Source organism: Tasmannia lanceolata, unplaced genomic scaffold, assembly GCF_043159265.1.
Source record: "Tasmannia lanceolata isolate RefF3 unplaced genomic scaffold, GAP_Taslan_0.1 ptg000018l, whole genome shotgun sequence".
NCBI lineage: Eukaryota > Viridiplantae > Streptophyta > Magnoliopsida > Canellales > Winteraceae > Tasmannia > Tasmannia lanceolata.
The window spans coordinates 9,419,895-9,475,115 of NW_027518695.1; the positions used below are offsets into that span (position 1 = coordinate 9,419,895).

The 55,221-nt window shown below is 38.2% G+C and overlaps 3 protein-coding genes, 1 long non-coding RNA gene and 1 pseudogene across 5 annotated transcripts; 2 read left to right on the top strand and 3 right to left on the bottom strand.

Moving 5' to 3' along the window:
- The first annotated feature begins 5,965 nt into the window (after nucleotides 1-5,965).
- Nucleotides 5,966-6,875, top strand: LOC143851348 (uncharacterized). The gene is made up of 2 exons (XR_013236298.1): nucleotides 5,966-6,316; nucleotides 6,617-6,875. It is a non-coding gene; the product is annotated as an uncharacterized LOC143851348 (long non-coding RNA).
- A 5,401-nt stretch (nucleotides 6,876-12,276) lies between these two features.
- Nucleotides 12,277-19,435, bottom strand: LOC143851753 (cucumisin-like; annotated as a pseudogene).
- A 2,036-nt stretch (nucleotides 19,436-21,471) lies between these two features.
- LOC143849655 (BTB/POZ domain-containing protein) lies at nucleotides 21,472-30,175 on the bottom strand. Its single transcript, XM_077358768.1, has 3 exons — nucleotides 29,873-30,175; nucleotides 29,666-29,771; nucleotides 21,472-21,869 (listed from the first exon to the last, which is right to left on the bottom strand). The coding sequence occupies exons 1-3, from the start codon at nucleotides 29,982-29,984 to the stop codon at nucleotides 21,791-21,793; spliced, it is 297 nt and encodes a 98-aa protein (XP_077214883.1). The 5' UTR covers nucleotides 29,985-30,175; the 3' UTR covers nucleotides 21,472-21,790.
- Nucleotides 30,176-31,845: 1,670 nt separating this feature from the next.
- On the top strand, nucleotides 31,846-36,715 carry LOC143849654 (ras-related protein Rab2BV-like). Its single transcript, XM_077358766.1, has 3 exons — nucleotides 31,846-32,080; nucleotides 32,226-32,414; nucleotides 35,915-36,715. The coding sequence occupies exons 2-3, from the start codon at nucleotides 32,250-32,252 to the stop codon at nucleotides 36,398-36,400; spliced, it is 651 nt and encodes a 216-aa protein (XP_077214881.1). The 5' UTR covers nucleotides 31,846-32,080; nucleotides 32,226-32,249; the 3' UTR covers nucleotides 36,401-36,715.
- Nucleotides 36,716-37,317: 602 nt separating this feature from the next.
- On the bottom strand, nucleotides 37,318-43,153 carry LOC143849653 (metal tolerance protein 1-like). 2 transcript variants are annotated; one of them, XM_077358765.1, is made up of 3 exons: nucleotides 42,918-43,153; nucleotides 37,878-39,127; nucleotides 37,318-37,515 (listed from the first exon to the last, which is right to left on the bottom strand). In XM_077358765.1, exons 2-3 carry the CDS (start codon nucleotides 39,125-39,127, stop codon nucleotides 37,407-37,409), a joined length of 1,359 nt encoding a protein of 452 aa, XP_077214880.1. In that variant the 5' UTR covers nucleotides 42,918-43,153; the 3' UTR covers nucleotides 37,318-37,406. The 2 variants fall into 2 exon arrangements, with proteins under 2 accessions (XP_077214880.1, XP_077214879.1); XM_077358764.1 differs by having other exon boundaries at nucleotides 37,392-37,569.
- Nucleotides 43,154-55,221: the final 12,068 nt, after the last annotated feature.

A 55,221-nucleotide genomic window follows, 5' to 3' on the forward strand; every position in this document is an offset into this window, starting at 1 on the left:
GAAGGGGGTCAAAATAGTAGATGTTCACTTCTTCTTCTTCTTTTAATGGGTAAGCTGGGGTTTGGCAGACCCCTACCAGTGCATTAAGTAATGAAAATTTTACAAAGTAGGTTAGGGAAAGATGGAAAAGTGGGTGTGGAAATATCATATTTCTTGTCATATACCTAAACAAATAACCAAAATTCATCACGTATGGGGCCCAGCCACATAGGAGGTGGTGGACCCTAAGTCCAAGAACTACGAAAATCAGTATCCAATGGTTGTTACCAACAAGTACTTTACTAACTAAAAATACATAATGGAAATAAAGGAATTAAATAAAATTGGAAGCAAAGGAGAGAAGAAAAAACCGGATGCCATGGTTAGGAGGAGGACTAAGAAAGCCAACTTAAGGGAAGTCTTCTCCATTATATGCCTTTCTAGGAGAAATGGTAGAAAGAAAAGCGTAGGTTTACGTCTAGCTGTTCGGAGTTGGAAGGGTTTTTACACAAGCCAACGGTCACTCTAGGATTGATCTGATCTGTAGAGTAGCGATTAGACACGATCTAATGGTCAGAATTCAAACCCGCTGAAAGGATGTCCAGAAATGGTGTTTTCCAACGGGAAAAGCTCTATAAAAACAGCAAAAAATACTCATTCTAACTGGAATTCGGATTTCTACTTTGGCATACCAAAAATTGTTATTTCCAGCACAATTCTCTCTCTAAACCCCTACAAAGTTTCTGTTTTTACTATTTTAGAAGTTCTCAAGTATTCTGTTTTCTGCAGAAACAGAACACTTGGGCCTCAATTACTTGAAAAATTTAAAGGTGATTCAGGCTTGATTCCGTTCAGTGCAGAACATCGTCAAGCAATCGGTTTGGAACCGGGCTTCATTGTATCTTGGAGGCAAGTTCGTGGTCCCCTTTGCACACTACTGGTGGGGGCGAATATCGTCTTAAGGAGAGCGTTTATGCGCCTTGAAGCATCTTCTTATCTTCTTCTCAACCACTACATGTTTTTTTTCACAACATATTGTGCGGTATATTGCTTGCCGTGACCCTAATCATTAAATTAATTTTTAAATTTTAGAATATAAGAAAAATGGTATCAGAGCTCAGGGCGTGGTAACCCCGGTTTGCCTCAAAGGGCGGGAATGTCCCTCAGGGAAGATCTCGGAAACCCAGCGATAGTTCTCATGTTGCCTCCGCATGGAGGGGCGAGATTGTCCAAGTTGCTTCCGTGTGAAGGGGGGCGGGGGGTGATGCAGAACTTGCAACGTGGATCAAATCTTTTATTTTTATTTTGTCATTTTATTTGTACTATTTTTTTAGGGCATCAGATCTTGTTCTTTTGGCATGATTTTGGTGTTTTTAGAAAGGTTTTTCGATTACCTACCTAAAGAGCCTAAAATTACGCGATTTGGACTTGATTTGGGTAAGTTATAGGCGTTACGAATATGGTATAGTTATATTACGGGATTACTATTTTAAGAAAGTTTGAGTCATGTTTCTACTTTTTATTTATGTTGCCTTTAGTTAGAAGATTGAGAATAATAGTTAGCCAAGAATTTAGGGTTGCATTTCTTAGGTTTTGGCTTTTTTATATAATGTAATGGCATGAGGAAAGAAAAGGAGATTGAATAAAGTTTATTTTTGGCTCTTTCATGTGCTATATTAGAGTTTTCTCCAAACCGTGGCATGGGTTTTCAAACCCCCACGAGATTATTTTAGTTGTTGCTTGTGTTGATTTTCATCTTGGTGTTGCCGCCCTCACGCTCCCTGCGTCGAGGGGGATTATTTAGGAGTGCAACTTGGGTCGGGCTCAACTCGAACCCGACGGGTTCAACCCGATTTTTAGCCGGGTTGGGTTGGGTTTTTCCTGGTTGGGTTGTGGGTCAGGTTGAGATTTCGTAACCCGATTTGCAAATTGGGTTGGGGTGTCGGGCAACCCGACCCTGATTTTGTTAAGTTTTTTTATTTTTTCAACTTTCTACGCTTTTTAGACTTTATTTGATAGAGTTTTAGATATTTTTGGGAAACAGGGAAAGTGGCCCACACACAACACGCAACTTGCAAGTCACATTTAGGTTTTAGAGGACTTTTCTCTCTTTTTTTGTGGGAAATGATAAATGTGCCGCTTTTTCTTCACTTGGGACACCCAGCTGTATTGTAAGTGGCAATCAGGTCACTTCATTCCTTCAGATGTGAAGTACATCAGCACCTTTTCAGCCATAGATACAGTGTAGCTGGGTGTCCCTAGTAATGAAAAGGGGCGTAAATATCAGTTCCCATTTTTGTAAAAGACAAAGTCTAAAAGTCTAAATGTTGAAAAACTACTTATTCTTTTCTTCTTCTACAAAACCCTAACCCTAACGGCGCCTTCATCTCCACGGCGTGACGACAGCTTCGTCTCCACTCTCTACGAAACCCCATGGTGGTTTCTTCGTCACTCTCCACAAAACCCAACGGCGCCTTCGTCTCCACTCTCCACGTCCATGTGAAACACAGCAGAGGCATTTTTTTTTAATCCGTTTTGTTTAGATATATGGGTTTGTTGGATTGATATCCATGTGGGTTTCTATTTTAATTTGCATGTTTTGTTGGATCATGGAGAGGTAATTTTTTTGTTTTTTTTCATCCTTTTTAGGCCATTTCGATACATGGATTTCATAATCCAGGATGGTAAAATCCTGGATTATACAAGCTAAAATCTGGATTTTGTAAGGGAAAGCCTGAATTTTACATTTTAAGGATTGTAAAATCCAGGTTTTTGCTTGTAAAGTCTAGGATTTTACCATCCTAGATTACAAAATCCATGTAAACGAACGGCTCTTTATAGTTTTTGGTTTATTGGATTGCTATCCATGTGGGTTTCTTTTTAATTTGCATATTTTGTTTGATCATGGGTTCTTTTTTATATCATTTTGTTTTTCAGGCTCTTGTTTTGCTGAACTTGTGGGGATTTGCCATTTTTTCGAAATATTTTGTTTTTTTCCGAATTGGAAATCTGGTTGGGTTGGGTCGGGTCGGGTTGAAGAAATTATAAATCGGGTAGGGTCGGGTTGAACCCCGCCGGTTTGGAAATCAGGTTGGGTCGGGTTGGGTTGGAAAAATGGGTTCCTCAACCCGACCCAACCCAACCCGAGTTGCACCCCTAGGATTGTTGGGGTTTCATGTAAAAGCAAATAGTCCCACATCGGATAAGTGAAACAGATGTGGATGGTTTATAAGGGAATGCTAACGGCTAGCTTTAAGGGGTGAGTTCTACCCGGTTAAAAAAAATTACAAAAGCAAAAGTTAATGCTAAGAGTTAAGGAGAACTACTTTGGAATCCAAAGATTTTAGACTAAGCATGACTGAGACAGAGTATATGGAGTGCAACTTTAGTAATGTAAGGAGGCAGGGTGTAGTAAATATGACTAGACAGGAGGTACCCAAGAGGGATATTTTCTCTATCGATTAGATCGAATTAAAAATGAAGACATCAGTAAAAAGATGGGGGTGGCACTAATTGAGGAGAAGATGAGAGAGCACCACTTAAGATGGTTTGGGCATATCCAACGTAGGCCTTTGGATGCTTCAGTGAGAAGAAGTGACTCGTGCCAAGTTAATAGGAACATAACAGAGAATATTGACCTTGGATAGGATAGAATGGAAGAAAATGATCCATGTAGACGAACCCAACTAGTGTCAAGAGTAGACTTTCAATTTGAGCCAGGTAGATCCTTTCACCTTTTCATGAAAATTTTCTAAAGGATTCATTAGCGGACCCCAACTAGTTTGGGACAAAGGCTTAGTTGAGTTGAGTTGAGAATATAAAAAATTAAAAAAAATAAAGAAAAATAACTTATGCCTCCAGGTGGAAATGGGTTGGACCGGCTAGTTCGATCTGGGTTTTATAACATGGGTTAGTTCTTGGAGATTTTATCTGTTGAGTGCGCGGGGTCCAGAATATTTCAAAAATCACTATGGGGTTCACTTCATAAGATGATCCAAACCATTCATTTGTTGGGCCCCAACGTAAACATGTTGTACCCGAAAATCATTTCCATTGGATTATCCTAGCACTCAGATCTGTAGAGGGACTACACATTATAGAAACATCTATAGATCTAAACTGTTCTCTTAAATCACCTCAACGGGATGATCCTAAACATCTGATCTATAAGGTTTCTATAATTTGCAGTCCCTCTACAGATTGGAGGGTTAGGATCATCCATGGAATGGATTTTCGGGTACAACTAATTTACGTTGGGGCTCAACAAATGAATGGTTTGGATCATCCTTTGAAGTGCCACAGTACATTTTGGAGAAAGGACCGAAGTTAACAATGGCACACCATATTAAAATTAAATCTCGTATTCAACTATGTATTTTTGGATTTTAAACATATAACAAGTTAACATTAGGGTACAACTTGGGTCGGGTTCAACCCGAAAAAAAGCTAGGTTGGGTTGAGTTCAGGTTCGGGTTCGGGTTGAGTTTTCCCAACCAGGGTTGGGTTCAGGTTGAGGGCTTGGGCAACCCGACCCGAGTGAAACCCGACATTTTTATCATTTTTCATTTTTAGTAAGCTAAAAACTTCTGGTTGAGTCGGGTTGGGTCGAGTTGAACTCAGGTTAGGTCAGGTTCGGGTTGGAAAAATGGGTTCCTTGGGTCGGGTTCGGGTTGGCCTCAACCCGACCCGACTTGCACCCTAGTTAACAACCACTAAAATAAATAAAAAATGAATAAATGTTTTAGAATATATGATTTTAAAATGTCAGCACTCCCTTATTTTACACTTCTAGAGTAATTCCCAACAACCGATCAACATAATCCAATCAGCCATGTTTGAAATAAATAGAAGAGTGCCAATATCAAAAAAATGGAGTGCATCATCGCCCTTTAGAAACTAAGGTGAAACGAAAGTTCTCTTCCCCACCAAACTAGAAAATACTCATAGCATGACCATGTGTAACTTGTAAGTAACATGATTTTGTCCGGTGGCTGAGTCCTCTCACAAGTTTCTCATTCAGAAACATCTCACATCATCCTTCCATTTGTCTTTTCTGCAATTCTTACCAGTCACTCTGATGATCTTGTGATCTGAACCATTCAAACACTAGCCTTGAAAATTGATGGCAAGTAGGAAGAAGCTTCATCTCACCTTCTCAAAGACTTCAAGAAAAAACAAAAAGGAAAAGCAAAGTAGTGAAGTAGACTTGGCGGGGTCCTCAACCTCAGCTTTGTCGTGAGTGAAGAAGAAATCAAATCAAAAGAGAATAGAAAGATAAAAAGACAAAGTCATTGGGTCCCATTAGGAGAAAAAGGAAGCTTCTCTACACTTAGTAGGCACAACTGGCAAACGGGTGGGTCGGGCCGGGTCAACCCGCGGGTGATGCGGGTGCGGGTCACACAGGTCGGGTGAGGAAATAACCCGAAGTTTTGCGGGTCAGAATTTAGGTGACCCGCGCGGCCCCCCGGGTGGGCCGGGTCAACCCGCGGGTCACCCTCAAATTCAAACAGTTGCTTATTTTGGGAAAAGTTATCACTGGATTTTGATGAGGGCGGTATGGCTGGCACCGTGGGATGATCCAAACCGTCCATTAGATGGCCCACAGGCTAAATAGGTGTTGCCCCAAAAATCATTTCAATAGGTTGATCCTAACCCTCCGATCTATAGAGGGTTAGGATCAAGTGATCAACCCTCTAACATTCAAATCGGAGGGTTGGGATCAACCTATGGTGGTAGCCATAACCTATTCAGGCATCAAACCCTTAAAAAATAGATTAGCATGACAAAATCACCATCCTTGGCATTAGAAAAAAAAGCCATCTAACTAGATTAGCATAACAAAATCACCACCCTTAAAAAAGCGGGTGCCCGCGTTGACCCGACCCGACCGGTGTTTTTGCGGATTGGGTCACTCGCGGGTTAGTTTTGACGGGTCACTAAAACTCAGACTCGTGCCCGCAAATTTGCCCCGACCCACAGACACGGGTCGCGTTTGCCAGGTCTAGGCACAAGGAAAAATTAAAAAACCTTGTGGCACGCCAAGTTGGCTTATCTAGAAGGCCGCACTAGTTCAACTCAAGGAGAAAAAAAGCATCCAAATCATAAATAAAAAGACAACCAGAACTATTCAATTAGTACAGGATTTTTCAAAGCTTTACAGTGCTTTGGCTGCATATATATCAACAGCTATTTGCTGTCCTTCTGAAAGCTCAAAAGGAAAACAAAAACATGGGTTCTTCTAGGGTTTTCATTATCTTACTATTTGCTATGGTTTTCCTTTTTTCTCATGCTCCTAGAGGTGTTCAAGCCCGGTCTCTGCCTTTCAAAGAGCAAAACAGTAAGAACTCTCTCTCCCTCTCACTCTCTGATATGTTCTACATGGGCATAACAAGCCGGAGTTTATTTTATCCTTGCATAGGCTTGCTATACTCCATTCAGGTCTAGAACAGCCTCAATTTATAGGGTATACCATACAAGCAGGGTAGTCTTGTAGCCTATTTTAGATAAAATTATCCAAGAAATGTAGCAGGAATAACTTATCCAAGGATTCCAATCCCATGGAGAACAGCCCCAATACTTATTAACTGAGAAGGCTTAATTTTACTCAATGACTTAATATCTTTTACTTTGTTTTCAGGATATATAAAGGTGTTGGCATCGCTTGGAGTCATGTGTAGATGCTGCGATGGGGGTCACGCCGGAGAGGAATGCCAGAGTACATGGGACGCGTCTTGCCAGAAACTAGACTGTCTTCCATGGAAATTACATTGATTTTATACAAGTGGTATTATCAGATGTAAATTTGCACATATTGATTATTAAGTCTGTTTTACCAACTCATATTCCATGGGAAGTATTGGCTGAAATTGAAAAAGTTCCTACAATTTTTAGGATGATTTCAACACTACTAACAGACCCTAGAATCTTTTTCAAAGGAAAAAAAATTATTCCATAGACAACCCCCTTAATCAAGATAAAAAAAAACAGAGAAAGTGAGAAAAGGAAATGTTGATTGTACTAGACCTCAATACAAATGCATCATATTATGGAAAGGACAGCACATTGAGGCTGTTTTCCATGAGAAAAGCAATCCATGATCTATTTTATCCTAGTATAGGATGATATCCTCTGTCCACATTGAGAACAACTGCAATGGATAGGATATATATACTAAACAAGCTGGGTAGCCAATCTCAAGGGTTTATTTAAGCTAAAATATTCAACACAAGATAATTGTATGTGTTAAAGATACATTCACCAAGTTTCCAGTCTCAGTGCAGAATAGATTGCTCGTCCCTGGTGATAAAGATATGTAACAGGTTTCTAGTCTCAGAGCAATAGATTGCTACCTTTAATAGGTTTCCAGACTCAGATCAATAGATTGCTCACCCACAGTGATAAAAAAAAAACCCTTAACTAGACACTCCTTTGCACTGAGTGACAGAAAGTCTTTCCCCCAGCATTGAATAACAGAAAGTTATTCCTCTAGCATTGAGTGACAGAAAGCCGCTCCCTATCACTAAATAGCAGAAAGCTATTCCTTCAGCAGTGAGTGACAGAAAGTCACACCCCCAACACTGAATAGCAGAAAGCTATTCCCGCTAGCACCAAGTGACAGAAAGTCACTTACCCATTGCACTGGAGTAACAGAAAGCTACTCCCCTAGCACCGAGTGATAGAACATTACTCTCCTACAATGAACAGTAGAACTATTCCGCACAGCACATAGCAATAGAAGGTTGCTCTACATTTGCAATGGATAATAGAAAATTATCTCTTAGCATCAATTCTCTCAGCTAAGAAAGGGAAGGTTCGATATAACTTATCCACTCTTCGGTACAAGAAATGGCCATTGGCCATCTATGTCCATCCTTCTCCTTGAACAAGGAGAGCAAGGAAGGCCTTTGAGACCCATTAAATTCTTGATCTTTACAATTTTCGAAGTTCACCGCTGAGGATGGATTTTCACCCGGGTGAGTGAGCTAGGGTGAGTGTGTAGGTGTGATCGTGTATGCGTGTGTATGTGCGGGCGTGCCCGCCTCTCCTGGGGCAAGAATCGGAAACTCAATTCGAAGGGGAGTTGAAGACCGGAAACTTTTCATCCCAGGGGATTGGATTTCAGACAATTGAGAAGAAGAGGGGAATGACACTTCTTCCTTAGGTTCCACTGCCTTTGCACAGATGGAAAGGACTTTTTATGTGTGAAGCGCGGCATTTTTTACTTATCTAAATTAATAAAGAACAATGAGGTAAAGAAAGGGATGCCCGCACTCACAGGGCGTGGAAGACCCTCAGGGTCAACATACCGTCCAACTCAAACCAAGCGACAAAACAAGCACAAACCAAGCGCCAGTGCGAGTGATAAAATGAACTAAATAGACTAACTCACATGGGAAGATAAATCAATTGCTTCCTTAATCCGAGTACAGCTACAGCTACGGAAAATTAAAAGGTACAGATACTGGAAATGTAAAGATAAAATGCTAAAATATGTTCGGATTTTAGTTCATGGACCTCTTCCTCCGAGGCAGACGCCTCCTTATATAGCTTTATTAGGGTAACCACTCCTCATTACCCCACGTTCTTCTTGGAGGGAAACTTTTTGGTAACTGTCCATGATGGGTCTCCTTATTTTCACGTCTTCCATAGTCCAGATGGTTATCTTCCACCTTCCCACGACTGGCAACAAACATGTCATGTCCTTGAGTCAGCCCAAATGGATAATATCGTGCTGATTCGGTCCCATATGACCTATTGTCTTTTTAAGATGACGCTTTGATGGGGTTTTCAATAACTATCCACTTCTATCATTCCGATCTATGCATGTTCTCTTACATGTCAATTACGTGCATCATGGCACGTAATTCCGTCGACTTCGTCCACGTGGATGGCCACTTTGTTGATCTAGTCATTCATGACCGATAAAACCTAAAATGGGTGTAAACACAATTACATATACTTCATATCCTATGTCGGAGAGATGGGCATTTGTAGACACCTCATCTTGTATGGACTGCGACTGAACGTAGTCTAGCACTCCAATGATGAACCTGTGCTTCTCAAATCGAAGAAATGACCTTGACTACAAAAGAGCCCCCAAAAGAAGCCATGTCAGAACCCAGAAAGCCACTCCCCCATACCACCAAAAAATCCCAAAGGAAATTTTTGCTTCAACAATTTAGATTGAAATGATAAATTTTAGGGATGTCATTACAAATTAAAGGGCCCATGTAAACAAAACTTTAGTTGTATGCTCTGTTTGGTTGCTTGTTTTGGGGGGATTGTAGGAGTTTCAAATGCATGAGATCTCTCAGAGATCTCCCCAAAGCATGTTTGGTTGTCATTTACACCTTTGACTACTAGACAACTTCTAGACATCATTATTGGTTTTTATCCTATGACGCCTACGTGGCGGAGATGTTCCCCCCATAATCTTCTCCCCTTTTTTCACCAAAATGGAGAAATTTGTTGGGGGAATTAGGAGAAATTCTTGTCTTATTATTTCTCTCTCTTACTTTTCTCTCTCTTCAACCTATATTTTGATAATGACACCCTACATCTTTCGCTAATTTCCTCGCGCAACCAAACACTACTCACAAATCTCCCTCCTAATATTCTCCCCATCTTCCATTCTCTTCCATTCTTGTCTAATTCTCTTTGACTTGTTTTTCTCATATTCTCCCAGCCATCTACAAGCAACCAAACAGAGCAGTAGTGGTTTAAGTTACTTTTCCATGTGTAATCAAACACGTACCGGAAATGTTGGAATGTGACTAACTAGATGGAGGGAGAAGATATGATTCAAGAAAAGAAAACTATAAATTGAATCTAAAGCCTCTTGTTTACGGTGTTTGGAAAGAAGACCACAAGCTAATTTTTAAAGTTTCGAATGAGGTTGGAAGAAGGGAATTTTCAATGAATTTTTCGGAAATGCGAAAAATATCAAGAAAGAAGATGAAGAAAGCGCACCACATATCGATGTTCATCTCTTGCTGGAATGCTACCTTATCGTCTTCGTTGATGCTAATCGTCACAATCTAATGGAAGAACAAGAACAAGTAAAAGATTTGAAGAATTACATTAAGTTCCTTGAAAGTGAAATTGCAAAGTTGAATATGAAGATTTCATCAAGTGTAGAGATGATGATCAGAAGTTTCTATTTTTTGGGATTTTGATTTAAGGAATGGTGTTGAAAATTGTAAATCAAAATCAAAGTTTATGGTCCTGCTAGGATAGTTATTATATGTGGAAAATGTAAATGTCATTGTATGTTTTCTAAAGCTCTTAATGTCTAGGCTACATTATCAAAGAGTCAATCTGGATGTCTTATGATGGTGCTTAGGATACCCAAAGGACTCACGGCGGCTGCAAGAAAGTGTTTAACGTATTTAGCTATTTTAGGAGTGTCTTGTGTCAATAAGCATGAAGTCATTGTTTTAGAAATTATAAGCTTAAATGTTCAAGGGTAAGCTTCAAGGGTAAAGGTTCTTTCACGGGAGAAGTGCAAAGATTCTAAGAATAAGGGAAGTCCAATTTTCTTGTAAGTTGTTTTGGTATACTCCAATTTCCAGAAAAATTCTTTAATCCAAACAGGGGCGGCTAATGATGTTTGGTTTTGGAAAATGATGTGCCGACTGAATATATTCTAGAAGAATCAAAGTCTTTGCGTGAAGTTTTTTGGCTTCTAATAGATATTTAATTCATGCATCTGTCACTTGAAGATTGATTCCATCAATGCCATGTACAGGATGGTTTGATAAACATAAGCCCCACCCTTCTAGAAGAGAGAGGAAGACCATTCCAAAGAGAAAAAGCTCTTGTTACTTTGTTAGTCAATCTAAAAGTGACGTAAAGAAATATTCTATTAATATCTCTCATAAAATAGTAGTTTATATTTTAATAAAAACAATACAATATTTTGTAATATAAATAGCTCTTCTTAGTCAATCTAAAAGTGACATAAAATAATATTCTATTTATATTTCTCATAAAATAGAAGTTTGTATTTTAATAAAAACCTGCAATATTTTGTAATCTTATGGTAGATTTACTTATCTTTATTTTCTCTAAATCTAAATGAGATCTTGGGTATGGAAAAACATGGTGCTCACAAGAGATGGTAGTTATGTGGAGTAGATGGAGGTTTAAGACCTTGATATTAAATTAAGGAATTTGATAGCGTCCATCATAGAAGGCATTTCGCGTATGGCCTGTTGCATGTGAGAGCAGCCACATATGCTCACTTTTCAGCAGATTTTGTCTTCATTCATGAGAGCCTGCTCTCACATGCGACAGGCCATCCGCGAAATGCCTTCGAGCAAGAGATGGTAGTTATGTGGAGTAGATGGAGGTTTAAGACCTTGATATTAAATTAAGGAATTTGATAGCGTCCATCATAGAAGGCATTTCGCGTATGGCCTGTTGCATGTGAGAGCAGCCACATATGCTCACTTTTCAGCAGATTTTGTCTTCATTCATGAGGGGCTGCTCTCACATGCCACAGGCCATCCGCGAAATGCCTTCCGCGATGGACGATAGCAAATCCCTTAAATTAAATCCCCTTCTTTGCCGATTTAGAGGCTTTTTGAGCTCTTTTTAAAAATTAAAAAAAAAAAAAAAAAAAAAAAACATTCTTTTTGTACTTACTATCAAATGAAGTGATTCGATTGTTTTTGAATTTTTACTATTTAAAAAAAAATACTATTACAAATTAAGACTAAGGTTTTGGGAGTTTAAAACTTATATATCATTATAACTAAAAACCAGCACAAATGCACTGGATCTCATCAGAACTGCGAAGTTAAGTGTGCTTGGACAAGAGTAGTAGTAGGATGGGTGACCTCCTTGGAAGTCTTACCTTTCAAAAAAAATATCATTATAACTAAAAACGAAATTAATTCATCTCCATTGAATATAATATGGTTGCCATATGCTCCTTGTGGATTCGAGTTTTTTTTTTTATTTTAAATCAAGGAAGATGAGATGATCTCTCTTCGGATTCTTTGGTGATTTCCGCTATGCCATCAATAGCTGTGGTGGTAGGCAGAGCAAGCTCATAAACATGGTTTTGTGTCCATTTTGGGAACAAAACTGAGAATCTATTATTGTAATGAATAATTAAATCCTAAAAAAGAATTAAAAGGTCTAAAAAGGCCCATATAGACAATCCACATACAAACGCATACCAAACCAACACATTTGAGCCCTGATATCATCTACAGTTGAAACTTCAGATAATTAAAAAAACCCTTCCCAATTGATTAAAACTTTTATTGTTCCTCTGCTGGAATTTCAGCTTCATGATAAATAAACTACAATGGGACTTCTCACTTGATGAACACCATCTTTCCACACCATTGAAGCTGATACTACATTGCCCTTAATTTCTCCTGCAACATTTACTACAAAAGATTGCTTCTCCCCTAAGGACTTAAATGAAAGAACACTCGGTTCGACGCTTATAACAAGCCCTGATGGGGCAATCACGGCCACTTCGTAAGTAGAATTCGAAAATCCAACATTGGTGACTGTTCTACTGAACTTAGCTGAGATTGATTTTCCACTCACTGAAGAAAGAGCGATGGAAGGATAGTTAAGATCCCAGACAGATCCGTTGGCCGCATTTGAACAACTACTGTTATCTCCGGTCACGAGTCTTAACATCTGAGTATCGTAACCTACATTGCATAGCATTTGAACATAATCCGCCTCGGCTGCGTCATATACTAAGCCGGGATTTACAGCTTGAACTGGGTTTATGTGACCCGCACCATAGGCGAATTCGGCCTCAGCATTGGAGGAAGTGTTCATGGGGTAGGCTGCAAAGTACATGTTAATAAAAGTGGATTAGTGGTGTTCAAAAAAAATTCTGCCAATGTATATGCACACAGCATTTTTTCCAAGATTTTTATTCATGGGTTCACACGTCTTTCTATCCATTTCTTTCTGGGATCTTGTTTTGTGGTTGAATGAAATATTCAAATGGTGTGTGTGTACTTCATGTACTTATTTTTCATATTATAAAGCTAAGCCATAAAATTAGGATGGTTTAATTGATTGAATGAAGATCTTGAGGTAAAGATTAGGGGTTTAACTTTGGTCAGGCTCAACCCGAACCCAATGGTTTCAACCTGATTTCGTCTCGAGTTAGCATTTCCTTGGGCTAGCCAGTCCGATTTAATTTTGGGTTACGTTAGGGTTTAGGCCTTGGGCAGCTCAACCTGACTTGTCCCCCTAATTTTATAGCAAATTTATTGCAATTTTCAAAATCTTGGTTAATATTTTTTATAGATTTTTTTTTTGCCTCAGCAGACCAAACATAACCTGACTCATCCCAATCATATTTGAAAAATCGGGTTGGATGGTTTAGGTTAAGGTTGAGAAATTTAGTAGTGTGTTGGGTTATGTGAAACACCAAGTACTCCAAAAGCTCAAGCTGTTAGAGTAGGTGCTATTTAATCATTTATGCTTCAACACTCCCCTTCATGTCTTCATGTGTGGCCCTTTTCTTTTGGGTTGGGCATGCACATGAATTTTTAATAACAACGAGTTGTTGGGTTTTAAACCCAGGACCTGCCTTGAGGCAATTTCTCTGATACCACCTACTCCAAAAGCTTAAGCTGCTAATCATTTATACTTTAATAGGTTAGGATTGACCCCTTCTTCGACATGAGGCTAGGCGTGGGTCGGTTAGGGTGGAAGTAATACTACCTCGGGATGGGCTAGGGTTGTCCCAACCCAGCCCGAGTTGAACCCCTAGTAAAGATAAGTTATGTCATTACCTGTAGTCATTAGGGCAGACTTGATTGCGGCTGGAGACCATGTTGGATGAAAGGACTTGACATAGGCTGCAGCACCACTTACATGGGGGCAAGACATGGATGTTCCAGAGATTATGTTGTATCGCACTGCTCTTTTGTCTCCCTCATATACTGAAGGCGATGCAACCGGTGACCATGCAGCTAAAATATCAACTCCAGGGGCAGTTAAATCAGGCTGCACCATATTAAGTGGTCTTAATCAAAATGAGCTAAAACAGATGGAAGATACAAAGATACTTTTTTTCCCCCCTTTCTGGTAGATAAGCTGGGGTTTGGTGAGACCCTGTGAGTGTATTAAGATGTTATGAAAAAAACCCATAATAGAAATATGCAATTTCATTGGCACACCTAAACGAGACAAGACACAAAGATTTACGTGGTTCGGCCTACATCCACAGCAAAGGCAACGGGAAAATCCACTAGTTTCCAAGACAAAATTGGCATCTCTCACCAAACGGTCCAAACCCACCAAGAAACCCTTGTACACCCTTTTCCTCCTTTTGAGCTCTCAACCCTCTTCTTGAAGACAAGAAAGCGAAATAAGCCCTAAAACCCCCCATACAAAGCGGGTGAAAACAACTTATCCGAATCGGGCCGAACTCATTTAAGTAACCGGTGCATCCGCCTCGCACAAAATATTTCGGACCCCAACCAGGTTTAATTGATGATGCCCAAATCAACATAAGGTAAGAATGATAATACAATCGAATGTAAGAAAACCCATTAAAATCTTGATATACATAGTTAAATTTATTTTTTCCCTGCTTTTTAGCTACTTCTTACCCTCTCCCCACTCCTGCCCTCTCTACTATCTCCTTCTCCCACCCACCCTAGCCCTCTCTCGCCACTGGATAAACTAATATTTCAAGGGAAAAAAATTCATGGGTGCCAAACATGGGATAAATCTCTCTTTTGTTCGACATACAAGGGTCTTAAAACAAATCTTATGCCCATTTTAAGTGGGAAAATGGCATACAATTTGTTTTACACCTAAGTTTAAGTGAAAAAAGCCTTAAAATTTGTTTTATGCCCATTTTTAATTGGAAATGGGCATAAAATTAGTTTTACACCCATCTTTAAGTGGAAAATGTCATAAATTTTATTTTATGCCCATTTCTAAGTTGAAAATGTCATAAAATTTATTTTATGCCCATTTTTAAGTGGAAAATGGAAGTAAAATTTGTTTTACGCCCATTTTACAATGAAATACTTGGAGCCTAACAAATAGAAAAATGTGAAAGTTACCTTTAGGATGTCTTTCGTGATAGGGTTAGGCCCTCGCGAGGAGAAGGAAACTACTACCGGAGCTGTGTCGTCTTTAGTCTCATCACTCTTCAATATGGTTGCTGTTGCATTACTAGTTAAATATGAAGAAAACCAATTAATATCATACGGAATTGGGTCCTATCCTTTGTTTTTTGTTTTGTTTTGAGCTAATGAACACTAGTTTTACATTCAAAATGCTATGATTTCACTTTTAAATTGTACAGAATGTTGTTAGATCACAAATTAGAGAAATTATATGGTGCCCGACAGTCTAGTCCCGTGTGGGTGGTACGTCAAAAATACCGCCCTTAATATTTGATCCAACAGCAGCCTCTTAAAAAGTGGGTTGCTGTTGGATCAAATATCAAGGGCGGGACTGCCTACACAGGACTTGACCGTCGCTCGACCTTATAAAAACTCCACAAATTAAATGGTGCTGATATACATAGATTAATCTGGGGACAAATTTCTCTGATTAATCTTGGATTGTGATGAAAAAATTTATTTGAAGTTTGAAAATTAAACAGAGAAGAAAAGGGAGCAAATGATTAGAAATACCTTGTTGTGTTTATGTAGTTGAGAACATCACTGCCAAACACTATATTCAGAAGGCTAGCGGGCAATGGATAAGAAAACGCTAAGTCACCGTAGCGTGTATCTTGCATTACGGTGCCCAAAGCTTCAGCAGACAAAGCTCCCTCTCCAGTAGATACGACATCACAGAAAACAATCTTTCCCTTGACCAAGTTCTTGTCCAATGAGTCCAAGCTGCAGTACCTTCATTCATCGATGCCCAATGAAAATTTTCAATCTAAACTTACTTAAGCCTTTTGCACTAAAGCTTCCGAAGAGAAAGAAAAAAGACTACAAAAATGAGGTGATTTGTGTGAAACAACCAATTACTCCAAAAGCTTAAGCTGTTAGAGTCTGTGCTATTTAATCGTTTATACTTCAAAGTTTTTATATGGTGCCCGACCGTCAAGTACCTTGCTAGCGGTACCCCCCTTGATATTTGATCCAGCAGACCACTTTTTCAGAGTCTGCCGTTGGATCAAATATCAAGGCGGGCAGTTCTTCACGGTCGGGCACCATATAATTTTTGTATACTTCGACACTCCCCCTCACGTGTGGCCCCTCTTTTTTGGGTTGGCCATGCACATGAATTTTTAATATGAAGGAGTTATTGGGCTACCGTTAGGCAATAGCTCTGATACCATGTGAAACAATTAAGTACTCCAAAAGCTTAAGTTGTTAGAGTTCGTGTTATTTGATCATTTATACTTCAACCATTTGATCATCATGTATTGAACAGTTTCCCTCTATTGATCAGAGGCACAATCTTCCTCTCTACTAATGCAAAATAAACCGAGTTTTGAAGATTATACTAAAGATTTTTATTTTATTTTTAATTTTTTTTTTGGGCGGGGGGCGTGGGGTTGGTGTTGATCTTAATGAGTCTGATCATCATGTAGTGAGAAGTATTCCTGTAGTGATCAAAGGCAGTGTCTTTTGAATTTCAATATACTAATGCAAGAGAAACTGATTTTTGAGGATTTTTTTTGTGTTGGTTTTGATGTTAATAAGTTCATTTGAGTTCACCTCGATATGGATCCATCATAACCTGCAGATTTGTTTGGGGCATCTCCTCCATATATCAAAGGGTACATGCCATCCTTGAGCTCAAAGGTATTAATGGCATTTCCCTATATCGAAAAAAACTAACATTTAGAATTTAGTAAAAGAATCTTTCCATATATAAACATAAAAGTTAGTACCAAAGTTTCCTCTTTCTCACCTCATAAGCCTCACCATTACCCAACAGCACCATGGCCACAAATCGCCTGTCAATAGTACTAGCTGCCACAGTTAGACTCCACGGCGAAAAATTCGAAACAGTGGAAGGTCCAGGTCCCGAGTTACCGGCAGAATTCGAGGTGAGGATCCCTTTCTTCATAGCATGGAATGCTCCAATGGCAATGGTATCTTGAAAATAGTTTGATAGGGAGCTACCTCCGAGCGAAACCGATATGATATCGACACCATCAGCAATTGCATCATCAAAGGCTGCGAGGATGTCGGCATCGAGACATTCTATCTCCGACCGACAGACCTTATATACGGCAATGCGAGCCGAAGGAACCCCTCCTCGAGCGGTCCCTTGGCCCAGGCCAAGTAGGCTCGCCCCGCTGACTTGGCGCCCAGCAGCGGTAGAAGCGGTGTGGGTCCCGTGACCCAATGAGTCCCGAGGAGAATCAAATTGTACTTCCTCCACCTTTGCTCCACTGTTGTAGAATTTAGCTCCAATAATCTTACTGCATTTTCATTGCAGATACAACAATAAGGGTATAGTAAATCATTGGAAATAAAGTTGTACAATGGGAGATTTTGATGTTTTGTCCTTTTTTTTATCATGGTACTCCTTCAAGTTTGGATTAGAAAAGATTCTAATAATGACTGATTCTCTGTATAAACTATTCACTGGAGCTCACTGTAAAATGTATCCAGTCAGTGGTCTTGATCAGAGAAGTCTAACTTCTGCTTTCAACTTGGGCTAGTCAATGATTGACTTAGTCAATTTTTCACTAGCCCAGGCATGTCAAAAGAGTTTTTTATTGACTTTCTAGAGCAAAACTTGGTCCGGGACAAGAATTGGACCAGGCTAAAAGACAGCTGACTCGTCGAGTAAATAATTGATATGGAGGGTTTTTAAATGCCATTTTCTAACCAAGGTTTCAAATTTTGGTCTCGGAATGCGTTTCGGTCCTCATCGAAACTAAAATTTCGTGCGAAATCTGTTGAAATCAATTCAGCGGCTATTTTTTCTCTTTTTTATTTCGACAGAAATTTCGGTAATTTCAGCTGAAATTTTGCAATAATATTAAATAATATTATCAAATTTCGAGATTTTTGGGTGAAATCCCTTAAATCGGACGAAATTTAGGGATAAACGATATTTCAGGCCGAAATAAACTACCCTTTTGGGTATTATCGATTTCGGTTTCGTTCTCCACCGAAACCCGAAATCTCATATTTCGATCAAAATTTGAAACCTTGTTTCTTACATAGCCCTCTCAAATGCCAGATTACAAAGCTGGTTGGAGAATAGACATGGTTCATAGGCCAAGTTTTAGTGGATAGTCTATACCCATGTTTCAAAATGGGGACGCGGGTCAAAATGAAGCCAAAGCAAATCCAAGTCAACCCGGTGTGATGCGGCTGAGTACTCAAAGAGTCAAAGAGTCAAAGGAGTTTTGATGGATTTGTAGGGCAAAATGCGAACTTAAATAAGAATACGGACAAGGTAAAAAAATAAAAAATAAAAAACTTGGGCTACTTATAAATGACATGGGGGAGTTTTGAAACTATGGTTTATACATAAAGTTCTTCAAAGAAGGTGCTTAAAAGAAATTATCTTTGAAGTTATATATGGTGGCTCCGATTTACTTATTGCAGGTGAAATTGGCTGATGATTGGCAAGTTCCCTTCCATTTGCTCGGCGGTGGGCTGAGTCCTTCATCATTGAAGCTGTCAGACTCCGGCCAGATTCCGGTGTGACAATCACATCGCTCTCCGTTGTAGTCCTAGTAATATTCTGAGAAAAGCCCATGAAGTCCCATGATCTTGTTGTGTGAAGCTTCTTTACTTTACTAGGGAACACAGAGACTATCCCTTCCATGCCTGAAAATTCAAGTTTTCGAATAATCATGTCAATACTCATTCATAATCTTTTCACCCAATGATGGTGTACAGCTTATGCACCTGACTGTTCCAATTAAAATTACTCTGGAATATAGATTTTCTCACTAGCAATTTTCTGCATTTCTTCCTCAGAGAGTTTTGCCGCAAATCCATTGAAGCTCCTCTTGTAACTGTAGACCAAAGACTCTGATGCAGCACTATTCCATGCATTGGACAAGAGAAATTATAGTTGGACTTTAGCCATTTGATACTAAACAAAAGCAATAAGGTTTCATTTTAAGAAGCACGTATAATATCATGAGGAAATATTTAGTATAGTATAGAGTGCATATAATGATGATTCAATGTATAATTCTTTCTTGAACATTAATCTAGATCAAACGGTGATAATAAGTTGGACCCACTACTTTGTTGGATGGGCCCCACTCATCAGCACTAGCTATCTAAGAGATGAGATTTTGTTCTCTTAGGCTGCTTCCATGGCAAAAGCTTCAAGAACAGTTTAGAGAATTTCTTCAAAAAAAAAAAAAAACAGTTTAGAGAAGAAAACTAAACTAAGAACAATAGAGGGAAAAGTTAGGCTGAAACCTGCCAAGCACTTGTTGGAGCATGCCAATGTGGAGGGATTCTGCAGAGAAATCACCTTTTGGAGGCTCACCCATGTACACAATGTAGACCTGAAAATCAATGAAACTCTATTATTTTCCCTTGAAGCCAAAGAACCCCATTAAGCATTAGAATTCTATCAAATTATTGGGAGCAACTTGTTCATCTAGTGTGCCATCCACAGATGGCTCACAGTTAGAAGAATCCTAGCCATTTGATCAGTAGATCTTTTAAATTATGAGAATTTCCAGTACAGATAGATCAATAATGGGGCCCACCAGATAAACCATCTTACCAATCGTGTGGCAGATGTTGGTGGGTCGAGCAACTGGCTTAGAGTTCCTATAATTCCTCTACGGTCAGTTTGGCATGGAACAAGCTTGTATTTTCTGTACAAATTTTGTTATAGTAATATTTTATCTAGGACAAATGTGGATGTGAACAATGAAAGGCTGATTAAAATCAAATCAACACCCTTAAAATTGTGTTTGCCCAGAAATCAGCCTTTCACTTGTTGTGTGAAGGGTTGAGATTAAAAATTATGTTTTATAGTGAAAAAAAAGAAGTAAAAGGCTGATTTTAGGCAACACACTTATGACATGTTTCGCAACTTTGAAAAAAAAAAATACTCCATGAAATATTAGGGGACACAATTGTGAGAAAAGAGCTGAGGAGCGTGGAGAAAGACTTAGAGGGCAGGAGTGGAGAGAGCTTGAGAAATCCTAAAACTCCCCTCACTCCCACGCTCTTAAGTGTTCATCTACGCACATCTCACATAACTGGCCTCACTAATATTCCAAGGAATATTTTTTCATGGTGGCCAAACATACCCTTAGTCACGACAAACCTCGTTGACATGGTGCAAAATGCATAAACTTATGGATGTTACCAATCCCTGAAAGTAAAAATAATTCATAGAGATGGATTTGCCTTTCTTTCTGGTTCTGAAGCTCCATAGCAACTGTTGGGTAGGCTAATGAAGAGGGTTATGATGAGGGCACAGAGCCGTGAGGAAGATGGTTTTCTAGCCATTGGTGAGATCCAAAGAGAGAGAGGGTTCTTAACTCCATTACATGCAGGTCTATCTATATATGCATGAAGAAAAATAAGACAACCATATTGGATTCTCAGATCCTATAGTAATCATCGCTTACAAACGAAATCATCCAAAAGCCGGCTAGAGACTAACATCATCTCTATGTTGCATTTAAGACAACTCTTTGGTCATGTAAACAAGGGTTTTACTAATCACTACTCTATGACTTTTGGAAGGATTCAAAGGTTTGTTTTTTTTTTAGGAAAGGAAGAGATTAAGAGCCTCTTTGGGTTCCTCTAAAAATTATTTCCATATATTCTTACAAGCCAATCATGGTTATAAAATTCTCCGAATAATTGAGAATTTCTTGGAAAATCTTGAATTTTTTATTTTCCATTTTAAACTTCTAAAAATCCCAAATAATTCAAACATTCTCCCATTTCATGAATTCAGTGTATTTTTTTTTTTAATTCTCATGAGAAATTCAAATTTATGAATAAAACATTATACTGGAAGGAGAATTCGCATCCTATTATATCACAGACTTACATTTCATCATCCCTTCATGTGGACTTTTCACATTATTCTCTTCCTTTTTGGTCTTTCCCTTCTCTTACCAATTTTAATTATGTCATTTTATCTCTTCTAATACTCCGCATTTTACCCTCCATTTAACCAAAATTTGGCCTCATTTAATCCTTCTTTCAAGTCCTGTTTCACCCAAACCACACTTCAAATTCAAAACATCACAAATTCCATCCATTTCGCAGCCATTAATTTTTTTTCCATAGAAATTGTGTGTGTGTGTGTGTATATATATATATATATATATATATATATATATATATATATATATATATATATATATATAGAGAGAGAGAGAGAGAGAGAGAGAGAGAATACACAAAATTTAGTTTTTGTTTTTAGTGGCAGAACTTTAGTAGTTGGATGTTATAGAATTGTGGTGGGAAAGGTTGAAGACCCAACTTCACAAACAGGGCATGGCATACCAAGGAATTTTTTTTCCATCTTATTAATAAAATTATTGAAAATGAGGCCCCACTCTCAAAGAGAAGACATAATAATTAGGTTTATAAATTCACAGAATTATATGCCCTCAATTGTCCACAAAATTCCACTTTAGAGTGTTATTTGACCAATATAATCCATTTGGGGTGCTGAATTCAAACATCTGTGTTACGAGTCTTCTTGGGCATTTGATCCTGTTGGCATAAGTAGAAAATATACAGCATGGGCCCCTGATAATAGAGGTTGAAACCACTATGTATGGCCATAACATCCAATTACATGAGCTGACTACAGCATCTTATATGGAAAGCTTACAATGAAGACTTATTCAAGAAGCACAACACTGGCAAATCTGTCAGGTATGAAGGTAATTAGCTGCCATCATCAACTCTAAAGTCAATTCAGGTTCAATATGAAACTCTGTCTCCTTGCCGCTGAAATAAATAACAACAATATGAAATGAAAACTATAACGTAAAAGCCAGGGAAAATAAACTCAAATAAATTATATCACTTGCAAGAAGTAGATATTCCTTACATTCACCACCAAATCATAATCCATTCAACATATAAATGCGATAACTGTCATTAAAAGGCAGAAAATCCCAAAAATTCGAATTAAACATCAAGATATTAATATTCAGAATATACAGAAATGAAAATCTGCTGTACTACAGTTAAAAACAGAGAAACCTTGGCCTACAATGGTATGCGCAAACAAAGCAGAGGCAAGAGCGCTCCTATTTGGTCTACAATGGTACGCACAAAACAATCTGGGTCCGCTTATTGTAGAAGGCGATTCGGTTAATACTATTGCCTGAGCATTGAACCGATCTAGTGGGCCTCAGAAATTGTATAACATCTTGGAGGAAACCCGAGATCTAATTCAGGAGATACATCCTCAAATCTGTCACAGGCGTAGATCGGCGAATACTATCGCTGGCACATTGGCGAAAGAACGGGTGGAAATTCCAAATACGCGCATTATCCTATTAACACTGGGGGATAATTTCTCTGGATGATTCACTGCTTTTGGGTGGTTTTGTAAACTTTTTTCTTGTATATTCCAGGGGGGACCTCTTGTCCCCTGTATGTATGGACCGTTGCATGGAATAAAACTCCGTTACTTTAAAAAAAAAAAAGAGAGAGAAACCTTGACAGAAGTATTCATGTTCTCCATAACTATTACAATATATATATAGCAGAAGAGAAAAGGAAACATTTATTTGATTTTCTCCCAAAAATCTAATAGAATTACACATCACTTTTTTTGACTTTTTTTAACAATGGCACCCATTCAACCCACATATTTTCAATCCTACCCCCCTCCTTTATGCTTTGTAACAAAGGCACCCATTAAAGCCACATAATTTCAATCCTACCCCCTCCTTTATGCTTTTTGAATAAACAAAGTGGACAAAGTCAATAATAACCAGTACGTACTAAAGTTTTGGAGGAAAATTACGGAAAGAGTGCTTGAAAGTCGCAAAATTACAGAAACAAGTACCGAAACGGGTACCTGTACATGACAATTACGGAAAAAAAAGACAAAGATTAGGTGTCGATATATGACAATTACGAAAAAACTACTTTTCCTAATGAATTTTTTGAGGATATTATGAATTCCGGACACCTTTAAACATATTTACGAATTCCGGGCACCTGAAGAGGAACAACAGATTATGGAAACCTCTATAGACTGGAGGGCGAGGATCAGGCTATGGAAATGCTTTTACGGACACAACGTATTGATGTTGTGTTCCATCACATGGACGGTTTGGATCAACCTATGATGTGGTCTGTACAGTTCTTTGTCGGCCCGTACATCGTACGGGGTTTTTTACTAGTTAGTGTGTGTGTGTGTGTGTGTGCGCGCGCGCGCGCATTATCATAAGCTTGCTATTAAGGATACAAATGGTGCAATCATGAATTATCATAAGCTTAAAAACCTTCATGGACTTTGATCTTGTTCACATGGGAGCAAGATTTCCATGGGTACATTAGAGATGGCCCAATGGCGATGAACCGGATTCTTTACTTGATGGAGTCAAGTCTTTTCAATCGAAGGAGATTGAAAAGATCACAGTCTGTGATACTAGTGGAAGGTGTTTAAGCTCATGAAGGGTGTTTAAATACCTTGTGTTCGGATGATATGAAGGGTATTTAAAAATTTGCTAGTGTGAAGGCATCAAAAAGCTTTGATATCAACTGATGAAGGAACTAGTAACAATATGGGAAGGGAAGAAGCTCAAAAAAATTTGGCAGTTCTGAACAGTAGGACAACTAGCGTGTACAACGGGCTAGGTAACAGATTGGTTTCGATCTAGAAAAAGTAAGAAAAGATAGAGAAAACTAAATTGAATGGTATTAGTCACCTACAGGATTTAGATGTACCTAAGAATAGCATGCAAAGAAATTATGGAGGTCATGCATAAAAATAGTGAGGGTTTCCTAAAAGAAGAAAAAACAGCTTTAAAAAACGGAACGTGAGGATTGGAACATGGTTTTACAAAGAAGAAAAAAACAGCATTCAAAACTGAACGTGAGGAATGGAACATGGTTTTAAATTTTGGCTTGAACATTTTGTTTCAGGCGAAATATTTCAATTTTGGAGACTACCAAAATGAAATCCACTAGGATTTGGAAAAATGAAAGATTTCGCCCGTTTACTCCACTTCCTTGGAAGATTTTATAGCAAAGATAAACAAGGTGATGGAAGAATTTTGTGGGAGAAGCATCCTCTGCAAGGAAATGGAGGCTACTTCATTCATGCTCATTCAAAAGAAAGACAGTGATAGGGGACTAGCCGTTTGGCCAGTCCCGAGCCACAGTCGACTGTCCATATCCACGGCCAACCGTCCATATCCACAGTCGGCTGTATTAGAGAGAATAAAGATGACACATGTGTTAGCTTCACACTAAAAACACTAGCGTCGCACCAATCCAAAATCCTCTTGTGATCAAGACCCCCCTTTGATGCTTCAGATATTCTTTGGGGTTGCGCCCGCGAGGTAGAGAAGTTTTCCTCACGCCGTCAGACTTAGCCTTCTAGATTATCGACATCTCTTGGACGGATAGCAAGGAAGGTTGAGGGGGCCGGAAAGCTTCAGTTGTTTGCTATACCCAACCAGCTTAAACAAAATCTACTAAGGCCTGCGATGCGCCTACAAGCTCTACCCTTGCAGTAGCCATCAGCTGCTTCAAACTCTTGGATCAAAGAAGATTGTTCTGTTGTGGACATCTCGTACCCCTCTACCTGATCATGGCCTGAAAGCTCTTGCTTTAGCTGAGAAAACTCTTTATCAAGGGCGCATATGGACATGTAGGGCCAGCCCTTAAGGTTGAACCCCAAGTATTGCAGCAAAGGGGATCAAGGATTGCACCTTAGAGTAGGAGGAGAAGATAGATATGTTGGAGTCACACCAGCGTGACCAAAGATATAGCACCAAAGGAAATCAAAGATAGTTGCGCTGGAATCACACCAACACGACTCAAGGCATCACACCAAGGGGTTGCTATGACAGCGCACCAAAGGAAGTCAAGGGATCACACCAAGACTTGCAGACATCACATCCACATTTTGCAAGAGAGCAAAAGAGTCTGTTCATTCCTTCATTTATCCATGTTTTTGTCAGCCCTTCAGCTTACAATATAAAGATTCTTCCACAGCTACTACAGATTTCTAAACACGTAAAATCCTAACATGTGGGCTGTATTTAACTTAAACAGGTAATAATCCTAACTCTAAAATTATCACTTACAACAAGAAAATATTAAAAAAAAAAAAAAAACAAACACTAACATGTAGGTGAATTGCGACCTGAGTAGTGACGCGTGAATAGTAAACCCCAATAACTACTAACTCATCCTAATTACATTAAGAATATAAGCCCCATATGGCCAGCACTGCTTAAAGTAATACCCAAAAAAAAAAAAAAAAACTAAAACACTTTTAGAGGACCCCACTATCGTAATTAGCCCATTTTCTAGTTTACGTAAGGTTGGTCCCCATCAACGGAACAATCATACGGCGTTGGGATCTCCAAAAGGAGCCATCTTTGGTGGCTAACAGTACATTGAGGAACCATGCCATACTTCATACGCTCATTAGTTTGCCTCCCAAGCCAAGTTTGATTTGCATGTATGAGGTTGAACATAACTCTGTAGTCCAGGAAATGAATTGCCTCAAGGTATGTCTTCCAATAACACAACTTTCCAAGCGTAGTCAGGTACTACATGAGCCTTTCATACTACTTTCCACCCTCTCAGATCATATGGGTAACAAAGTCTGGGACTATTGATCATATGAGTGGCACATCTGATCCGTTTTGTTTTTTAATGTTCTAGCTTCATTGGTAGTCTAAAACATGTTGATGTTAGTCTTACCAAAATCTTCAGTAAAGGAACCATCCCCATTTCCTCTTTTCTCTTTAAGCAGTTCTTCACATTGCTTATTTGTCAACTAACATCCTTTTCGTAAGAAATTTGACCAAGTCTCTTAATTGCACTATAAAATTATTTCCATTCCATCATGCCTTTAAGAGGATGATTGGTGGAGGACGCGAAGCATGCAGCTTGTATCTCTTTGACCCTCAGTGTCACCAACACTTCCAATGCACTCTTGAGTCAGGACTCAGGATAAGAATGACCTCCATATGTGGCATTATCGTTTCCGTCGTCCATCTATAGTCTTAAATCATTAATTTCAAGTATTAGTTCATTTGATTGCAATAACTTTAGATTTCAGATTTTTGAGTTGTACTTCTCCCGTCCAGTCATTAGGATACTTACCTGCATTCATTTTTTTTCAATTATTGTTTTCATTGTTATATCATTTTATCGATGATGCTACTCAAATGACTTGGGTCTATTTGATGAAAGATAGACTTGAGCTTGCTTACCTGGTTAAAATCTTCCACAGATGGGTCCAAAATCAATCAAGCGACATCAAAAAATTTCATTGATAATGATGATGGGCACCTTTCTCAAGATATTCAAGTCTATTTGTAGAAAAATGGTGTCAAATTTCAGTCTTCATGTTCCCGAACTCCTCAACAAAATAAATAACAGAGTGCAAACATTATCATTTATTGGAGATCACTAGGGCACTTCACACAAAAACAAGAGTACCTAAAACATTATTGATGCGATGTTTCTTCACTGCATGCTATTTTATTAATAGATTAACTATTGTTGCATTGATTAATCAATCTTTTCTTCTGCCTTAAAATTGTTCGTTTCCCATTAAATATTCTCCCACATGTCTTTGATGGTATGTTTGTTCAAAATCTTCATCCAGCATGTCATAATGGTCAAATAAATCTATTAAATATGGGTCCCGATATCAAAAGTGGTATAAATAAAATGATCCACAAATTGAAAAAGGTATGTCTACTTGGATGTTACTTTCTTTGAAGATGTGCCTTACTTTTCAAAAGTTGGAAAGTTGTTGACCTACTCTCCTCATTTTCCCATTGTTGAAAGGAAAGCCTTCTATGCCCTTGTAGTACCAGTCCTAGTGAAGAATTTCAAGGAAATAACAAAGGTGCATGCATTAAAATATCTTGGCAGATGAAGAGGAGATGAGATACAATCACAAGTTCATAGTTTATAATGCTTTGATCATAGGTGTTATAGTTCCTCTTATTTTTTTAGTTAATCCTGAGATTAATGATTTCCCCATTCCCTTACATAATGGCAAGAGATCTCGTAAGAATCACCCCATTATCCAATCTGTTTCCTATGAAGGCTTTTCTTCTTCCTAAAAATCCTTGTGTAGCAGGGATCCACCAAAAGGTTGTGCAGCCGGGATCCACCAAAAGGTTCGACACCTCCCGTGTCGGGCACCTAAAGTGCAAAAGGTAGCATCAATTATACTACCAAGGAGGCAAGCCCTCATAGGAGGGAGCTCGTGAAGCCCAACTGTGTGCGGACCTCATGGTCGAGACACAAGACGGCTCTCTCCAGCACGGTCAAAACACAAGACGAACTCCAACTGGGGGCAAAGGGTGGCATCTTCCCAAAACCAAGTTCTAATCTCCATCTGCCAGGGGCGGAGCCAGGAATTTACACTTGGGGGAGCCAGGAATTTACACTAATTTACACTTGGCTGCATTGGTCATTGGGGGGCCCATGGCCACTAAGCTACCTAAAGCATGCATTGCATCCATGCAATATAAAAGGAGTTTTGCAAGTCATGGGTGGGGGAATGGCCCCCCTCATGCTATATGTGCCTCTGCCCTGACATCTGCCCTCTCCTCCATGACTGCCGGAAGAAGAGGGAAGCATCATCCCTCATAAGGGAAAAGAAGAAGTGAAGGAAATTGAACATTGGATTGACGCCAGAAAACGCAAGCAGAAACACTCCTTTTATAGACCATTCCATACCACTCAAGATGCGAGTGACCACGTCCACGGTGGGGATCGCAACTATTCAGATTCATGACCCCGATTATGCCATGTGGATCCTCTCACTGCCTCTTTTGCAATCGCCATTATCATGGCGCTTCAATTTTCTCGCGAGCTCAAAGCGCTGACTCCCATGTGCCATAATTCCTTAGCCGTTTCGAAAACGTGCGCTATGACCGTGCTCCTTCGATTCGGGGCCCCTCCATTAACTCCAGAGACCGAAACGACTCCTCTCATATATGCTTCCTTCCCCTTCAAGCACTTATCAGCCAGCGGAAGCACCGTGCAGATTTCAAGGCAGCTACGACTACTTCCTTGACTCTTGCCGACTCGAGGAAGTGGGGGCTTATATGTTGGGAGTAAAAACCGGACTCTATTGTGATGCCTGCACATGGAGTCATCGTTATAATGAGGCCACTCGGTCAAGAGCAACAGACGGCCCCGTTGATGGACATCCTGTCCCAGAGCAGTCCAGTTCCGAGTGATCTCGGCCCTGGACCTCTCCCGAGGCCTCCCGTGTCACCTGACGTCATCCCCAAGAAAGCTTCCTGATGCCTTATCGCTATCTCTCGCCGTCATCGCCAAGATCAGTGTCAAATCCCGCCTCCGTCGTACAAGATTCTATACCTGCCAGCCGCCAACCTGTCACCGCCAGAAGAACCAGATCTCCTATCCCGTCGCATTGCCTTCCAGGATCGTACACGCACGGCCTGCACCGACGTCATCTCCAGCGATATACGCGGTTCACGTCACCGCAACATCTCGCCTAGGAAATCGGAACTCCCGCCTACAAAGGGGGGAAGCCCCCACTCAAAGAAGACAGACCTTTGGCATCCTCACCACCAGGACACACATCAAGCACCCAATTGAACCAGACTCATCTCCTACGGTAAAAATACCCTCAGGTGCGCATATCTGCCCTTGGATTACGATGATTTCCTCGCCTCTCGTCTGTTCAGCTCTCCTTTTCCTGATGCCTCGGTCTAACTTGAGTGTTGAAGGGTTCCCCAGAGTTATGACTCTGGGTGGTCCTTAACCTATTGTCTGTGGAGGTAGGTCACAAGTCAAACCAACCCACTGTGTAGGACCCGACAGGAGGTAGGACCATGGATTTAAATTTCGGATTCAGTTTTCGGACATAGCCAAAACCAAAATTTCGGCCGAAATACCGAAATTCAGTTGAAAAACAAATTTCATTCATGTACCGAAATTTCGGCCGAAATCTTGGAAACAAACTTAAAAAATCACATTTTCCCGCAATTTCTGAAATTTGGTACTCTGGCCGAAATTTCAGGTTTTGTGGATTTCAGTTTCAGTCCCAACCGAAATCCAAAATTTCGGTATTTCAGCCCAAATTTAAAACCATGGGTAGGACCCCCAAATCCGGACCATTCGCACTCACGCGTAGATTTGAGCAGCATCAGATAGAAATGTGTCGTATCACTACATTTTATAGAAATTGCAATGAGCCAAATAGGAAACAAAAATCAGTAGAAAATGGAAAAAGAAAATAATGAAAACTACTAGAATATGAAAATCAAGTTGTAAGGGAAATCATCTAAATAAGAGAACAGATTTGTAACAAAATCAAACTAACCCAACTTCATTATAGCCTTTTATTTTCCTGTTTTTTTTGTCCGGATCCAATTCCTTAAGATTCCAAAGAAGAAGAGTCGTCAATTCAACCCATTCCTAAACACAAACCCAATAAGAACCCGCAAAATGCATGCCCTTCTTCTACGAAATACAATTTCTAATCGATTCTCATCCAAATCTCATTAAGACCAAAAAAAGAAGAAAAAGAAAAGTTGGAAATCGCATACCTGGCGAACTGCAAGGACCAGTAGAAATACTGGCAGATCTTCTCAAGAATGGTTGTGCTTATTTCTGGAAAAGTGACCTCTCCGTGCTGAGTTTCCGCAAAACTACCTGGAGACATCGGAAAATCAAGAAAGATGAGAAACCCTAACCCTAACCCTAATTCTAAGAAAAAGAAATGCCAGGGAGAAAAAAAAAAGAAAAAGAGAGGCCTGTAGAGGTTAGCATGTTGCGTATGGTATGAGAAACCATTGCAGCTTTCTTGTCGATGACGAATTCAAATCCCTCCGCGCTGATCAGCTTCACTGTATCCTCCTTCCTCATCAGTGATTTTCAAAATTATCCACGAATGGATCCGTCTCTCGTACAACATGAGCGGATGATTGATGTATTTTGTATCCAAGGCCCTGAGTCTTCTCAAGTCTTTTTCCGTATTTTTACCACTTCGACGCCCTAGTTTCCTGATTTTTAGCCACCTCGCCTGCCCTACGCTCTCTCACCATCACTTGACCCTAGTTTATCGTGAAAAAAATTTTCATGGTAGCCAAACGTACCCTAAGAAAGGCTAAAATCTTGGAAAACGTAGCCCACCAAACGTACCTAAGAAGCTTTTTGTTTCCTGATTTTTAGCCACTTCTCATCATTAATTTGAGATATTGTTGCCTTAATTTTTAATCTGCTTCACCCTCATCAGCACTTAGAGACACTAATTTATCATGAAAAGGAGTCATCGATTCATCGTGGCCAAATATGTCCGTAAAAAGATAATTTTCCCAAGAAAAAACTTTCCTTGTAAATATATCTTTCTTGCAATCTAGTTGGAGACACTTTATTCATTAAATTTAGGGGAGTGATAAATCGACCCCCCAAAATGATAAATCGACTCCCCATCTATCTTTCTATCTCATCAATGCCCTAAATTTAATAAGGATTTTTATACGGACGACAAACATTCCACATACCCTCCAAATGGTTAGTGCATGTGGAATCAGAAGACTACAGAAAAGCACCTTACATTGCCAGCTGCCTCCCCTAGAAAATTCTAGAAGGAATTTCAATATTCAAATATAGAGTACTGGATGAATAGTTTTATACATTGAAAGGGTTGTCCAAGGAGTGAAAGGGGGGGCAAAATATGTCACTTCATTTTTGGAACCCCATTTGTTGCTAGGACCACCCCCCATAGTGTAAAAAAAGTAGTCAAATTACACTAGTAGGGCTGTCCAGGGAAGATGAGGGGTGTGAACATAATATAACCCGAACTCGGTAAGGCTCGCGAGCCGCTCACGAGCCTGACCGAGCCGAGCCGAGCCCAGCCCGAGCCTGGTTCGAGCCCGAGCCGAGCTTTTGAGCTTAACGAGCCGAGCCGAGCCTGGCCAAGCTCGGCTCATTTACACCCTACATATAAACAAAAATTCGAAAAAGTTAAAACAAGAATGTTTAAAGAAGGCAGTCATGATAATTGCCACATCTATGATAATCTCATCCTTCGATTAATGATTGATTATTGAGTACGATCTTTTTCCAGATGAGATCAGTACCATTGTTTCATCTACTGGTAACTCATAAATAGACGGTCCAGATCATCCTTTGTGGCACTTGTATGTACAATGAGCCAACCCTGTCCCAATTTATTTAAGATCACATGATTAGGAGAAGGCAGGAAATGGATGAAAAGCAGGGAAATAAATTGCATACTAATTAGAGTCTTTGTTTCACTTACTTTTAACCCTCTTTTCACAATAAACCGGTTTTCTGATGGCCAACTAACTACCTACCTACCAATCGCCTACTAGACTTTCGGTTGATCTAACTGCCGACCTAAGTGGGGCCCATTTCCGCTGAGCCCACCTTGATCAGATATTCGCTTTCCTATCTATCAATCTAGTCTCCCAAGAAGACGTAAACCGTTGTTTTTTGTGGGCCCTCGTTTTCTACGGATTCAGTGCGGGATCACCTCTTTGATGGTCTTTGAGATCAATTTACACATGCATGCCCCGGTCTCAGAGCGCTGTCATAGTAGCCGTTCAATTATATACTTGTTTATATACCCTCCTTTTTTTTGACGCTTTTTTACGTCAATTCACAATAAGGGGTACGAATTATCCTACAGGGAGTGCGAATTTACCATCTCCCCTTATGTTTTGTGCGAATGATACACGTATTTTCCTCTTTTTAATCTGGTGAGGCCGTTTCAAATCCCAATTCGTCGGTTTTCTGTTTCTTGTCCTTGGCTAATGGGAATGCGACAAGAGATTTCTCTCCTCTCCTTTCTCTCTCTGCCCTAATCTCCAATCTCCCCTGCAAATGATCTGAATCTTCTCATCTCTCTTCCTTGTATTCGAATCCGAAAATCACGGACAGTAAATCCTCTCTTCCAGATCTCCGGTTCTTCTCGATCAAATTCCTCTTCGCACACGGTAACATCTCTTCTCTGTATCCTAGGGTTTCTTCGATCTGATCCGGCGATTTTTCGTAGCTTTTTTATTCTTGTTTGTTTGAATTCCGTTCTTGATTTGAGATTTTCTTGTATTTTATTTCTGATTTTGCGATTGGATCTGTTAGATCGGAGGATAAGGAGGAGAATTTATGGCGCATAAGGTCGATCACGAGTACGATTATCTTTTCAAGATCGTCTTAATCGGTGATTCTGGTGTAGGAAAATCGAATATCCTCTCTAGGTTTACGCGCAACGAGTTCTGTTTGGAATCTAAGTCGACTATCGGTGTCGAATTTGCTACGAGAACTCTACAGGTGATTTTTCTTTTTTCTTTTTTTTGTTGCCTCAATCTGTAGTTTTATTTTTCTTCCTTTGCCATGGTTTGTTTTTATCCGTTTTGCTCTTTGATCGGTTTCTTTCATGCATTTTCTCTTTAATTGTGGCTTATATTGTTCCAATTCGATCATTTACTGATATTTCGACTCATCATTTTCATTTTGCTAATGTTCTTTTCTTTTAATGCTTGAAAATTTCCTTGAAATAATCATACGGTTTATGTAAAATAATTCCACGATTGCATTTCGTAGTTGTTATTGTGATGAGTGGAGCAAATATATTAAAATAATGTAATACTTGTTGACCTTTATTTTTTATTTTTTTTATTAGTGTAGAGATTGGTTAGTAGTCGAAGATATTTGCTTAAAAAATTGCTAACCTTCTCCTAAGTGGATTTTTTTTACTGTAATTGATAACATACATGACATGGTTGTTTATGTAACACTTAAGGTAGCATTCCTTTTGAGCCGTGTCCTTCCTATATCATCGAATGACAAACTGGATTTTCTAGTTTGTTGGTGATTTTCAGTTTAGGGATTCATTTGCGATGACATTATGGATCATGTTCTTGCATGATAAGAATACGGTTAATATGTCCTAGATTTCCCCAATTTATCAAATCATACACATTACTAACTACTGCATTCGATGCTTAAAATAGTGAAAGTCATGCAAAATGCTCCTATACTTTACATTAGTAATTCTTCACATCAAGTATTCATTTCCTTCATTGTTGAAATCATTAATATAAGGAAACAGGATGAACTGAGGAAATTTCATATAAGGATTTTTAAGTAGGCAACTTGTGTAGGGGTTAGGCCTGTAGCTCAGCTGGTTGAGACTTTGTATCTCAACCTTGAGGTCGTAGGTTCAATCCCAGCTTACCTATCAAAAAAAGCAGGTAGTTTATAATTTGAAGTTAAATTTTTGAAGCTAAACTGGGGAAGGATTTAATTTACAAGGGGATAGTCCTATTGAATGAAAATTTTCGAGTAAGCAACTTATGTAATTTGAAGTTAAAATGAAAATATTACAAGGGCATTTGTCACATTCGAGTGGGGAAGAATTTACAAGGGAATGGTTCTATTGAAATGAAAATAAGCTATAGTTCACTCAAGTAATTTTTATGATGTATTGTGCCGTGATCACACTGGATGGAAGGACACAAGAGACTGGATTTTGGAGATGAGGTGCTGCACGATAATAAGTTATAGCTCGCTCAAGTAATTTTTTATGGTGTATTGTGCCGTGATCACACTGGATGGAAAGAGCTGGATTTTGGAGATCAGGTGCTGTACAGTGGAACTCTGTATTTATATAATGTATTCATTAACCAGGTTTGTCAATGTTGCATGGTCCTAGGATTTCATTCATTAAAGAAGTGGACAGTTCTTCCATGTTATTTTTTGTTGCTTGTTAGTCACCCTTTTGCAGTCCCTTAGGGCACTTTAATAGGAAGCCCGAGCTACACGGTTAGCGACTGCCCGAGCCGAGCAGTGATACCTAACTTTCTTGTCTTGCTTGTCTTTGACGACGACCTAATGACGAATGGCTTATAAACTGAATGGCCAGATTATACTATTGTGTATTCTAGAAGATTACCAATTTTGTGTGATCGGTGGTAGACGAGACATTTTTTTGTCCTAATGCCATCATGGCTATGACATCTCACAACAGCTTAGTTAACTTGGATAAAGTATTTAAAAAAGATTGAAGAAGAAAGCATCGAGTATACCATTCAAAAAAAGCAAAAGAAAGCATCGAGTATGATTTCTGCAATGACATGAAGGAATTTATTAGTCCACTTTGATTGTTGTTCTTCATTGAGGAAAAAAATTAATGCAATAAATACATCTTGAACTTGTATCTTTCAACGAACAAGTTTCTGTTACTCTGCATATACTTTGAAGAGGGGATGTTGTAATTGCTTATGCTGTAAATATATTCTCTCTTTGTGTAACAGCAAGGGAACATGTTTTATCTTGATAGCATTTTATTACATCCTCCTCCTCTGCGTAAGAGGTAGCAAATAGATCACCCTTTTTGTGATACAGCAAACACTAGAAAAGTAGAAAGTCATAGCTGAAGGAGAAAGTACAAATTCTATTTTGGAATGTATTCTCATTCAGGGAAAGTCAGTTACTTGGGAGTTACAATGCATGAGTATTAGCAAGTTGTAAAAAGAACCAATTTGCCATGTGCTTGCAAATTAGTTGGGCTTTCGGTATGGGTTTCAAGTAATATATTAATATTGTCTCAAATTCATCTTAAGTAACATGGAAATAACCAAGTTCATATCACTCCATTCACCATGTTTCTATCTTTCAGATGAGTATAATTCTTGTTTATTGTTTGATCTTAGGGTCATTACACCTGCTTTTTATCATCCTTTTGTTTAATTTTGTCTTCAGTTGTAGCTATGTATGTTGCATTAACTCGGCTGAGTTGATCGAATTCAGTAGAAAATTAAGTTGAGTCAACTCATTGATGACTGGCGGGTGTGATAAAAAAAAAGTAATAAAAGCCAAACACAAGGGGCATTGGTCCCATGACCAACTACATTTTTTTGTTTTGTTATAGTGTTGAAAAATTTATATACAAAAAAATATGAATTTGATTCAATTGAGTTGATTTGACTTGACTCACTTTCAAGTCCAGCCTAACTGTTTTTATATTGCATCATGCTTGAGATCTTCAATTTGGGGATGCGCTTATCAAGGCGAAGAACACAATATATCTTGCTCCGCGCTTCTACTTCCCACTATGCTTTTAGATGCGGAAAACACAAATATGTTTTTTTATTCATTAGTTTTCCTAAAGGATAAACATGATTAGCATCATACAAACTACTCGTATGCACACCCGTTCTTTGATCTGTTCTTTATTCTGTTAGATGAGTGACTCACATCGATCCTGTTTCCTCAATGCCCATGAATTGGAGACTGGAGACAAGACTGTATGAACTGGCAATGAAGGCTTGTGACCTGTCCCGACGGATTCTTTGTATTTGGTTAGTTTACTCCTGTTTTCTGAGAGCCCAGTGATTGGCTCTTAAGATGAATCACGATCCTTGACGGTTAAGTACGATTGGAAGAGTGATTTTCCCAAGAAGCCCTATGCTATAAATTCTGCTGATTCGGTGTGCGGAAAAAGAACAGCTTGAGGTGCACTTGTTTAGCACCAATTTGCTGCTCCAACCTGCATGGAAAAGAGAGAAATGAAGTCAAAGCGAGAGAGTTGCAGAAAAAAAGCATGAGCTTCTTACATTACAGAGTTTCATCAGTTAGATTATTTCAGGATGTTGCAGAAAACTGGCATAAAAAAACATGACCTCTAATTTTCGTGTCGATCAAACAACCCAATTTTGTTTCTGTCACTGGTAAAACATTAGAAGTGCATTCTTGTTTGCCGTTTGTCATATGCATGTCTGAGTTCCGTTTTGACTTCTAATGCTGAAATGTTTTGATTTCTATAACAGGTAGATGGAAAGACAATCAAGGCACAGATATGGGATACTGCAGGTCAAGAGAGGTACCGAGCCATTACAAGTGCTTACTATAGAGGTGCAGTGGGCGCGCTCTTGGTCTACGACATAACAAAGCGGCAAACCTTTGACAATGTCCAGAGGTGGCTCCAAGAACTGAGGGACCACGCAGACTCCAACATTGTAATCATGTTGGCCGGAAACAAGTCCGACCTCAACCATCTGAGAGCCGTCCCCGACGAGGATGCTCAGGTCTTGGCCGAGAAGGAGGGGCTCTCATTTCTCGAGACTTCAGCATTGGAAGCATTCAATATCGAGAAGGCATTTCAGACTATACTGACAGAGATTTATCATATAATAAGCAAGAAGGCACTGGCAGCACAAGAAGCAGCTACAACGACTGGGCCTGGCATGGGGACAACCATCAATGTTACTGATACACCAGGAAGTTTGGCAAAGAAGAATTGTTGTTCTACTTGAGGCGGCGTTGGATGAAAGGAAGGGATGCATTTTTTGTGTGCAGTTCACACATAGGAAAGAGGAGAAATTTTGTGAGTGAAAGATGATGACACTTTAGTAGTGTAGGTTGTGGTTTTCTTCCTCTTTCTTTTCTTCGGTTTTCGTGGCACTGCCAGTGATACGTGGGAATGTTAGTGTCTCAGTAGGGATTGATAAAATCATGTAAGTGTAGTTTGTCTCTAACAGGTAATAAAGTCTGTTAACTTTTTAATTGAGGATACTAGATTCCTTTGCACTTGTCAGAATCCAAATTAAAGGATTTTTTTTGTTTCATTAGTACTGTTTGGCACTTCTAAGTTCTTTTAATGTTTGAAAATGAATCCAGTAACTGACCTGATATTTGTTTCAATGAGATTGTTCTTGAAACTCTAGATGAGTTTCAACAGTGGAGATGCAATATGCCCAGGAGTGAGTTTATTAACAGGAGTGGTTTGATTGGAAATTAAGGTGCTGTTTGGCAAACCATGTATACAAATGACGGGAAATCTGTGAAGCAAAGTGAAGCGAAGTTCGGCAACTGGCTCTTTCTATTGTTTCCTTTTTTTTTTGCGGCTAAATGATGCAGATTAATGAAATTTTCCGAAGCAACTCTTCTTGCCGAACATGCCATGTATATGCTGCTAACCCATGCTTTCCGTGTTTGAGGAATCTCCCTCCACTAACATCGAAGGATCTTCGAGATAAGAGTGTGATCATTGATCGTTTCCATCACTGCTTCTAGTTGTTGCTGTTTTTTCTTTTTTCTTTTTTGAATAATGAAATATTTATTAAATAAAAAGGGCAAGAGCCCAATGACCACAATAGTCTAGCAAATCTTAATAATACGAACAAAATGAAAAAGGACAAAGAGATAGCAATAAAAGAGAAATATCCCGACAGTCAATAAATCCTTCCACGAAGAATGTGATCAGGTAGCAAAATTGCCTCTGAATAAATCCTCGACGAAGAATGTGATCAAGTAGCAAAATCACCTCTGTAGCATTGGGGAATTTTCAAGGACAGCTAATCCTGCTTCACGTTTCATTGTATGTGGGGCACTCTCTGTCCCTGTTGCGAGTTTTTTATAAACTGACTTTCTGAAAATAGAGATTGGAAATTGAGTATAAGATCGAAATCCACACCCGCACAATCTGAAAAATTATTCAAAATGATAAAAAAAAATCAGCCATCCAATTGTTTCAGATACTTTATCAGTTGCTAGGTGATAGTCCCCATCAAATTGGCGGGGAAATTGTCTCATACTATAACTACGTGGCGCAAACAATTCTCTTAAAAAATCCATAAACTAGTGTAGTACAACCAAAAAGGTGGTCAAATTCAAACAATCTAGTCTGGTTTTGTATACGAAAAAGAAAAAGGATTAAGAGAAATAGAAATTACAAATCTCTGGTATTGTTAATCCTGTTCAACTTGGATTGTTACATGACTAATTCTATACCTTTCTTCACATAAATCTCTGATCTTTAGAAGAATTTCATTTGAATCAGCGCCAGGCTCGGCTGTCACATGGCATGCTAACAATATCTTCCCAGCAGATACGGCCCAAATATGTAGGTCATGAACACCACACGCACCTTTGATGTTTCTAAGATCGGTTTCGAGTTTAGTTGCATCAATTTCATTTGGTGTGCTTTCCATCAGTATTTCCAATATATGTCTAAGCATGCCTACGGTAGTCCATAGAACAAGAATAGAGAAGCCCAAAGTACAAATGAGATCAACCATCAACCAATTGGGCTTTGCCCATATGACCGCTCCCCCAACCATCACGCCGATAGATTGAATCATATCCCCTATAGCGTGCAAATACGCCCCTTGAACGTTCATATTCTTGTGGTTCGTATCACGTTTTACTTGAACTACATGGTTTCTTATCGATCCTTCATTAGAATCAACGGCTTTGATCAAGGCATTTTCATCAACTTGGTGATGTTCAATCTCACATTGATGCTCCTCTGAGGAAATTGATATGAGCTTAGTTCTCTCTTCGAGAACCCGGTTCGAATCTTCCCTTCCATGATAAACATTGCGGTGCTTCTTCCTGTGCCCATGGTCTTTGCCACAGTGACCATGGCCATGGCCATGACCATGACTATGATGATGACCATGACCATGACCAAGCCAAATTGCCATGAGCAAGTTAACTACAAATCCAAATGCTGCAATGATGAACATGAGCTTCCCATGAACTATGGCATTTTTGTGGAGAATTCTGTCTACTGCTTCGTAGATTAAGATCCCAGCAATGAGCCAAATAAGCTGTATCGATAAAAGTGCTCCTAGAACTTCAGCTCTGAAGAAACCGTAAGAATGAGTGGGCGTCGCATCCCAGCTTGAAGCCCATATTGCGAAAAGGGAGATAGAAAATCCGGCAACATCTGCTAGCAAATGTGCGGCATCTGTGAGAACTGCCAGGCTGTTGGCCTTGACACCTCCAACAATCTCTACAACTACAAAAGGTAGAGCCAAAATGATGACTCCTAACAGTTTCCTTGCCGAGCTAGACCGTTCTTCATACTCTAACCTATGATTTTCCTGTTTTGAGAATCCGCAAATTTGGTCACAAAAGAAATGTTGCTTGGTAGAGTCCTTGGTTCCTCTTGACACTTTTGAGAATTCAATTTCCAGCTGGTTTTCTCCACTCTTCTGCTTTTCACCATCGGAAGGATGCACATTTTGATCTTCCATCTGTTTTAGAGGCATTGATGGTTCAACCAGGTGTTAGTGGAAACAAAAATGCAGAGAGAGAGAGAGAGAGAGAGAGAGAGAACAGTTTCTAACATGAATTAAGCAAAGATGACAGTTTCTAACATGAAAAGGCCAATAGGTCTCACTGTCATTCCATTACAACCAGAAAAGTCAGAACATACAAAAATTGTCACCGTTGAATTAAGAGAACAGTGAATCAGATTGTGATTCTTCACTCAGTCTATGACAATAATCAATCATACGAAGTTGGCACATAATTACAATGTAAACAGTGGACCATGAACAAGTCTGCAAATAAGATTATTGCAGATTGAACAAAATATATTATAACCACTTTGTATGTGTTTTATACATTTTCCTATTGAAGAACATTTCTTTGTTTTCAACTGGTTTTCTGTGTAGGATCATTGGTTATGCATGAAGCATTTCATTTTACCCAATTTCCAAAATTTCTTGGTTAAAATTTCAGGCAGCAACAAAAATTAGAAATTGAAACAGAATATCTTAATCAGTATTTTTTTTCAACAATAAACTCATCTCTTTGCCACTTTATAACCTTAAAATGTTTTTTTTTTTTTTTTGAAATGCTGAAATATGTATTAATAAGAGAGGGTTTATAACCTTAAAATGTTCAACATTGATATTCCACTAAATTCAAAATTTCTGCCTCTCAACAGTCTCTTTCCCCGAGCTCGTTGAATTTTCCATTTGGGTTGTTTGGTTCCAAAGTAGAATACATCAAACTGATAACTGAGTGCCCACTTACTGTGAAGTGTGAACTAATATCCAAGTCTGAAACCTGATTTTTAGATATCCCTTCACAAACATAACAACAACATGGGTTTTATCTTCCTAATTCATAATTTTTTCGACATGTCTAAGAACAGTTTGCATTTTAGCATTCCTTCTTCCTAAGCTAATAAGAGCCATGAATAAACATAGTAGAGCATCAGCTCGAACTGAAGATAGCATCAGTGAACCTGTTCTTTTTCGAATTTCTAAGGTTGACGATGCCCCGACAAATTAGTATCTTTTAATAAATGCAGCTGTCCAACTTGACTTGGGGCCTCTTTGGATGCCACCAAGTGTGATCCTAATTTGCAAATAAAAATCTTTTAATTTTATCATATTTGAAAATGGGACATTAAGGCCTCTTTGGAAGCCATTAATTATATCATTTCTTAAACTGTAGTAGTTATTTGCTAATAATCATATCTAACATCAAAACCATTTGCATATAAAATTATATGCACATAAATGTTATAGGTATCCAAAGAGACCCTTATTTAGCATGGAAAAAGTAAGTGAACTGATTATACAGGATATAACATAAAAAAATTCATTTGGCTTTGGAGTTTACAGTAAAATTTACCAGACATGAACAAAACAATATTCACAGCAGTTTGAATAATCATGACTCAAAGGTTTATGGAGATTATTCAAAGCTTAAGTTCAAACATAAAGAAGAGAGAAATCAAAAGGTTGAGAAAAAGCAAACCATATGACAAATTTTACTTTTTCTTGCAAAAGGTTGAAGGGCTTCCATAATCTCATCTATATATGGAGAATTTGGAATTAGAATCCTATGAAAAAAGGCAACCGCAGTGTGACTTCGGTGGTTTCCAATTCATACCAAATTCCATGATTCCTCCCACCAATGGAATTATAGGAATACTCTCACTGAGACAATCATTTAATGCCTCTCTCACTCTATCAATACACAAATCTATGACTGAGTAACTTATAAAAGATCTTCTTGATAATTTCAAAAATAAAAAATAAAAAAAATTCTTGACCAATGTTTCAATACGCAGATGCGGGCCAAAATGTGGCCAAAGAAAATTCTAGTCGACTTGCCCCGGTGCGATCGAGTACTCAGTTGATGTGATCATAACTCGGGAGAGTCAAACGAGTTTTGATTGACTTTGTAGGACAAAACGCAGACTCGGACAAGAACTCAGCCAATATCAAAGGAAGTAAACTCTGGCTAGTCAACCATGATGCAGGGGAGTTTTGACTTTTGAAGCCAAGGATCCTTAACAATTTAATTAACAAAACAGATTAATTAGATATTGCTGTCCATTTTAAAAAAAAACAATTAAATTGTACTATTAGGCCTCAACCAGGATAGAAATCATTAGAAACAAAGGAAGACAATGCTCCCACCATGCTCAAAGCAAGCAAACCTCCCTCGTTTCTTGCACATCTATTCTGCGGTCTACTTCTCTCTGAATTCTTTTATTAAACAGCCTCCAACTAATGCATATCGCCACATTCAGAATTGTGAATCAACTAGCAATTAGGAAGAGGGTCATCCTAAGATTGTTGAGCGAAGACAGTCATCCGAATATTGTTGAGAAATTGGGAGGAGACTGTTAGTAGCAAAGCAGTCATCCTATGATCGGGAGGAGATTACTAGTAGTCCTTTTCCTGCTGAAGTAATGCTTCCTTAAAGAGATCCAATTCAATGCTTTTCAAGGAATCTTCTTTAAAGTTTTGCCTCATTTAGCTCCACCTGGTGGATTTTAAACCAACCTTTAATTTTTAAAAGATGGCCTTACCCCAAAATTTGCTGAAAACTTTTTCTGGATGGAGATCCTGACTTCTAAGATTACATGTATGGGAATGCAACAGGGAACTGATTTACAATTCTGTATGTAATAACTTCATGAGACGTACAGATAAAGCTGAATGGCCTAGACTGATAGGAACCTCAATCCCCAGGGTAGTCCAAGTTTCTCCAAATCCTATTCTCTTCATGACATGATAAATGAACAGCCATTGAAGCTATAGTAAACATATACAAGGTTTATATTGGTCTACTCCAATTCGTCCTATTTTCTGCAAACATATCTGATTTACAAGGCAGGTGTTCTCTCTGATATTTCCACCTTTTGTATTTTTTCAGAGGCTGCCTTTTCCTTGACTATTTTCCGAAGCAGCATATTTAACCTTAAAATTGATAAATTTTTAGAAGATCCTAAAGCTGAAGTCATAAACTATTAGCGCTGTACATTGGTCTAATCTAGAAGGATTTTTAAACCTTGGGAATGGCTAATGAGTAAGAATTGTTGATTTCCTTTAGCACTGTTCCTTCCACAAAGAAATTTTTGCCAATGAAACATAAATCTTCACTATAATCTCTTCAATCCTACTGTCAGACCATTCCATTTTTATCGCGGTACACCTGATCTGATTTGTGGGTAATTTGTTTAGTGTGCAATGGTTAGACCCATCTTTGTTTGACATTCAAATCAAGGTATCATAACTACAAGATGAGGCCCAACCCAAAAGATCAACATTGTTCCAATAACACATTAGATTTTTGTAAATCTTTCCTAAGATCCATATCAACTAACTGACATGGTTACTTACACAAGAATGAATTCGTCAAAAATTAAAGAAATTACTATCACGGAATATCGTTCAGCGAGTTCTACAGTTTCCTTCCAATTCTAAAAAACTCATCTTCTACAAATACACATTCACACATGGGTTATATGCATACATGAAAAAGATAGAATTACCGATTTTTTAAACTTGTTTTGTCAAAATTTTAAACTTGTTTGATTGCCCAAATAGGAGAATATGCATGAAATAGAAAGGATCAAAAGAATATAATCATGTCTACATTCATAGCCAGAGCATAAGTTTCAGAATTTTTTTAATACTAATAGAGCTAAACAAATAATTTCCTTAACAGAAAAGTATTTATTTCGAACAAAACCAAAATCTTGAATTATTCTAGATTAAAGGTGTATTGGTTTACCTGGAGAAAGAGAAGCTCTGAGGAGAGGAGGAATGAAGGTGGGATTTGAGTTCTCTAATCAATATTTTAAAAAAATTGTTAATCTCATTTCAGGAAGGATTTTTTGTGTGGTGAGGGGTTGGAATAGAAGGGAAAAAAGAAGAAGACAGATTGCATTTTAATATGTTAGGAAGAAATATGATATTTTCTGCCCCTAGTTTTGGTAACTTAATTACACCCATATATTTCTTTTCAATATTTTTGGAGGAGAACAGAAATGGAAAGTAAAAAAATTTCACCATTTTTTGGTTTTAAAGGGCTATTACTTTACCTGAACCACAAGAATCGGTTGCAAAATAAACCACCCTTTTTCTTCACGTCCCTGTTATTATCAGAATCGGTTTTCTGGCTTTGAGATTGTTTTCTACCACCAGCCGCTTTTGGTGGGAAAAAAAAACTGTCATTTTCCATTTACTACTTAGAATTTTTGTGGTTACCAAACAGACCCTTGCTTGATTTTTGGATGGCTTTGTTTTAGAAAGAGACTAGAGTTGTCAATGGACCCAACAGGTCTGATGGATCCAAAAGGATCCGAACCTTGATGAACAGATTTGGGTACAACGGCTTGATCCAATTTGATCTGATCTTGTCTATTGGATCCATATTTAATACACTTTGACTTGCAGCCATAATAAATGTGCAACCGTCCCTTTAAGCCAATTGGGGTGCCCTTTCAGCCCATTCCTGCAAGGGCGCCCTTCAGTTTAGAATACCTCTTCAAATATTGGTCATTATTTGAAAATTCAGTAAGGGCCCGTTTGGATGCCTACTCCCACAGTATTGTACTTATGCGGGTCGGGTAAAACCCGGCTCGAGTTGCAGCCCTAGAAATGAAATATATTGTAAGACTACTCCCACAGTATTGTACTTATGAAAGAAAATGCTTAATGAATGGCATTTTGTGAACACTCCATAATAGCAATCTGCGATTTCAATGGCAAAGCAATATGAAAGAACCAAGCACAAGCAAATGCACAAAGACGTAAAGATTTACTTGGCTCAGCAAAGCCTACATCAACGGTGGAGGCGATGAGAAAATCCACTATAAGAACAAGAGTTACAAGAGAAGATCAGTATCTCTCATCAAAACCCACAAGAAATCCTTGAACACTCTTTTCCCCTTTTGAGCTCTCAACTCTCTTCAATGGCAAGAAGACGAAAATAAACCCTAAAATTCCTTTATATAAAGCGGGCCAAAACTTACTCTTATCGGGCCGAACACACTTAAAAAGGGGTTACATCCAGGTTGCACAAAATATTTCAGACCCCAACCAGGTTTCAATCAAGACACCCAACTCAAAATGGCCATATCCTCATAGCTTTATAGGACTTTTTTTTTTTGGTAACAAAGGGTGTGCCCACCCCCTTCGGGGGTAGGACTATTTCCCTAAGGATGCGCGCAATCACTCGGAAACCACGAGCATCGGGTAAGCAAGGGGGGATTCGAACGCTTGTCACTGGGGAGCAAACCCATGACTTTACGCCAAAGAGCCACACCCTTCTAGAGCCACACCCTTCTTGTTTGTACTTTTATTTTCTTTTTCATTAAATATACTGGTCAACATCGATATATTGCCGCCATTCAAAGAAAAAACATCCATAAATTGCCTGATATATTTTTTTAATACCTTTCCGCTGTTGATATTGGAGGTAGGCCGACATTGATATACATATATATATATATATATATATATATATCTCGACATTTAAAAGTTAAAACCATCAGTTATTGGCTTCCACTTGCTGAATTATCTTGGTCGGTTGGTCCTTCCACCACTAAAAGTTGAATTAATTACATTCAAAGCTTACTCCCATCATTTTGTAAGGCTGCTCAGACCTAGCTTCTTATATGCTACTGTACAAGAGAGCCCCACCAAATGAGCCCTGCATATAACAACACTTGTTCAATTTTTGAAGCCATTATGAAACCCACTTCAAAATCAAATACATGGAATGAAGAAGACATTTTTAAGTGCAGGAAAGTCTTCTTAATCCATCAATATCTCTCACTGTTACCAACCACCCACTTATCAACTCGAAAATTGACTGCCATGATAGCTCTGCAAATCAAAGGGAATCACATTTGATGGTCGTAGTGTTCGACCACAGTGACCGATAACTTATTTGGTTCTTCGTGCCTCTCTCGAAAAACTCGTTTTTTTCTGGTTTGATTCTTTTGCATGGAAAATAGAAGCGTTGATTGATAATGACACAGCTGGAGTTCCAAATGAATATATTGTTTGGACTCTAGTCTCTAGGACCATCTTCTATATTATAGTGACCCCAAATTGACCACGTCTGAGCGGGTTCTATGAGGAATTAAGTAAATCGTGAGCTATGCCTATGTTAAGGTGATGGCTTTAGCAAACATCGACGGATAGCCTTGTTTGTTTTGCACTCCTTTTTTTTCTTTTACGCAATCTCACGGGTTATTCCGATTGGCTTTACCAAAGTTGGGAAAATCAAAGTAAAGGATGATCCTAGCCCTCCAATCTATAAGCAGTTCCTCTGTTGATCTGAGGGTTGAGATCATCCTGTAGAAATGATTTCTTGGGCACAACATATTTACGTTGTGGCTCATCACATGGACGGTTTGGATCATCTTATGATATGGTCCGTGCAGTTCATTTTGAAAAATATGGTATTATAAGGGCTTACAACTTATCAAATCTCTGTATTTAGTTGGATGAATTTCCTTCAATGCCTCCCCTACATATCCTCTCTTTTGAGCTACTGCTCAAAAGAGTCCAACCAAATGAGTCTTGAATTCAAATAAAGAACTCAGTTCAGAATCAAAACACGAATTAAAAGAAACATGTTCTGAGCAAATGATTCTCTTCTTAATCAAACCATATCTTACTGTTATCGATTACCCACTGATCGAATAAACAAGACACATGAAAATCGGTCAAAAGTGAGACAAAAATTGACAGCCATGAGGGCTCTGCAAATTAAAGGTTCCTGCATTGGATCGTTAAGAGTTTTATCACACTAAGTATCACTTTTTTGCTTCGTCATGGCTTCTATAAGATTCATTTTCCCTCACGTTTGATTCGCTTTTGCTTTTGCTTTCGTGCTTCTAATGAAGACCCAACACACAATATCGAAAAATTGATTGCCAATGACACAATTGCAATTCCCAAGTGCACATTGATTTGACTCAAGGGCCATCTTCTATCTTAGAGTTATTCAAAATTGAGCACGTTTAAGATGTTTTTGTGAGCAACTAATATAAGGTGAAGTAAGTTTTTCCAAGGCCTTGACTAAGAGTTCAATTTTTCATTTTTGGCTCAAAAAATTGTTTTCTTCTTCAAGGAAACTACTGTGAATTCGATCTTTAAATGCTACCCTTTAGATAATTGCTACAAATATATGGTTGTGGGTTCACATTGCTTTCACCAATGGTATCTCCAAATCCCATTTAGCTCTATGTGGACTACCAACCTTTTACCATACTAAAGTCCTGACCCAATTTAAATAATTAATTGACCAAATAAATCTCCTCCTTCTATGTTTTAACTTGGATTTTCAAGTCGAATACTCTTTTGAAGAAGATAACCAGCTTTACTAAAGAAAAAAGAAAATTATATACATTACGACATGCAGTGACTCAACAAGCTTGTGGGCTAAATCATTTGCGCTTCTCAAAACATGCGAGAACTTAAATCCTCACCTTAAACTCAATCACCTTTTTAATAAAAGCCCCAAATGGCAGGGATTTGGAAGTTGATTACTCAAAACTAGAACTTTGAAACCATCCCATCCTCCATTACTATTACATTATTAGGACACTTTAGCTTTCAAAAGCGATGGAATCTCAAAGAGAATGTAATCCAAGAGCTAAAAGCACAAATAAGGGTCCATTAAGTTAAGTCACATGACACCACTACTTTGATGCTCGCATCCTAAACTTTCCTTCATCGTAACACTTTTATGGGCTCACAAGTTCAATGTAGATCTATCAACGGACCCAATTCGAATCGGATCCACCTATGTCAGTGTCACTATCCTATCGAAATCATAACTCGTTTGGTCCTTGACATAAATTCAAAGCTATCTAAATACAAATAGCTAAACTTTAGGTAAAAATTATTAAAGAATAAGGAGAAAGGGATAAAGAAAATCATAATAATCGAGATAAAAAGCATTTAACATTACCCAAAAGTTGAATAGAGGATAGTTTGATTATCCACTCTATATCCATTTAAATTAGAAGTTTCAAAGCTTAAAGCATAATTTTATCTAAATAAAAGTTGTCTTACATGAGCCATCCCCTCTTAGGCAATCATTAAAGACTTTGAACAACTTACAAAATAGAGGAAAAGAGGAAAATTAATTCTATACAACCTAGGAACAACGACCTACAATGCATGAAAAATTGAAATACTAAATACTATTAATTCATGAGTAATCTACAATTCATTGAGACAAGTATTACATCATTCTAATGCAATCAAACCATGGTTGTTCTTTTCTTTACCGAAATTGCTCTTTTATATTAACCACATCTTTTGTCCATTCTTTTCTTCTTTTCCACTATGTTCCCTTTTATCATGATAAATAGCAAAAAGACCCTCTTCCCTTGAGACTTCATTATCGACTACTATGCTTTAGACTACACCACTAATCTCCCTAAGTTGGAAAGAACCTTTCTCCCCATTTTTTTTTCAACTCGACACTTTGGAATCCCATGCATGTGAATAACTTTACAAAAAAATAAAGTGGATTGCATTACAAGCCATCCAAAGAGATTGTCTTTTGACTCAAATGTTATCTTCCCTTCATCACCTAATTTGATTCGGATTTGACGTTTCACACACTTCGTAGTTTAATTTTGAGAATACTTACATACTGAAAAGCACGTCAAACATGTCATCCAACCTTTGATTAATGGAAAAGCAATATATTTGATAATAATCTTATTGATTACATAGCAATCAATACCCATGCACCACATTTTATCTTTCTTTAGTGCAACTAATGTCAAAAGAGTACAAAAACATCATGCTCTCTCAGATGAATCCCACCTCAATACGGTCATTTACTCATTATTTGCGCTCTTGGTTCTCATTACGACTCATTATATATATATATATATATATGAGAAAACGGTTCCTACACATATATGTAGATAAGTTATCTACACACTAGCTTAAAATACATTGGGGGCCATATTATTTGGGTGATCCAAACCATTCATTTTTAAGGCCCTCACATAGATAGGGTGTCCACAAAAAATCAGATCCATAGGATCATCCTAACCATTCGAACTGTGGAGGCAAAAAATGAACTAATTTGTGAAGGTTTAAAGACACCCATTTTACCTCCACAAATCGTAGGGTTGGGATGATCCTATGGATCTGATTTTTTGTAGACACCCTATCTATGTGAGGGCCTTTAAAATGGATGGCTTGGATCACCCAAACAATGTGGGCCCCCACTGTATTTTAAGCTAGTGTGTAGAGAACTCTCTACACATGTGTAGGAACCGTTCTCTCTCTCTCTCTCTCTCTCTCTTATATATATATATATATATATATATATATATATATATATATATATATATATATATATATATATATATATATATACTACTTTGTTTGGATGGCTTGAACCCGAAATTATGTCTGTGGTATTTCACATAACTAAAAAGTTATTGGGTAACTTATCTAAAATAAAATCGACATATTCCTTCATCAAAACTTGTGGAGCCAAAAGATTAGAGCTAGCTCTAACTTGTTTTTCTATAAGTAGAAAAAATTATATTATTTTTCTTGGATTGCTTTAGCAAAGTCCACCATAATAACGTAAACTGTACCCTCCCCATCTGAATGTTTAGGCATTAATCCTTCTCTTACGGGTCCTCCATCGATAATCATCTTATGCACTTTTCCTCAGCAGGTGTTTAAAAAATTAGTGCATAACCAAACCTCTTTTACCAGATATTTGGGAGCATAAAATTCTTTCTTGCCACTATTAAGGACACACCATAATAAGAGAATTCTCTGTCAGTTACAATAGGCTCTTCATCATAGACATTATCATTTTCTTCTCCATCCAAAATTGTCAGAAAGTTTTGTTGTGGGAATTCAGATTACTGTGACCTGGTTCATTAAGCTGAAAAAACATGAAAGAAGGGTTGAAAATTTATCAGACTGTGTGCAGCCACTAAATTTTAACAATTTAATAACCAACAATCAACTCTGAAATTATCATAGCTAGTCGCATGGTTTGACTAGTTGATTATAATGTTTTTCTTTTTTTGAAATGGATAGTTGATTATAATGTTGCAGGTCAAAGTAACATTCTAAAATGATTGTAACACTAGCAGATTTTTCTATTGAATTTAAGAACAAACACTGTCAGAATTGGGTAAAACAACTATGTCAGTTGGTCCAAAATTAAAATAAAATCAAATAAGAGAAACTCTCAAGATGAAAAATGCCTTCATAACCCAATTTCCAAAATTAAAAAGTAAAAATAACTTGTATTAAACATAGGAAATAATATTCAGTCTCCCTTGTTTTAGTAATGGTTTTCCTTTTCTTTTTTTAACTTTTTCTAATTAGTTACTAGAGTTTGTTACACTTCTTGGTAAGCTAACTGTTTAATAAAGTGAGGAATACTTACGCATATCCAAGGGAGTGTGTGGATATCATTTACCTATACATATTGGAAATGCATCATATCTTTTTTAGTCCTTACGGGTAGCGTAAAGGCAATATAAGGGAACCTTTTTTTTAATATTCTAGCAAAACTCTAACCATGTAGAGCTCCATACTAACCAACCCTGTTCCTTATATTTAAGGGCAAATTACATTTACACCCCCTCTAGTTTCTGACACATCCACTTCTACCCCTATAATTTAAAACGTGACAACTACACCCCCTGTGGTTTCAATTTGTATAAGGTAGGCTCCCCCAGTTGACGGTTCGTCCATAGAATGAAGGGTTAGGATGATCCGATAGAGCTGATTTTTTGAGCATTACCTATCTATGTCAGGGCCCATCAAATGAACACTTTGGATCATCCAAACAATGTGGGCCCATACCCGAATCCAAACAGGCCCACATTGCTTGGATGATCCAAAGCATTCATTTGATGAGCCCTGACATAGATAGTTGGTATGCCTAAAAAATCAGTTCCATCGGATCATCCTAACCCTTCAATCTGTGAACGAACAATCAACTGAGGGGGTCTACCTTACACAAATTGAAACCACATGGGGGTGTAGTTGTCACGTGTTAAACTATAGGGGTAGAAGTGGGTGTGTCAGAAATTGGAGTGCGTGTAAATGTAATTTTCCCTATATTTAAAGAGCATTTTGGAGTAAAAAGTGAGGAACCTCTCACCTAGCTTGCCAATAAACATTAAAAAAAAACATGTAAAATGTGGTATGGGTTCCACTTTTCCAACAGGAAAAATACATTGAAAAAGTTGAATTTCCAAGGCACTAGGATTACAATCCCTTTATCTAATTGATTCATGGAAGTCAAAAAGAAAAAAGAAATTCCACTTTTTTAGTGAAAGATGAGGATTCATGGGGTCTTAAAGGAGTTGATTTTACTAAATTTGATAGTACAAAATCGCATGGGTATTTTATCTTCAGTCTCGACTCTTGACTATGATTTTATGACATGTTCTTAGTGGTGTGAGGGAGAGTGGCTTCGCCACAATGAAATATTGTGACCCCACACTCACAACAATCACAACTCAAATTTGACTTGTTCTCTCTCCACAAGTTAATTAAATGTAATTACAAATCCAGCTTGAGGAGCGATCGATCTAATCCACATTTTATGCATTAATTAAATAAATCCTAGATGCAATACTAAACCAACAATAATGATTTTCGATGATCAGAAACGTTGACGTTAATATATAAAGATAATGCGTGCTCTTTTTTCTTCGGAAAAATTAATTTTCACTTGACGTTTGATGATTAAGTGGCTAATTCGAAATTAATATAATTCGCCACTAGGTTTTATGGTTTCCAGATAGGGATTCTGATCTCCCCCTAATCTGATTTTATTATTAATTAAGCGGATCACTTTGATAACCCACTCCGACAATGCGTGCTGTGAACCGCATGTATCCCTTGGTGGAAATATGGGACCCATACCAATCTCTAGGGTTTCTACTTTCCTGTGCCAAATCACGCAGTCCATGGTACCAAGTGGGGACTTAAGAACATGTGATTAGCAGAGCTTTATCTGTCATTAATCAGGATATGTGAGAGATGACCAACTCACCCCCGTTTGATTACTAAGAACGCCCCCTTTTAAAAGGTTTATTAGTAAAGTCAAAATCGCTCAACATTAAAAAGACCAATGAAGTGGGGCAGTCATGGTTAAGAGGGGGGCGCATTTATCATCTTTTAGGATGTTGTGTTATCATCTTTTTATATAGTATCCAAACCATTATAGAAAATAAAGTCTTGGAGTTTGATGGAGGCGGTATGAGTGGAGGTAAAATATCTAAAAATTAAAGCAATATTTTTCATCCAGCCAAGACTCCCTGTATCCAAAGGATACAGGGGGGATGATCCTATGAGATGGGCCCATGTGACTGTATTGACGGCTATGATGTAAGCATGATCCGTACATTACAATTGGTGGGCCCTAAAAATTACTTATCAATGCTTGATCAATGAGTGTTGGAATCAGAGCTGGAATCAGTATCCTATTGCTGGAATCTGTTTCCAGGCCCAATATGTGGTATTCTGTTTCTGCCCTGATACAAGTGAATTTTTTTCTTTCTTGAATTAATTTTTTATTTTAATTTTTTCAATTCTGTTTTCAAGGTAATAGGAATAGGAATCAGATTAGTATACCGATTCCGGTAAACCAAACGCATCAAAAGTGTGGGCTAATTAAAATCCATGCATTCCCATTTGTCCGTAGCATCAGGGGCGGAGGCACATATAGCATGAGGGGGCCATGGCCCCCCAATTGCTAGCAAAATCTCTTTTATGGTTCATGCCATGCACATGCATGCTTGGATAGTTTAAATGGCCATGGCCCCCCAATGACCGATGCAAGCCAGTGTAAATTAGTCCAGCCCCTCAAAGTTTAAATTCCTAGCTCCGTCCCTGCGTAGCATATGCTATATTTGGAAGATAACAATGGAAATAGTAGATAAATTGCAAGCACAAGATGCACACTAGTTTATGTGGTTCACCAAGATTTCTTACATCTAGGGGAGAGTAAGAGAAATTTAGTAAGAACAAACTCTTTTCTTACCCATGTTCTCTAAACTCTTCACTCTCCTCTCACATTTCTCTACGAAAGAGCACTCCTTTCTCAATCTCTTGACCACACAACTCAATAAGTACCTTTTTTTGAGTTACTGCTCGTACAATTTTCATTTACACCTAACAAGAAAACAGTATACTTACGAAAATATGTGATTTTATGACTAATTTTTTACGAGGTAATGATAAAGATGAAGGAATGGATCTTAAATTTGTGAGTTCACTATATATCCAATAAATGATCTTTGAGATGTGATCTTAATTATCAAACTTGGGTCCCACATATGTGTGTGGTAGATCCCCATGAGGCAATCGGCATGATTCTGGTCCCACGCCACATCGGTTTTTAAAGACCCCTTATTTGAGGTTCTAGAGTCATTCAATTATAATGAGATCATTTATAGTGTAATAGGCTTGTGGTTGCCCACTAGTTCAACAAATTTGACCATGTGTGACATCCATGGCCAAGAGCCACCTCTATTGTTTTCTTCTTATCGTTTTCTTTTCCTTATTCTCCTTTCTATGTACAACAAAAATAACAAGAGTGCATTTGCACTTTAGCCGAGTCTTAGATTAAAAATGAGATAAACCTTGTTAATTAGAAGTGAATAAGAAACTTATAGAAAGAGATGAGGTTGTAATGGGTTAGAGAGGTAGGGTTAGTGTCGATTAGGGTTACAAATAGTTGAAGACTCGCCAGATTAGAATTATAAGTTAAAAGGGACTTATAGTTTTTCATGTTTTAAAGTTTTTGGACTAAGATCCATATAAGTTATATTTGAAACTTAAAATGAGATTTTAAGTTTTAAATACACTCCATAAACATTATTAAAAAGAAAGAAAATCACTCTTCTAGCAAAAATAATCACCCAAATAAGTGTTAACATACCAACTTCTCCAAAAGCTTAGGCGTTGTTTATCTTTTATACTTTAACACTCCCCCGCACGTGTGGCCCACTTAGCAAACACGTGGCACATGTGGTCTCACTTTGGGCTGACCATCGCATGTGGATTTCTGCTATCTGGGAGGTTAGAACTCAAGACCTTTGGCTTTGATACCATGTTAACTTACCAACTTTTCCAAAAGCTTAAGCTTTTGGAGAAAGGCGTTGTTTATCTTTTATACTTTAACAATAAAAAGCGTACTATTAATTAAGGGCAAGTGAGTATGAAGTGCGCTGAGAAATGAGAAGAAGTTGGGGAACATTCGGCAACCATTTTTTTTTTTTTACGGGATTCTCCCCTATTTTAGGTGTGGAGAATGAAAAAAGCAAAAATATCTCAAAATTCTCATTTGGCTATCCAAAGATTCTCATCAATTTGTTTCTGCCCGTTTAAGTGGGTGAGAATGAGAAGCCTTGCCGAACACGTCCTTAGCTTCCGAAGGAAGCACTTCCCACCAAACTAGGAAGGTTATGTTAACCATGCTGACCACCTTAAAAAGGGACAAAAGTACCCTTATCACGTTAAAAAATGCAGGGTTTTGCAGGAAGTTCCTGCAAACGTTTTGCAAGCTTCCAGCCAAGTTTTGTTCTTTAAAAGGTAATTAGAAAGTGTAAAGAAACACAGGAGGGCCATAATTAAAAGAAGGGAGTGTGAATATCATATGCCTACATACCATTTCCGTCATTTGCATAAGGGGTGCCTGTTAGGGGTGTAAACGGATCGAATTCGGAGCGGATATGGCTATATCCGAATTCGATTACAGTATACACTATCCGAATTCGGATTCGGATTCAACGGATATTTAATATCTATTGCCGAATTCGTATCCGTCGGATATTGTTCGAATTCGGATACTATCTGTATCCGTTTATCCGGTAAATTCGAACATTTTATTGCAGCACTTTATCTTTTTTCTCCTACTTACTCGAATGAATTTTCCAAACCCTAAAACTAGACCTCTACATTCTCTTCACAAAATTAACTCTCAAACCCTAAAATATATGAGATCCTCTTCTTCCTTTTAAAACAAAGGCAGAGAGAGAGAGATGGAGGCGATGGGGATGGATGATAGTGTTGGTAGTGGTCTTTGGATTTTTCCTTTTTTTTGTATATGATGGAATGGGTTTGGGTTACTTTGATGGAATGGGTTTGGGCTATTTTTGTTTTTATTTTATTTTTTCTAAAAAGAATTTTCACTTTTCTTATAGAAACAAAAGATAGTGTCATTACTAAAAATAAATATTAATGATATTATTAATAATAAATAAAAAGGATTTACTTCTTGGATTCGGATGTTAAACGGATCGGATATACCATTTACCAGATTCGCATCCGCTAAGAGCCGGATATCTCATAAACGGATTCGGATAATATCCGCTTGAAACGGATTCAGATAATATTCGCTTTAAACGGATTCGAATGCGGACGGTAATCGAATTTCTGAATATCCATTTACACCCCTAATGCCTGTTTACTAATTTCTAAATAAGAGAAAATAACCTTATTAGAGATAGGGAATTGGTATTTAATACACCCATAAGTAAAGTCATTATCAACAGTATAAATCCGTCATATTTGATTTAGTTTTGGCCTTGATGCCTCATTTGTGGAGTATCTATACCCGCGTCGAAAAATATGTAGAGCTTATCCTCTTCATCATCTTTAGTGTGGCCAAACAAAACTTCAGTCTACAATCATCTATATAGGGCGGTGATAAATTCAACCCACTCTATGATGAATTCACCCACTATTTTTCAAAATGAACTATACAGCCCATATCATAGGATGATCCAAACCGTCCATTTGATAGGCCACAATGTAAATAGGTCGTGCCCCAAAAAACATATCCATAGGATGATTCTAACCCTCCGATCTAAAGAGGGACGGGCATTATGGAAACTTCTACAGATTGGACGATTGAGACAATCCTATGGAACTGATTTTTGGGGCACAACCTATTTACATTGTGGAGCATCAAATGGACGGTTTGGATCATCCTATGGTGTGGGTTCTACTCCACCGTTCATTTTGAAAAATTGGGGGTGAATTCATCATATAATGGGGTG

Coding starts and splice junctions, on each gene's coding strand:
- LOC143849655 (XM_077358768.1), bottom strand. CDS start 29,984: ATGAGGAAGGAGGATACAGTGAAGCTGATCAGCGCGGAGGGATTTGAA. Junction 29,772..29,872: donor CAACATGCTAACCTCTACAG/GCCTCTCTTTTT, acceptor CGATGTCTCCAG/GTAGTTTTGCGGAAACTCAG. Junction 21,870..29,665: donor TGGTCCTTGCAGTTCGCCAG/GTATGCGATTTC, acceptor TATTTATTTCAG/CGGCAAGGAGACAGAGTTTC.
- LOC143849654 (XM_077358766.1), top strand. CDS start 32,250: ATGGCGCATAAGGTCGATCACGAGTACGATTATCTTTTCAAGATCGTC. Junction 32,415..35,914: donor TTGCTACGAGAACTCTACAG/GTGATTTTTCTT, acceptor TTTCTATAACAG/GTAGATGGAAAGACAATCAA.
- LOC143849653 (XM_077358764.1), bottom strand. CDS start 39,127: ATGGAAGATCAAAATGTGCATCCTTCCGATGGTGAAAAGCAGAAGAGT. Junction 37,570..37,877: donor AGAGATTTATGTGAAGAAAG/GTATAGAATTAG, acceptor ATAATTTTTCAG/ATTGTGCGGGTGTGGATTTC.